This window comes from Coregonus lavaretus (assembly GCF_964263955.1).
Source record: "Coregonus lavaretus genome assembly, contig: HAP1_SCAFFOLD_496, whole genome shotgun sequence".
NCBI classification, from domain to species: Eukaryota; Metazoa; Chordata; class Actinopteri; order Salmoniformes; family Salmonidae; genus Coregonus; species Coregonus lavaretus.
In genome coordinates, this window is record NW_028165072.1 from 305,039 (window position 1) to 367,424 (window position 62,386).

A 62,386-nucleotide genomic window follows, 5' to 3' on the forward strand; every position below is an offset into this window, starting at 1 on the left:
CTTTATGTGAGTCTGGAAGTTGAGTTTACAGTCTAACCAGACACCTAGATATTTGTAGTTGTCCACATACTCTAGGTCAGACCCGTCGAGAGTGGTGATTCTAGTCGGGTGGGCGGGTGCTAGCAGCGTTCGATTGAAAAGCATGCATTTAATTTTACTAGTGTTTAAGAGCAGTTGAAGGCTACTGAAGGATTGTTGTATGGCATTGAAGCTCGTTTGGAGGTTTGTTAACACAGTGTCCAATGAAGGGCCAGATGTATACAAAATGGTGTCGTCTGCGTAGAGGTGGATCTGAGAGTCACCAGCAGCAAGAGCGACATCATTGATATACACGGAGAAAAGTGTCGGCCCAAGAATTGAAGCCTGTGGCACCCCCATAGAGACTGCCATAGGTCCAGACAACAAGCCCTCCAATTTGACACACTGAACTCTATCTGAGAAGTAGTTGGTGAACCAGGCGAGGCAGTCATTTGAGAAACCAAGGCTATTTAGTCTGCCAATAAGAATGCGGTGGTTGACAGAGTCGAAAGCCTTGGCCAGGTCGATGAAGACGGCTGCACAGTACTGTCTATTATCAATCGCGGTTATAATATCGTTTAGGACCTTGAGCGTGGCTGAAGTGCACCCGTGACCAGCTCGGAAACCGGATTGCATAGCGGAGAAGGTACGGTGGTATTCGGAATGGTCGATGATCTGTTTGTTAACTTGGCTTTCGAATACTTTCGAAAGGCAGGGCAGGATGGATATAGGTCTGTAGCAGTTTGGAGTATATCTTTTCATGTGACAACACTGAAGAAATGACACTTTGCTACATTGTAGAGTAGTGAATGTACAGCTTGAATAACAGTGTACATTTGCTGTCCCCTCAAAATAACTCAACACACAGCCATTAATGTCTAAACCGCTGGCAACAAAAGTGAGTACACCCCTAAGTGAAAATGTTCACTCGTTAGTGTTACAAGGTCTCAGGTGTGAATGGGGAGCAGGTGTGTTAAAATTTGGTGTCATCGCTCTCACACTCCCTCATACTGGTCACTGGAAGTTCAACATGGCACCTCATGGCAAAGAACTCTGAGGATCTGAAAAAAAGAATTGTTGCTCTACATAAAGATGGCCTGGGCTATAAGAAGATTGCCAAGACCCTGAAACTGAGCTGCAGCACGGTGGCCAAGACCATACAGCGGTTTAACAGGACAGGTTCCACTCAGAACAGGCCTCACCATGGTCGACCAAAGAAGTTGAGTGAACCTGCTCAGCGTCATATCCAGAGGTTGTCTTTGGGAAATAGACGTATGAGTGCTGCCAGCATTGCTGCAGCGGTTGAAGGGGTCGGGGGTCAGCCTGTCAGTGCTCAGACCATACACTGCACCAAATTGGTCTGCATGGCTGTCGTCCCAGAAGGAAGCCTCTTCTAAAGATGATGCACAAGAAAGACCGCAAACAGTTTGCTGAAGACAAGCAGACTAAGGACATGGATTACTGGAACCATGTCCTGTGGTCTGATGAGACCAAGATAAACTTATTTGGTTGAGATAGTGTCAAGCGTGTGTGGCGGCAACCAGGTGAGGAATACAAAGACAAGTGTCTTGCCTACAGTCAAACATGGTGGTGGGAGTGTCATGGTCTGGGGCTGCATGAGTGCTGCCGGCACTGGGGAGCTACAGTTCATTGAGGGAACCAAGGTCTCTAATATCCACCAGCTCCGTGATGTCGTCATGGCGGAGTGGAAGAGGACTCCAGTGGCAACCTGTGAAGCTCTGGTGAACTCCATGCCCAAGAGGGTTAAGGCAGTGCTGGAAAATGATGGTGGCCACACAAAATATTGACACTTTGGGCCCAATTTGGACATTTTCACTTAGGGGTGTACTCACTTTTGTTGCCAGCAATTTAGACATTAATGGCTGTGTGTTGTGTTATTTTGAGGGGACAGCAAATTTACACTGTTATACAAGCTGTACACTCAATACTTTACATTGTAGCAAAGTGTCATTTCTTCAGTGATGTCGCATGAAAAGATATACTCAAATATTTACAAAAATGTGAGGGGTGTACTCACTTTTGTGAGATACTGTGTGTGTGTGTGTGTGTATATATATATATATATATATATATATATATATATATATGTATATATATATATATATATATATATATATATATACATACACACACACAGTGGGGGAAAAAAGTATTTAGTCAGCCACCAACTGTGCAAGTTCTCCCACTTAAAAAGATGAGAGGCCTGTAATTTTCATCATAGGTCAACTATGACAGAGAAAATGAGAAGAAAAAAAATCCAGAAAATCACATTGTAGGATTTTTAATGAATTTATTTGCAAATTATGGTGGAAAATAAGTATTTGGTCAATAACAAAAGTTACTCAATACTTTGTTATATACCCTCTGTTGGCAATGACACAGGTCAAATGTTTTCTGTAAGTCTTCACAAGGTTTTCACACACTGTTGCTGGTATTTTGGCCCATTCCTCCATGCAGATCTCCTCTAGAGCAGTGATGTTTTGGGGCTGTCGCTGGGCAACACGGACTTTCAACTCCCTCCAAAGATTTTCTATGGGGTTGAGATCTGGAGACTGGCTAGGCCACTCCAGGACCTTGAAATGCTTCTTACGAAGCCACTCCTTTGTTGCCTGGGCGGTGTGTTTGGGATCATTGTCATGCTGAAAGACCCAGCCACGTTTCATCTTCAATGCCCTTGCTGATGGAAGGAGGTTTTCACTCAAAATCTCACGATACATGGCCCCATTCATTCTTTCCTTTACACGGATCTGTCGTCCTGGTCCCTTTGCAGAAAAACAGCCCCAAAGCATGATGTTTCCACCCCCATGCTTCACAATAGGTATGGTGTTCTTTGGATGCAACTCAGCATTCTTTGTCCTCCAAACACTACAAGTTGAGTTTTTACCAAAAAGTTATATTTTGGTTTCATCTGACCATATGACATTCTCCCAATCCTCTTCTGAATCATCCAAATGCACTCTAGCAAACTTCAGACGGGCCTGGACATGTACTGGCTTAAGCAGGGGGAAACGTCTTGCACTGCAGGATTTGAGTCCCCGGCGGCGTAGTGTGTTACTGATGGTAGGCTTTGTTACTTTGGTCCCAACTCTCTGCAGGTCATTCACTAGGTCCCCCCGTGTGGTTCTGGGATTTTTGCTCACCGTTCTTGTGATCAGTTTGACCCCACGGGGTGAGATCTTGTTTGGAGCCCCAGATCGAGGGAGATTATCAGTGGTCTTGTATGTCTTCCATTTCATAATAATTGCTCCCACAGTTGATTTCTTCAAACCAAGCTGCTTACCTATTGCAGATTCAGTCTTCCCAGCCTGGTGCAGGTCTACAATTTTGTTTCTGGTTCCTTTGACAGCTCTTTGGTCTTGGCCATAGTGGAGTTTGGAGTGTGACTGTTTGAGGTTGTGGACAGGTGACTTTTATACTGATAACAAGTTCAAACAGGTGCCATTAATACAGGTAACGAGTGGAGGACAGGGGAGCCTCTTAAAGAAGAAGTCACAGGTCTGTGAGAGCCTGAAATCTTGCTTGTTTGTAGGTGACCAAATACTTATTTCCCACCATCATTTGCAAATAAATTCATAAAAAATCCTACAATGTGATTTTCTGCAAACAAAATTCTCAATTTGTCTGTCATAGTTGACATGTATGATGAAAATTACAGTTTTTTTTTTATCCACAGAGGGTTCTCCCCAACAAACTGGCAAAGTACACAGACTTACTAGAGAACCACAGAAAGCGTAAGTCCTCCTCTTCCAGTGATACTCTTGTGAAAAATGCAAAAATCACAGCCTTCGCTGCCCCAGGACGGGTAACACAAGCAACGCTTGACAAGCTGGTGCTAAATGTTGTATGTGAGGCCAACCAACCATTTTCTGTGGTTGAGACGCCATCCTTCAAGACTTTGATAGAAACCTTGCGACCTCAAACAGTAATGACAAGGAAAACGTTATGCACAAGAATACAAGAAGCTACAAAACACAAGAAGAGCATAATCATCAAAAAGCTGAGTGCTGTGAACTATGTTGCTACCACAACAGACTGCTGGTCTGCCAGACAACGTAGCTACTTAGGTGTCACCTGTCACTGGATAGACAACACCTCACTGGAGAGGCACTCCGCTGCATTGGCTTGTAGACCTGTCAAAGGCTTGCACAAATTTGATGTCCGTGCTGCTGCATTAGAGGAAATACATTCTGAGTACCACATCAGGGAAAAAGTGACCATGGCGACAACAGACAGTGGCTCAAACTTCCTGAAGGCCTTTTGATTATATGGTGAGGAGAAAAAGGAGGAAGCCATCAATGTACAAGAAGAGTGACTCCACCCTTGATGATGCAACAGAAGATCAGAGTGAGTCAGAGGTGGAGTGTCAAGATGTGTCTGCTATTCTGGATGACAACACAGGCCTTGAGTACCAACTTCCAAGGCACCAAAAGTGTGCATGCCATCTCCTCAATCTTATATCCACAGTTGATGCCACTGCTGCAGGAGGAGCTGCAAACGAAACCTACAAGAGGCTGTCTCGGTCTGCTTTTGCAAAGTGTCATGCTCTTTGGAATAAAACCAGCAGGTCAACCAGTCTGATAACAGTCTGCTGTAGTTAACAACAATTCTAATTTCTAAAGTGGAAGTTGTGAGAGTTTTACTCGGGTGGTTCAGTGAAACAATTATAGTTTCTGAGGTGGAAGTTGGGAGAGTTATATATATATATATTTTTTTTTTTGGTGAGGGAGGCCTGCTCTCTCCTTTCTCTGATGTTTAGTTCATTTTATTCTGATCTCCTCTGCATTATTGTAGCCATCTGCTGCAGCCTGTCAACTATGCCTCTGCCTCTGCCTATCCCTGTTCTCTCCTCTCCGCACAGGCTACACAAACGCCTCACACCGCGTGGCTGCTGCCTCTCTAACCTGGTGGTCCCTGCACGCACCACACACCTGGAGTTCCAGGTCTCAGGCAGCCTCTGGAACTGCCGTTCTGCCGCCAACAAGGCTGACTTCATCCCAGCCTATGCTACCCTCCAGTCCCTCGACTTCCTGGCACTGACGGAAACATGGATTACCACTGAAAACACTGCTACTCCTACTGCTCTCTCCTCGTCTGACCATGTGTTCTCGCATACCCCGAGAGCATCTGGTCAGAGGGGTGGTGGCACAGGAATCCTCATCTCTCCCAAGTGGTCATTCTCAATTTTTCCCCTAACCCATGTGTCTATCTCCTCATTTGAATTCCACGCTGTCACAGTCACTAGCCCATTTAAGCTTAATATCCTTGTCATCTATCGCCCTCCAGGTTCCCTTGGAGAGTTCATCAATGAGCTTGACGCCTTGATAAGTTCCTTTCCTGAGGATGGCTCACCCTTCACAGTTTTGGGGGATTTCAACCTCCCCACGTCTACATTTGACTCATTTCTCTCTGCCTCCTTCTTTCCACTCCTCTCCTCTTTTGACCTCACCCTCTCACCACCCCCCCCACTCACAAGGCAGGCAATACGCTTGACTTCATCTTTACTAGATGTTGCTCTTCTACCAATCTCACTGCAACTCCCCTCCATGTCTCCGACCACTACTTTGTATCCTTTTCTCTCTCGCTCTCCTCCAACACTACTCACTCTGCCCCTACACAGATGGTAACGCGCCGCCGCAACCTTCGCTCTCTCTCTCCCACTACTCTCTCCTCTTCCATCCTATCATCTCTTCCCTCTGCTCAATCATTCTCCCTCCAATCTCCTGATTCTGCCTCCTCAACCCTCCTCTCCTCCCTTTCTGCATCCTTTGACTCCCTGTGTCCCCTATCCTCCCGGCCGGCTCGGTCCTCCCCTCCAGCTCTGTGGCTTGATGACTCATTGCGAGCTCACAGAACAGAGCTCCGGGCAGCTGAGCGGAAATGGAAGAAAACTAAACTCCCTGCCGACCTGGCATCTTTTCACTCCCTCCTCTCTACATTTTCTTCATCTGTTTCTGCTGCTAAGGCCACTTTCTACCACTCTAAATTCCAAGCATCTGCCTCTAACCCTAGGAAGCTCTTTGCCACATTCTCCTCACTGCTGAATCCCCCCCCCCCCCCTCCTCCCTCTCTGTGGATGACTTTGTCAACCACTTTGAAAAGAAGGTTGACGACATCCGATCCTCGTTTGTTAAGTCTAATGACACTGCTGGTCCTGCTCACACTGCCCTACCCTATGCTTTGACTTCTTTCTCCCCTCTCTCTCCAGATATAATCTTGCGACTAGTGACTGCAGGCCGCCCAACAACCTGCCCGCTTGACCCCATCCCCTCCTCTCTTCTCCAGACCATCTCCGGTGACCTTCTCCCTTACCTCACCTCGCTGATCAACTCATCCTTGACCGCTGGCCATGTCCCTTCCGTCTTCAAGAGAGCGAGAGTTGCACCCCTTCTCAAAAAACCAACACTCGATCCCACTGATGTCAACAACTACAGACCAGTATCCCTTCTTTCTTTTCTTTCCAAAACTATTGAGCGTGCCGTCTTTAGCCAACTCTCTTGCTATCTCTCTCAGAATGACCTTCTTGATCCAAACCAGTCAGGTTTCAGGACTGGTCATTCAACTGAGACTGCTCTTCTCTGTGTCACGGAGGCTCTCCGCACTGCTAAAGCTAACTCTCTCTCCTCTGCTCTTGTCCTTCTAGACCTGTCTGCTGCCTTTGATACAGTGAACCATCAGATCCTCCTCTCCACCCTCTCCGAGCTGGGCATCTCCGGCGCGGCTCACTCCTGGATTGCGTCCTACCTGACCGGTCGCTCCTACCAAGTGGCGTGGCGAGAAGCTGTCTCCGCACCACGTGCTCTCACCACTGGTGTCCCCCAGGGCTCAGTTCTAGGCCCTCTCCTTTTCTCCCTATACACCAAGTCACTTGGCTCTGTCATATCCTCACATGGCCTCTCCTATCATTGCTACGCTGACGATACACAACTAATCTTCTCCTTTCCCCCTTCTGATAACCAGGTGGCGAATCGCATCTCTGCATGTCTTGGCGACATATCAGTATGGATGACGGATCACCACCTCAAGCTGAACCCTGGCAAGACGGAGCTGCTCTTCCTCCCGGGGAAGGACTGCCCGTTCCATGATCTCGCCATCACGGTTGACAACTCCGTTGTGTCCTCCTCCCAGAGTGCGAAGAGCCTTGGCGTGACCCTGGACAACACCCTGTCGTTCTCCGCCAACATCAAGGCGGTGACCCGATCCTGCAGGTTCATGCTCTACAACATTCGGAGAGTACGACCCTGCCTTACACAGGAAGCGGCACAGGTCCTAATCCAGGCACTTGTCATCTCCCGTCTGGATTACTGCAACTCGCTGTTGGCTGGGCTCCCTGCCTGTGCCATTAAACCCCTACAACTCATCCAGAATGCCGCAGCCCGTCTGGTGTTCAACCTTCCCAAGTTCTCTCACGTCACCCCCCTCCTCCGCACACTCCACTGGCTTCCAGTTGAAGCTCGCATCCGTTACAAGACCATGGTGCTTGCCTATGGAGCAGTGAGGGGAACGGCACCTCCGTACCTTCAGGCTCTGATCAGTCCCTACACCCAGGCGAGGGCATTGCCTTCATCCACCTCTGGCCTGCTGGCTCCCCTTCCTCTGCAGAAGCATAGTTCCCGCTCAGCCCAGTCAAAGCTGTTCGCTGCTCTGGCACCCCAATGGTGGAACAAGCTCCCTTACGACGCCAGGACAGCGGAGTCACTCACCACCTTCCGGAGACATTTGAAACCCCACCTCTTTAAGGAACACCTGGGATAGGATAAAGTAAGTACCCCCCCAAAAAAAGAAAAAAGAAAAAAGAAAAGAAAATGAAAAACAAAAAAATATATATATATAATTGTAAAGTGGTTATCACATTGGCTATAGGGTGAATGCATCAATTTGTAGTCGCTCTGGATAAGAGCGTCTGCTACATGACGTAAATGTGCCCTTGAGCAAGGCACTTAACCCTAATTGCTCCTGTAAGTCGCTCTGGATAAGAGCGTCTGCTAAATGACTAAAATGTAAATGTAAATGTAAACAGTCGAACGTGAATGCAAGCTGCTGTTTCTCCGACCCAATCAGACACGCTGGAGCTCCCTGTTCCTCGCTGTAGAAAGGATTGTGCGCATTCACCGAGAGCAAGGAGAACAAGCAATTCGCAATGTCTGCACAGCATTAAAGATAAAGATGTAAGTTGACAAAATGTATATTTTGTTTTAAAAGAATAATAGAAATAAATAAGCCTTGCTGATTAATGGGTGATTCCACTTGTCTCAAGTAACTAAGTTTTCTTTGCATGGTGGTGTGACAATTGTGGATGACTTGAATGAAATAATTTAACTAATTTATTTTATTTTTATTTATTTGTGCATTTAACATGTACAATGCATAATAAACACATTGTACCAGAAATAGCTATAAGTAATTGTTTTATCGTTACATCTTTTATAGGTTCAATCCAGCTGAAATTGGGTTTTTGGTCGAGTATGCTGCTGTGATGAAGCCTGTTGCCATGGTCCTTAATACCCTCCAAGGGGAATCATCTGTGCATATGGGCCTCCTGCTACCAACACCTTACCAGTTGCGGGACAAGCTGAAGAGGTTGGAGTCAACTTGCAAAATGTGTACACCTCTTGTTCACGCCCTGCAGCAAGGGATCCAGAAACGTTTTGGAGACGTCATGAAAGAGCCTGAGCTGATTGCAGCAGCAATACTCCTACCAAGATTCAGAACATCCTGGACCACAGAGGAGAACATCTTGAATGCTGGTAAATATAATTGTTTATCAATTCAAATGTGAACCAGTAGACATTGACCTATATAACTCTGTATAATATTACTGTAATTTAGGATTATAGTGTGTCAGTGACAAACCACAGGGTGGCAATATAGTTAGAAGCTCAGGTAGCTTTTAATGTCAAACATCAGCAGCTTGACAGCCTATACAGTAGAAGGGTAAGAATAATGTGCAGACTTAATTCGTTTGAAAAACGATTTATCTTGCCCTAAAACCCACAGGCCTTGACTACATCAGAAATCACCTCAACACCGACTTGGATGATGTCACCAGCGCAAACAGCGGCCTCTCTGATGAAGACGACTTCTTTGCATCCATGGAGTTGGGAAAATCACAAGTAGGAGAGCTGGAGAGGTACCTTTCATGTCTGTCCCCTGCAGGTATGGATCTACTCCACACCTTTCCTCGCATCAAGAAGCTGTCACTCAAAGTCAACACAGGTCTTCCTGCATCTGCAGCCTGTGAGAGACTTTTCAGTCATGCAGGACTCCTGTTCACTGCTAAACGATCACAGCTTCACAGCAAGAACCTTGAGAGCCAGCTACTGTTGAAGCTTAATAGTGACATCACTGAGCGATTCTTTGGTGAAATAGTTTGTTTCTGCATGTTTTGACACACACACACAAACTCCCAGTGGGGCCTTCAATATAAAAGGGTTTTCATGTTACTGTGCCAAAGAGTTCCTGGAGTGTTGACTGAAGTAAACCAGTCAAAGGGCCAGTGTCAGCCTAAAGGTTAGAATATTGCCAAATCTGTTGTCTGTCTGTGGCAGTCTAGATGGGGGAAGCTGCTCCTCTCTCAGCTGCTTTTGAGCAAAGCGTGTAATCCCCTTAACTGTGTAATGGTTGTGCTAGAGAGCACAGAGCTATTAATGAATAACTCCATTGTAAAGACACATCATACATGCTTTATGCTGCTTATCTTGGGGGGGTGGGGACAAGTGTGACTTTTTTTTTGCTGACTTTTCTTGTTAGATATTGGAGCTGGAAGTAAACATAATGCCCCATCTACAACTACATCACTCTCCTCTGATGCCTTTTAGAGAACATGCATTCAGCTTAATTTGTGTTCTGGGATACTAGGCCATCAATATTGTTTTATTTGGCCATCTATCATGGACTGGTGCTTTTTCAGTTGATGTGTATTGCTGCTCTTTTCCTCTGCTCAGTGAGATGTGCAGTGTGGCCTAATCACAGATCAGAGTATTAATTTCTAGGCACACAGAAAAAGGGCTGTTGCTTGCCATGCAATACAAAGGTACAGAGTAGGCCTAATCAACACCTATTGATTATTTTATGTTGACCGCTTCCTTCTGGTGTGCGGTTTTCTGTTCAGCATACCTGGTATGAAATGTTTGTGTTTCCTTCTGTTGTTCTGTCACTGTGGAGACACACACATACACAGTTTATGAGAGTTTATGGGCTGCCTCATTCTAGTTCTGCCTGGTAAAAAAAAGTATAAAGGTTTGGAAATGTGTGTTACTTGTGCTTATTTTTTTATTATTATTATTTTATTTGATAAGTACTTGAATTTACCGGAATTATTTTAATTTAAGCTATTTTGTAATTCATTTAATTTATTTATTGTTGGATGAACTATAATTTGCCTAAAGATGATTATTTTGTATTTTTGTCTGTCTGATTGTTGCCTTGTGTTAAAAAATAAACTCAAGTAACTCAACAGTTACTCAGTACTTGAGTAGTTTTTTCACCAAGTACTTTTCTACTCTTACTCAAGTAATTATTTGGATGACTACTTTTACTTGAGTCATATTTGTTATATCTAGCCTAGCTGTAGAAGAATGGACATCTGCACAGTTTCACATTGTACATCACTCTGTCGTTTAATGACATGTGCCACACATTCTGACAACCCATTCATCCGTAAAGCAGCACACTATCGTAAACCATAACAACGTACAGTACGACGTACAGCACGTCGTACCATACATAACATTTCCCCCCCTTTCCAAAACCAGGGACTGGTACCATATATAAAATGTCCATAGGGCAAGAACCTAGAGTGATACCTGTAAGAAATAAACATTAACCCTTAAACGGATGGACTCTCCAAACTAGCCAGTTCAGTCCATTAACCTGGAGGTTGACTAAGACACCTAACGGAGCCTAAGAATGAAAAGAGGTTAAGTAGTCCCCCAGATAAGCAGGGCGAGTTCGTGCCCGCATAGGCCTTTCTTCATCCGCCACCGCTTGTGGATCTGGCCCTTGGGGAGCCCACAGAGGCTGGGGCTCGGGTGGTAGTGGTGGAGGAGGTCCATCCGGTGGCGTCTCTGGCCTGCATGTCTGTTTTGTGTGCCTTTGTGTTCCTCGAGGGGCAGGGACTTTTCTGAGGCGGCTGGCGTGCCAGCGTGATCCATTGCTCATCATGAAATATGGCGGGCCCCAGTTGTCGACTGACCTGCAAGGGGTCCGACCAGAATGAGGGCATTTTGTTGTACTGCTGAGGCCGTCGGGCTCGGACCCAGTCTGACACTTGGATGATCGACAACTTAGAGCTAGTAGCAGGGGCCGAACGACACACTCACTTTCGCAAAGTGATTATATTTTGAACAGTTCTTGCATATTTTCCCACGGGCTGGGCAGTTTGAAGGCCTTGAATTGTGAGAGCTAGCCCCACAGTTGCCACAGCTACTTCTGTTGGTTTGTCTGTGTGCCTGCTGCACGGGCATGCCGGTGTCTGTGTCCATGCAGCTATCGACGTGGGAGGGCGTGCGCAGCGCGTGATCGTTGTAGTGCGCCTGCTCGGGCTGAAGCTGCTGTGTGAGAATGGCTGGGGGCCGAGTGTATGCTGCAGAGCTGTCTGTTAGCATTGAAGAGCATTCCAACGCCGCTTCAACCTGGAGTGCTATTTTAATAGCTCCATCTAGTTGTAAATTATCCGATTCCAAAAGCAGTTTCTCCCATGTCTTTTCACATAACGTCCCCTCTATCAACTGATCCCTGATGATCTCGTCCTGAAGTGTCCCGTAGTTACAAGAGCTAGCCAAATCCCTCAGATTAGCCACGTAGCTTTGAATGGACTCACCCGGCCGTTGGTGTCTCTTCCGAAGCCGGTAGCGTCGCTCTTTCCCGGCGAAGTGGTTGGAAATGTAGACTTGCGCGTATATAATAATAATATGCCATTTAGCAGACGCTTTTATCCAAAGCGATTTACAGTCATGTGCGCATACATGTTTACGTATGGGTGGTCCCAAGGATGGAACCCACTACCCTGGCGTTACAAGCGCCATGCTCTACCAATTGAGCTACAGAGGACCACGTATAAATAGATCAATTATGCCTTTTTTATGGAAATATTGAGGTGGGATTTTGGAGATCAGTTCATAATTTACGCGCGCTCTCTGCAAATAAGGCGGGCCAGCTCGATGTCCTAGGGCATGATATGCACCCTCTTTGCGTGGATGGCACACAGTTTGGTGTCCTCAAACAGACCGACCAGGTAAGCCTCGCTGGCCTCCTGCAGGGCCATCACGGCGGAGCTCTGGAAGCGCAGGTCGGTCTTGAAGAACAGGGCGATTTTTCTCCCCAGGCGCTGGAAGGGCACATTGCGGATGAGCAGCTCAGTGGAGCTTTGGTAACGACGGATCTCTCTGAGACACGGTGCCGGGCCTGTAACGGGGAGGCTCTCCTGCGCGTAGCCTTGGCGGCGAGCTGCATCCTGTAGGCTTTGCCACGGGTGGATTTGCGAGCGGTTTGCTTGGTTCTGGCCATGGCGCTAGCTTCCTTCTTAGACAGTCGGAGTATAGCCTCGAAATGCCCATGTGAAATGTATAAAGCCGGCAGTGGCATCTGCTGATTGGTCACCATCTCCCCACCACCCCGATTGGCCCGTTACGGAGGCCTCCTCTGTCGGCTATCGGAAGGGATGCTTTGCTTCTCTTTTTTTTTGAACGCGCACCCAAAACAGTACACTGCGCACCCAAAACAATACACTGCGTGCCCATAAAACACACTGTACGCCAAAAAACAATACACTTTGCGTGCGCCCGCAATAATACACTGCGCGCCCAAAACAATAGATCACTGCTGGCCTTTACAGGCAATAATAGTCGCCATAGTCAAGAGTGAAATCTTGTGTTATAATTTAATGCTAGCCTGCTATGGCAAACGAGGCCAATAGTACACTGCGCGGATGCAACTGCACACTGCGCGCAGGCAAAAGCACAATGTGCGCGCAAAAGTACACTGCTGGCCTTTACACGCAATAATAGTCGCCCTAGTCAAGAGTGAAATATTGTGTTATAATTTAATGCTAGCCTGCTATGGCAAACGAGGCCAATAGTACACTGCGCGGATGCAACTGCACACTGCGCGCAGGCAAAAGCACAATGTGCGCACAAAAGTACACTGTCGGCCCTTTATGCGCAATAATAGTCGCTGAAGTCAAGAGTGAAATCTTATGTTCTAATCTAAGGCCAGCCTGCTATGGCGAACGATGCCAATAGTCCACTGCGCGCAGGCATTAGGACACTGCCGCGCGATAATATTCGCCAAAGTCAAGAGTAAAATCTTTTGTTCTAATCACCACATGTTCAGTAATGGCATTTCCCCCCTTTATTCAAATTACAACCTCTCACTTTCAGTTATTTGAAATGAAATAATCTCTCAAATATCACTATATCTAAAACAAGCCATAGAAAGTTGGTTGCAATTTCAATTAAATCATCCAGAAACGACAGAACAAACTCAAATACACTAATAGGAGAAAATATATATTTATTGATATTGTATGTTGTATAGCCTTACTTGTTGGTATCTCAGACGACCAGAACCTTAATAATAATCACCATACTTACTTCACATAGCACGGACATATAGTAGACTACTGACACTCACTCCTATGGAATGGGTATGGGGACTGGACACGCCGGGACCCAGACCCTACTGTTGTCGATCACACATATTAATGTCGTGTTCAGGGTGCTATCAGAGTTATCGGAAATACCTAGTTCCGACTGGGAAGTTTCACTTGAATGACCCTCCAAGTAGGAATTACAAGTGAGAAATAGTGAAAATGTTGTTGCCAATCTTATTGGTTTAAGAATTGTTCCGACTTCAAAACCACTTGAACACAATCATGTGGGAGTTACAACTTCCCATTTTCCACGAGAATGTGAAGTTGGCATAATACAGCATTCAAGTGCTAGTCAGTACTAGGAAACGGACATTTCTGACTTGCTAACTGGTTGAACGCGTTACAATAGCCTAAGTATATAATATGATTGACATAACCACAATAGAAAGGCCTTGGAAGTGCCATAAGTGAAAGCCGACATATTTCATTATTTTTACATTAACCTCTTTAACGTGTATTAAATGAATAATGAAGAAAATTGTGTAATTTAGACTCTACGAAATATGAAATGCATTATGAAGAAAATCGTGTACTGTTGCCTACACGGAAAAGGGGCCTTTCTGACCAAAAGTGCACCAGTATCCCAAAGTATTAATCGAAATCAAGCATAGAAAACAGCGTTAACATTAATAAGGGTGGCAGGTAGGTTAGTGGGTAAGAGCGTTGTGCCAGTAACCGAAAGGTCGCTGGTTCTAGTCCCCGGGCCGACTAGGTGAAAAATCTGTCGATGTGCCCTTAAGCAAGGCACTTAACCCTAAATGCTCCTGTAAGTCGCTCTGGATAAGAGCATCTGCTAAATGACTAAAATGTAATAAAACCATTTTTCCCACGTAAATGTGTGTATTTTCTCACAAATTATGTTCAGAAAATCTCAAACAGTACATAGGCATACAACTACAATGTTTGAAACATTATTAAATAAAGACAACATTTCTGTATATTCACAACTATAATAAAGAAAAATAGGCTATCCGTTTATGGTTGTTGTGTGTAGCTTACTGGTTAAATTGGTGTCTTTTCACACGAATTAAGTAGCACATAAATTTGTGTCTTTTCACACAGAAACGCACGAAATCTGCTGAAATACATTACGCTACCTGTGGCTTTCTCGAGCACGGTTATATGTCAGACATTTGAACGGCTACGGATAGCGGAAAGCAAACCCCGTATTGAGTCAATACTGTCATCTATTGGTAAACATAATCCTTAACGTAAATATCCCAGGTTAGTACACAACGATTTTCCTTGCATGTTTTGCTAGGTCCTGCAGGACATCACCCCCTTCATCTTCCTGGAATAAAAAAATCACACACAAACACAGACATTCTTTCAATGTTGGGAACACATTTTACATGAACATTTAAATCAAGATGGATTACGAGATGCCCAGGCTGATGCGCAAAGGCAACTATGCCGAGCGTGTGGGCGCTGTCGCACCAGTCTACCTGGCTGCCGTGCTCGAGTGCCTGACTGCTGAGATCCTGGAGTTGGCCGGAGACATTGCCCGTGCAAACAAGAAGCCTCACATTACACTGATTAACTCTATAGTATTATCCCAGTTTACGGTCTTGCCTACACCTAGCGAACAGTTTTTTAATTGATATGAAAAATAAATATTCCATTTGATTTGGAACAGCAAGCCAGACAAAATTAAACGGGCCTATTTATAAAATGAATATCAATAGAGAGGACAGAATTGATTAAATATTTTAAGCTTGGACCTACCACTAAAAGCTTCAGTCATACAAAAGTTATACTTAAATCCGAACTGGTTCTCTAGAAATGTGTAAGACTGTCTCACCACGTTCAATAAATGGCATTTCCCCCCTTTATTCAGATTACAACCTCTCACTTTCAGTTATTTGAAATGAAATCAATTCTCAAATATCACTATATCTAAAACAAGCCATATAAAGTTGGATGCAATTTCAATTTAATCATCCAGAAACGACAGAACAAACTCAAATACACTAATAGAAAAATACATATGTCTTGATATTGTATAGCCTACTTGTTGGTATCTCAGACGACCAGAACCTTAATAATAATTACCATACTTACTTCACAAACAATAATTATACTAGCTGCCTGCACATAGCACAGACATATCACTGTAAACCCGAATAAGTAAGCAGAACTTTAAGAAAGTGAGGCAATCCGTTGCCACTGTTTTTTTGAGTTCATAAACTCAAACATTTGAGTATATCATTGCTTATATATTTGGAGTTCATGTTAAATGTAATTTTTAATTATAATTAAATGTACTGATTAAGCCAACTCAAACATTTTCAGTTTATGCTACTCAGAATATTTATTCATCTTTCTCATTGCAATATCTCAAGAGAACTTAATAATTTCAAGCATGAAAATGAAACATAAATATCCTGAGTTAACTTAACATTTATTCGTTTTTTCAATCAATCTTCTGATTACCCATAACTCAAAAGCATAGACTTGTTACAACTCAAAATCATTTACCACCAAACTTAAAATATTTGTGGCAACTGATTGCCTTAAAAATAATAAGTACTCTTGACTTAAAGGTCAAACAAAAAAACATCATCTATTCAGATGTTTAGTATAAACTTTTCTTGCCCAGTCTTTTAGCAAAACAATATGAAATAAAAAAACATTAATAAAAAATAACAATTAACAAGTCTACTTCTGGGCATTTTGTTTATACTTTAAGATGAACTATGTAATAGTAGAACATATTCAAACTCAGAAAAGCTAAAATTACATTAAGAAAATATCATTATATCACAAATAGCTTATAAACTGTTAATACAACATTATTTTTTGCCCACACCTGTGCCTTTTAGCACAAAATGAAACAATCTATTTAATAATAATAGTAATATAACAATAATAGTAATAAAAATAATTAAGAATTAAAAAGAGAATTACATTTACATTTACATTTTACATTTTAGTCATTTAGCAGACGCTCTTATCCAGAGCGACTTACAGGAGCAATTAGGGTTAAGAGCCTTGCTCAAGGGCACATTTACATCATTTAGCAGACGCTCTAGTCCAGAGCGACTCACAAATTGATGCATTCACCCTATAGCCAGTGGGATAACCACTTTACAACATTTTTGTAAACGGTACATTAACATGTACAAAGGCAGTGTTTAGCCTTCCTTTGGCTATCTGGTTCAAATCTAGCAACTTCAGGGTGCACTGTATAGTTTTAGAAAATTAATTCAAACTCGAAAAGCAAAATTAACAATATTAATAAGACAATAAAAAGTATTTAACCATTTCCATAACTGAATAAACATCCCATCCTCAGAAGAAAATAAAGTCCCTATAACACTGTTTCCAACTAGAAAGGTGGCTACTTTAAAGTAAAGTAGCCTGAAACTTTGAGGACAGTTTATTTATTTATGAAAATGTATCAATGAAGAGCTTTCCTTTCTGATAAAAATGTACTTCCCAAAGCTATATAGTACACCTTTTAAAAACAAAATGCCATAGTGTATAAATATGGAGGATATATTTATTCATAATTCAAATTGAAAGTCCAAAGAGAAAAAGAAGCAAGATCAAATTAATAGTATTATTTTACTACGCTACTAGGAAAAATCATGCCATAATTAAATGTATGATGTAAAAGCTTAAAATGGAAATACTTCAATTAAAATCTAAAATATAATTGTTTTATTTTAGCCTTTCCCCTTTATAATTTTCAATTCGACATTTTATCTTTTGAATTTTACGTTTTACATTTGACATTGACATTTTCAGATTCACCTTTTACATTTTGATTTAAGCTTTTAATTTAGAAGTGACAGGTGTCAATTTAAATGAGGAGGCATGGCCCAACTGCTGGTGGGAGGGTCTGAAACGACTTCCAGCTGACAGTTGAAGCTTTGCATTTTAAATTTGACTTTTTAAATTTAATTATGGCATGATTTTTCCTAGTAGTGTAGTAAAATAATAATATTTTTAATTTGATCTCGCTTCGTTTTCCCTTTGGCCTTTCAATTTGAATTATGAATAAAAATATCCTCCATATATAAACACTTAATTCAACCCTGAATTTCAGTTTAACAACAATTAAATGTACATTAAAACGTACAAAGACACTGTGTACTTTGTGCCATTTGGCTGAAAACCCATTGAGTAGAGCAGCAACTTTAACATAAACAGTTGAACAGTATTCAACATGGACCTGACATGACATATTCTCATTATGGACTATGCTCTAACAGAGTGAGCCATCAGAATCCACCACTCCTTTTTGGATCTTCAGTTACACATACAACATCAGCTCATTTTTAAGATTCTGCAGCTTGGGTGACAGTTTAGAGTCATCAAGACCAAGTAAGATTTTCTGTGTGAACTCAAAAGTGTTTGTCAGTCCCTTGGGATAGCTGAGATGTAGTGCATAAATCAGGCCGAACATTACCAGGAAGGCATCAGCAAGCCTGGGGAGATTGACAACCACATCACCCTCTAGGACGACAGAGACTCTCACTGGGTGGTAGTGAACTGGGCTTGTGGCATCATCACTGACTGTTGTAAGGAGGACCACTGATGCATCCCACAGGTCTGGCTCATCCATATCATCCTTTAAAAAATGAAAGGGAGAACATATACTAATCACATTTACTGAAACTATGGCTGTGGCAATTTTGATTACAGTTGGATGTAGGGGTGGAACAGTACATGTATTTGTATTGAACCGAAATGGTACGGGCGTCTCGGTACGGTACATGAATTTACACGGAGAATACACAGTATAAAAATAAATCAAACTTGAGTGCAAATTAATTAATGTAATGCGGAACTACTGTTAGACAAGCGGTTCTTTAGGGACACCTAATCTGTAGCCCTGCCCTTAGCTCTGAAGCTCCCGAGCCCCGCCTACATGTCGAGTCAGTCAGTCCAGTCCAAATGAAGAGTCCACATGAAGCGAACTAGTCCCTTCCAAATACAACCAAACACGGACGTAGCTGTATCCCTTCTCGCCTCGACCACAAATGGCCTCGAGGCCCGTTTGATTCGCTGTTTGCTCCGGTATTAGCTGTTAGCTCCGCCGTTAGCTCCGCCGTTAGCGTGTGAAGCTAACACCAAAACTCACATCATCCCTTGTCACCTGCAGCTGGCCTTCCGTAACGACGAGGACCCAACATCCGGGCGGTGCTACTCCCCAAGAAGACCGAGAATGCCGTCAAAGCCAAGTAAATTCGCTACTGCGGCTTCAACTTGACTACTCAACCCCCAAAGGCTATTTTAAGTGCCAACCAATTGAGTGGGTGTATACACAAAGAACCAGACACCTGGATAGTTCCCGTTGAGGTTCCCCCCGGAAGAGAAATGGTTTCTGACTGCAACAGTGAGTCCTACAACATCTTCATTATATCAACCCCCTCTCCACTAAGCACCCCAGTTATTTTAGGGACACATATCACTTCTTAGAAAATATCAAACACATAGCTGTTCCCTCCCAAACATATACACATATATACAGTATCTCACAAAAGTGAGTACACCCCTCACATTTTTGTAAATATGTGAGTTTTTTTATTTTTTATTTTTTTTATTTTTTATTATTTCACCTTTATTTAACCAGGTAAGCCAGTTGAGAACAGGTTCTCATTTACAACTGCGACCTGGCCAAGATAAAGCAAAGTAGTGCAATAAAAACAACACAGAGTTACATATGGGGTAAAAAAAACATAAAGTCAGAAATACAACAGAAAATATATATACAGTGTGTGCAAATGTAGCAAGTTATGGAGGTAAGGCAATAAATAGGCTATAGTGCAGAATAATTACAATAGTATTAACACTGGAATGCTAGATGTGCAAGAGATTATGTGCAAATAGAGATACTGGGGTGCAAAAGAGCAAAATAAATAACAATATAGGGATGAGGTAGTTGGGTGGGCTAATTTCAGATGGGCTGTGTACAGGTGCAGTGATCGGTAAGGTGCTCTGACAACTGATGCTTAAAGTTATTGAGGGAGATAAGAGTCTCCAGCTTCAGAGATTTTTGCAATTCGTTCCAGTCATTGGCAGCAGAGAACTGGAAGGAATGGCGGCCAAAGGAGGTGTTGGCTTTGGGAATGACCAGTGAGATATACCTGCTGGAGCGCAGACTACGGGTGGGTGCTGCTATGGTGACCAATGAGCTAAGATAAGGCGGGGATTTGCCTAGCAGTGATTTATAGATGGCCTGGAGCCAGTGGGTTTGACGACGAACATGTAGTGAGGACCAGCCAACAAGAGCGTACAGGTCACAGTGGTGGGTAGTGTATGGGGCTTTGGAGACAAAACGGATGGCACTGTGATAGACTACATCCAATTTGCTGAGTAGAGTGTTGGAGGCTATTTTGTAAATGACATCGCCGAAGTCAAGGATCGGTAGGATAGTTAGTTTTACGAGGGCATGTTTGGCAGCATGATAGAAGGAGGCTTTGTTACGAAATAGGAAGCCGATTCTAGATTTAACTTTGGATTGGAGATTCTTTATGTGAGTCTGGAAGTTGAGTTTACAGTCTAACCAGACACCTAGATATTTGTAGTTGTCCACATACTCTAGGTCAGACCCGTCGAGAGTGGTGATTCTAGTCGGGTGGGCGGGTGCTAGCAGCGTTCGATTGAAAAGCATGCATTTAATTTTACTAGTGTTTAAGAGCAGTTGAAGGCTACTGAAGGATTGTTGTATGGCATTGAAGCTCGTTTGGAGGTTTGTTAACACAGTGTCCAATGAAGGGCCAGATGTATACAAAATGGTGTCGTCTGCGTAGAGGTGGATCTGAGAGTCACCAGCAGCAAGAGCGACATCATTGATATACACGGAGAAAAGTGTCGGCCCAAGAATTGAAGCCTGTGGCACCCCCATAGAGACTGCCATAGGTCCAGACAACAAGCCCTCCAATTTGACACACTGAACTCTATCTGAGAAGTAGTTGGTGAACCAGGCGAGGCAGTCATTTGAGAAACCAAGGCTATTTAGTCTGCCAATAAGAATGCGGTGGTTGACAGAGTCGAAAGCCTTGGCCAGGTCGATGAAGACGGCTGCACAGTACTGTCTATTATCAATCGCGGTTATAATATCGTTTAGGACCTTGAGCGTGGCTGAAGTGCACCCGTGACCAGCTCGGAAACCGGATTGCATAGCGGAGAAGGTACGGTGGTATTCGGAATGGTCGATGATCTGTTTGTTAACTTGGCTTTCGAATACTTTCGAAAGGCAGGGCAGGATGGATATAGGTCTGTAGCAGTTTGGAGTATATCTTTTCATGTGACAACACTGAAGAAATGACACTTTGCTACATTGTAGAGTAGTGAATGTACAGCTTGAATAACAGTGTACATTTGCTGTCCCCTCAAAATAACTCAACACACAGCCATTAATGTCTAAACCGCTGGCAACAAAAGTGAGTACACCCCTAAGTGAAAATGTTCACTCGTTAGTGTTACAAGGTCTCAGGTGTGAATGGGGAGCAGGTGTGTTAAAATTTGGTGTCATCGCTCTCACACTCCCTCATACTGGTCACTGGAAGTTCAACATGGCACCTCATGGCAAAGAACTCTGAGGATCTGAAAAAAAGAATTGTTGCTCTACATAAAGATGGCCTGGGCTATAAGAAGATTGCCAAGACCCTGAAACTGAGCTGCAGCACGGTGGCCAAGACCATACAGCGGTTTAACAGGACAGGTTCCACTCAGAACAGGCCTCACCATGGTCGACCAAAGAAGTTGAGTGAACGTGCTCAGCGTCATATCCAGAGGTTGTCTTTGGGAAATAGACGTATGAGTGCTGCCAGCATTGCTGCAGCGGTTGAAGGGGTCGGGGGTCAGCCTGTCAGTGCTCAGACCATACACTGCACCAAATTGGTCTACATGGCTGTCGTCCCAGAAGGAAGCCTCTTCTAAAGATGATGCACAAGAAAGACCGCAAACAGTTTGCTGAAGACAAGCAGACTAAGGACATGGATTACTGGAACCATGTCCTGTGGTCTGATGAGACCAAGATAAACTTATTTGGTTCAGATAGTGTCAAGCGTGTGTGGCGGCAACCAGGTGAGGAGTACAAAGACAAGTGTCTTGCCTACAGTCAAACATGGTGGTGGGAGTGTCATGGTCTGGGGCTGCATGAGTGCTGCCGGCACTGGGGAGCTACAGTTCATTGAGGGAACCAAGGTCTCTAACATCCACCAGCTCCGTGATGTCGTCATGGCGGAGTGGAAGAGGACTCCAGTGGCAACCTGTGAAGCTCTGGTGAACTCCATGCCCAAGAGGGTTAAGGCAGTGCTGGAAAATGATGGTGGCCACACAAAATATTGACACTTTGGGCCCAATTTGGACATTTTCACTTAGGGGTGTACTCACTTTTGTTGCCAGCGATTTAGACATTAATGGCTGTGTGTTGTGTTATTTTGAGGGGACAGCAAATTTACACTGTTATACAAGCTGTACACTCAATACTTTACATTGTAGCAAAGTGTCATTTCTTCAGTGATGTCGCATAAAAAGATATACTCAAATATTTACAAAAATGTGAGGGGTGTACTCACTTTTGTGAGATACTGTGTGTGTGTGTGTGTGTGTGTGTGTGTATATGTGTATATATATATATATATATATATATACATACATACATACATACATACATACATACATACATACATACATACATACACACACACACACACACACACACACACACACACACACACACACACACACACACACACACACACACACACACACACACACACACACACACACACACACACACACACACACACACACAGTGGGGGGAAAAAAGTATTTAGTCAGCCACCAACTGTGCAAGTTCTCCCACTTAAAAAAGATGAGGCCTGTAATTTTCATCATAGGTCATCTATGACAGAGAAAATGAGAAGAAAAAAAATCCAGAAAATCACATTGTAGGATTTTTAATGAATTTATTTGCAAATTATGGTGGAAAATAAGTATTTGGTCAATAACAAAAGTTACTCAATACTTTGTTGTATACCCTCTGTTGGCAATGACACAGGTCAAATGTTTTCTGTAAGTCTTCACAAGGTTTTCACACACTGTTGCTGGTATTTTGGCCCATTCCTCCATGCAGATCTCCTCTAGAGCAGTGATGTTTTGGGGCTGTCGCTGGGCAACACGGACTCTCAACTCCCTCCAAAGATTTTCTATGGGGTTGAGATCTGGAGACTGGCTAGGCCACTCCAGGACCTTGAAATGCTTCTTACGAAGCCACTCCTTTGTTGCCCGGGCGGTGTGTTTGGGATCATTGTCATGCTGAAAGACCCAGCCACGTTACATCTTCACTGCCCTTGCTGATGGAAGGAGGTTTTCATTCAAAATCTCACGATACAATGCCCCATTCATTCTTTCCTTTACACGGATCAGTCGTCCTGGTCCCTTTGCAGAAAAACAGCCCCAAAGCATGATGTTTCCACCCCCATGCTTCACAGTAGGTATGGTGTTCTTTGGATGCAACTCAGCATTCTTTGTCCTCCAAACACGACAAGTTGAGTTTTTACCCAAAAGTTATATTTTGGTTTCATCTGACCATATGACATTCTCCCAATCCTCTTCTGGATCATCCAAATGCACTCTAGCAAACTTCAGACGGGCCTGGACATGTACTGGCTTAAGCAGGGGGACACGTCTGGCACTGCAGGATTTGAGTCCCCGGCGGCGTAGTGTGTTACTGATGGTAGGCTTTGTTACTTTGGTCCCAGCTCTCTGCAGGTCATTCACTAGGTCCCCCCGTGTGGTTCTGGGATTTTTGCTCACCGTTCATGTGATCATTTTGACCCCACGGGGTGAGATCTTGCGTGGAGCCCCAGATCGAGGGAGATTGTTTGTCTTCCATTTCCTAATATTTGCTCCCACAGTTGATTTCTTCAAACCAAGCTGCTTACCTATTGCAGATTCAGTCTTCCCAGCCTGGTGCAGGTCTACAATTTTGTTTCTGGTGTCCTTTGACAGCTCTTTGGTCTTGGCCATAGTGGAGTTTGGAGTGTGACTGTTTGAGGTTGTGGACAGGTGTCTTTTATACTGATAACAAGTTCAAACAGGTGCCATTAATACAGGTAACGAGTGGAGGACAGAGGAGCCTCTTAAAGAAGAAGTTACAGGTCTGTGAGAGCCAGAAATCTTGCTTGTTTGTAGGTGACCAAACACTTATTTTCCACCATAATTTGCAAATAAATTCATAAAAAATCCTACAATGTGATTTTCTTGATATTTTTTTCTCAATTTGTCTGTCATAGTTGATCATACTGACCTATGATGAAAATTACAGGCCTCTCTCATCTTTTTAAGTGGGAGAACTTGCACAATTGGTGGCTGACTGAATACTTTTCCCCCCCACTGTATATAAAACATTAAGGACACCTTCCTAATATTGAGTTGCACCCCCCCTTTTTGCCCTCAGAACAGCCTTGGGGCATGGACTCTTCAAGGTGTTAAAGAGTTCCACAGGGATGCTGGCCCATGTTGACTCCAATGCTTCCCACAGTTGTGTCAAATTGGCCGGATGTCTGTTGGGCCATTTAAATGTTTTGTTTTTCACATTCACCCTCTGATTGGCACACATACACAATCCATGTCTCAGTTGTCTCAAGGCTTGAAAATCCTTCTTTAAATTGCCCCCCCACCCCCTTCACCTACACTGATTGAAGTGGATTTAACAAATGACATCAATAACTTTCACCTGGATTCACCTGGTCAGTCTATGTCATGGAAAGAGGTGTTCTTAATATTTTGTACACTCAGTGTATGTCTCTGTGTGTGTGTGTGTGAGTGATGACAGCCAGGGCTTACTTCAGACAGGCCTAGGATCAGATGCCACATGCACCTACACTGAGCCCTCTGAATATGGGCTCTTTTTGCGTCCCTGTCTTTTATGGGCAATCGGGTTTAACAGGTGGGCTTTGTGCAGAGGCGGGGCGGGCAGAGGATAGCATACCATGATGGCTCCATTGTTCCCAGCACACGTCTGTGCTCTAACACACCGTTATACCACTGTGATACTGGGAACCTCAGACTCACAGAGCACTGCCTCTCTGATCCACTGGCGCTGGACATAAGCCTAGGACTGGCCTGATCCCTGATCCTTCACCTCTGACCTCTTATCCCCGCTGGTCCGTTCTCTATACCTTCTCTCTCATTCTTTCTGTTTTGTCTCATCTCTATCCCTTTTCTTTGTCCTCTCTTCTCTTTCCACATTTCTCTTCTCTCATCTCTGTCCTCTTCTCTCCCCTCTTCCCTGCAACTCTTCATCGTGTCATTGCAGTAAATGAGAATGTGTTCTCTGTCAAGTTACCTCTCAAAACAAAGGTTAACGACACAATCAATAACAAATCCTTCTCTCCTCTCTCAGGAATGAAGCGTCCGTTCAGCCCATCCTCTGTATTGGAGATGGAGGAGGACAGGAACGGTTTAGGAGTGGGGGTGGGGTTGACCCTGGACAGCGAGGCGTGCTGTGACCCCCAGGAGGAGGGGGTAGTCCTGGGGGAGCAGCCAGGACCAGGTGGGGGCGCCCTGCCCTCCTCTGACCACAGCAGGCCCAAGAGGGAGAGGAAGCAGCGTAGCTACACACTGTGTGACGTGTGTAACATCCAGCTCAACTCCCCAGCCCAGGCCCAGATACACTACAACGGCAAGTCTCACCAGATGAGACTCAAACAGATAAGCAACGGGAAGATCCAGCATGGCAACACAGGTAGGACAACCCACCCACTTTCTTCCCTATTCTGCAGCTGTACCCTACTCTACCCCTAGACTGTTAGAAAAAAGGGTTCCAAAAGGGTTCCGCAGCTGTCCCCATAGGAGAAGCCTTTTCGGTTCCAGGTAGAACCCTTTTTGGTTCCAGGTAGAACTCTTTTGGTTTCCATGTATAACCGTCTGTGGAAAGGGTTCTACATGGAACCCAAAAGGGGTTCTTGAAAGGGTTATTCTATGGGCATAGCCGAATAACCATTTTTGGTTAAAGATATAACACTTTTTTCTAAGAGTGTACAGTACCCTATTCCACTATAAAACTCTAAGGCTGCTCACGTCTGTACCTCCTTACCAGGTGAGGAGAGAAATGATAGTGTGCACACTTTTGACAAAATGTGAATATGAGTTCTACCCTCCAATGACACATAAAGCTACATTATATAACCTAATAAGGTGCATCGGTACTGTGTTCTACCTGTTTCATCATACTTTCAGTACATTTCTAAGAGGATGCTGTGATAATGAGTATGACAAGTGAACATGGAGTGCTGCTACAGATGTAGGATCTTAATTTGATCACCCTGTCCCAGGAGAACTTTCCACATTGAAATTTCAGACATGATTTTCCTTCAAGAAAAATGTATCAACCCCTACAAAAATGTCCATTAATTATAATCCACATAATAATTCACATTTCTTGTTGCTGCAGGATTATTTTCCTGCTGTAGCAAACTGTCTCAATCTGTATAGATGTGTTGTGCCCTGGCTCTCAGTACAGGAGTACTAGTGTAATGTAGAAGTGTGTATGGAAGTGTGTATAGAGTAGAAGTGTGTATGGTGCTATATAGTCTTCCCTAGCCTGAGGCTGGACACAGAGGGAGGAGAACAAAGCTGAGTTAAGTCATTCATTGACTGACTAATTAATTGCTGGTTATTTTAGATCGTTCTTGTTCCTGCTCGCTCCAGGGGAGCTACTGCAGTGGCTGCAGTGGAGTTGCAGGTTTTCCCCATAGCTTTGAATATATAGTGAAACTGGCTACATGGTATGATGTTAGTCCTTTCTGTCTCCCACTCTCTCTTTGCTTGTAACCCTCCTACGCAGCTCGAAAACACTCTCACAAACCTGGAGAACCTGCTCTCAAACACTCATCACTCACTCTTGAATACTCTCTCTATCTCTATATCTCTCTCTCACACACACACACGTGCACACACACACGCGCGCGCGCGCGCACACACACATCTCCGCATGAAAATTACTCTGACCCACTTCAGGTGCAGAAATCTCGTACAAACAGCACTTAATTACATAGCAACAGAGACCACGGCAACGCTTGCCATGGCCACAGATTCTTTGGCCCTGATTGGCTGCTGGCAGGCTGCTGGAAGGCTGCTGGCAGGCTGCTGTAGGCATGGTGGTGCAGTGTGTTTCTACTCCAACCCTGTAGGGGGCAGCAGTGGGGACAGACCTCCCTTGAGACTGCCTGGAAACCATGGAACATCTGACTCAGCACTAGAGGAAGGTACACAAACAGTCAATAGTCACCCGCTTAGGTCGTTCAGATAACTGGCTTTGGCAGTTAGTATACACCTGGGATGGCTGTTCTTAAACACAATGTAGCAGCAGTAATCTGGAAAGCAGAGAGATCACGATACACCCATACAAACATACCACCTCTCCTCTCCTCCTCTCTTCTCCTGTCTCCTCTCCTTCTAGCCTCTCTCTCTCTCTCTTCTATTTTGTCTCTCTCTTACTCTCACTCTCTCCCTTCCCCTCTCTCTCTCCTCCCTCTCACCCTTCCCCTCTTTCACCCTCCGCCCCCCCCCCCCCCCCCCTCTCTCTCTCTCTCTCTCTCCCTCTCTCTCTATGTAGTGACACAATGAATAGTTGGCTAAATAATTCAGCCATGCTGCCTGCAGGTGTGTTGCTCATGTGGACGCCCTTCTTTGCAGTCCTCCCAACCATCCTCCTTTCCCTTTCCTGATTGCTTCATTGCTTCAGTGAGCCAGCACGCAGAGCCCAGTCCAATGCCTTGTGGCCAGTCAGTCTTTAAGAAGGATGGGCAGAATGAGGCCTGACGTGGCCACTGACCGTCACTGTCTAAGGCATGGGTCAGCTAGGGCAAGGTCTGACTCAGACCAACTCACACACATACACACACCCATGCTTTTTCCCTAGCACCCTGGCACAGCTCCGGCATTAGAGAGAGATGGGGTGAGAGAGAGAGAAGGGGAGGGAGTGTGTGAGTTTGTGTGGTGTACGGTGCAGATTCCCTCTGACACACAGTCACAATCATGCAGCCTTATCTCTGCTCACCTTCTGCTGACTCCCACTGGCCCACAGCCTCAGCTCACACACACACACACACACATGTTGTTTGCAAGCTTTGTGGATGTTGAAGGGTGCGTGATGTGTGTTTCGAGTAAATGTGTATTCCTGTGTGTTTATGTGTGTGTGTGTGTGTGTGTTTGTTTGTTTGTTTGTTTGTGTGTGTGTGTGTGTGTGTTTGTGTTTGTTTGTTTGTTTGTTTGTTTGTTTGTTTGTTTGTTTGTGTGTGTGTGTGTGTGTGTGTGTGTGTGTGTGTGTCTTCCAACGAATCCTCTCCATGTCGGCTTGTGTTACCCTTCCTCTTTGCTTCACTGAACTGACAGAGGGTCCAGGCTTTTCTGCTCTCTCTCTCTCTCAATTCAATTTCAATTTTTCAATTTAAGGGCTTTATTGGCAGGGGAAATGTATGTTAACATTGCCAAAGCAAGTGAAGTGAAGTAGATAGTAAACAAAAGTGAAAGAAACAATAAATATTAACAGTAAACATTACACTCAGAAGTTCCAAAAGAATAAAGACATTTCAAATGTCATATTATGTATATATACAGTGTTGTAACAATGTGCAAATAGTTAAAGTACAAATGGGAAAATAAGTCAACATAAATATGGGTTGTATTTACATGGTGTTTGTTCTTCACTGGTTGCCCTTTTCTTGTGGCAACAGGTCACACATCTTGCTGCTGTGATAGCACACTGTGGTATTTCACCCAATAGATATGGGAGTTTATCAAAATTGGGTTTGTTTTCGAATGCTTTGTGAATGTCTGTAATCTGAGGGAAATATGTGTCTCTAATATTGTCATACATTTGTCTGGAGGGTAGGAAGTGCAGCTCAGTTTCCACCTCATTTTGTGGGCAGTGTGCACATAGCCTGTCTTCTCTTGAGAGCCAGGTCTGCCTACGGCGGCCTTTCTCAATAACAAGGCTATGCTCACTGAGTCTGTACATAGTCAAAGCTTTCCTTAAGTTTGGGTCAGTCACAGTGGTCAGGTATTCTGCCACTGTGTACTCTCTGTTTAGGGCCAAATAGCATTCTAGTTTGCTCTGTTTTTTTGTTAGTTCTTTCCAATGTGTCAAGTAATTCACTTTTTGTTTTCTCATGAATTGGTTGGGTCTAATTGTGTTGTTGTTGTTGTCCTGGGGCTCTGTGGGGTCTGTTTGTGTTTGTGAACAGAGCCCCAGGAACAGCTTACTTAGGGGACTCTTCTCCAAGTTTCTTTTTTTTTTTTTTTTTTTTTTTTCAGGGGGTAGATCAGCTTAATATTGCAGATAGATTGTAACTTCTATTAATGTAATTGTCTGCATCACTTCCAATCCCCCATGTTTTTTATATATATATACTCCCCTTTATTACTTTTCAACCCCGCCATCCTTTCCCTACTTGGGGTAAATTAGTGAACAACAATGCCCAGGCCTCTACTTCCAGCCTATACTTACTATCTACACCTTATGGACACAGTCAATTTTACAATAATTCTATTTTATTTGTTTTTTTAGTTTTTTGCTCCTGAACTTCTTCTACTCTCAACCTCTCCGATCATTTTCATGATGTCTATCCGGTTTGCTTCTATATGCCATATCTTTCTAACTGTGCTCTTTCCCAAAAGCTCCCAACATACAACCTATATACTTATTATGGACACAGTATGCTTACATTATTAGTTATCTTGTTATTATTTGTTGTTATTTGTTATTAGTCCCATCCTTCAACTCCATTCAATACCTCCCATCTATCTCTTAACACCATCCATATACTCTTATCCAAGTTAATCTCTCTGTAGGTGATGGCTTTGTTATGGAAGGTTTGGGAATCGCTTCCTTTTAAGTGGTTATAGAATTTAACGGCTCATTTCTGGATTTTGATAATTAGCGGGTATCGGCCTAATTCTGCTCTGCATGCATTATTTTGTGTTTTTTTTTGTACACAGAGGATATTTTAGCAGAATTCTGCAATTTGGTGTTTGTCCCATTTTGTGAATTCTTGGTTGGTGAGCGGACCCCAGACCTCACAACCATAAAGGGCAATAGGTTCTATAACTGATTCAAGTATTTTTTGCCAGATCCTAATTGGTATGTCAAATGTTATGTTCCTTTTGATGGCATAGAAGGCCCTTCATGCCTTGTCTCTCAGATAGTTCACAGCTTTGTGGAAGTTACCTGTGGCACTGATGTTTAGGCCGAGGTATGTATAGTTTTTTGTGTGCTCTAGGGCAACGGTGTCTAGATGGAATTTGTATTTGTGGTCCTGGCAACTGTCAGGGCCCAGGTCTGACAGAATCTGTGCAGAAGATATAGGTGCTGCTGTAGGCCCTCCTTGGTTGGTGACAGAAGCACCAGATCATCAGCAAACATAAAGACATTTGACTTCAGATTCTAGTAGGGTGAGGCCGGGTGCTGCAGACTGTTCTCTCTCTCTCTCTCTCTGTCTCTCTCTCTCTCTCTCTCTCAAAACCCCAGCACAGGGTGATGGGCAACAACAGTGAATCTAAAAAGGCTTTCATTTCAGCTTCAGCTGTATATGACGGTAAAACTTTACTTAAAGCATTCAGGTATAATGCATTGGTAGTTGTTATAAGCATGTATAAGCCCCTGTTGTGTTTTATAAATCAACTGAAATATCTTATTTCTTTCTGTGGTATTTTGTTTTACATATTCTAAATGGCTACTGTACTTTTTACATTATGTGGTCATTTTGTGGTCATTTCGTGATTATTTTCAAACCTCTTCAAACTACTCCTATAACAAAATAAGAACTGAGAAACAGATGATGCTAAAACAAGTATCATTTATTAGAAAATATGATATTGTATTATTTGGAATGCAAATGAACAATGTCCTGTATGGGCACGTTATTCAGTGTTTCCCCTTGTTGGACTGACGGCGGAGGCGGCGGGCTCTCTTCTTAGTTGAACCACGGGTGGTCACCAACACTGGAGCGGTTTGAGCATCTTTACAGCTGTCTTTCTCCCTCTCAGCTCCTCTCTCCTTTTGCTCATCTCCATGGAGCTCTAATGCGACCATTATCTATGGAAATAAAATAAACTTAGTCTTATTAGGAAAACAAAACCATATTTTAATTCATGTTCCAAGGTCAAATGAATTGATAACAATGTGGTGATTTCTTAAGTCTTTACAGTGACATGTAAGTAATACTGTATGTCAGCTTAGGCAATATATATATAACTACAAAGGGTAAATGTCACTATATGGACCTATTCTATTGTTGTTCTTAAAGCCTTTCTCAGACCCCCTCATACCCCTAATCTCTCTTTCACATCACATTACCTGCAGTAGTTCTCTCACACTGATGGTGAGCAGCAGGCCCATTCCGTACAACCAGCAGCAGAGAGCCAGAAACATGCAGCATGCAGCCTCTATCCTCCTCTCTTCTGCCCCATTAATCACTTCCACCATCTTCTTCCACACAAGCTCACTTGCTCCCGCTCTCTCCCTACTCCTGAGCTCAGCTACTCGGGGGCGACGCGTTCTGCGGCTGGCCGTAGAATCACTTGTTGTCTGGTGCAAAGCACTAACATCTCTGTATTTCTGGTCAATACTGTTTCTGGTCTGGGTGGTGGTGGGCTTGTCCAAGCCACAATGGCCCATAGGGCAGGAGCCTATCTCCTGTTTTTGTAGCATGAGGCAGCTTGATGTACACCCCCTGGATAGGACACAAGTCTGTCGCAGGGCCTTACCCCCAATCCATCTCCTAAATGTGTGCCAAGCTGAGAGGCACCGGGTCCCGTTTTTAGAGTCTTTGGTATGATTGGACCGCGGATAAACCACCCGACCTTCCAATCTCAGGGCGGACACGCTAACGACAAGGCCACTGAGTTGGTTAGTGTTGTTTGTAGCTACCCGGGTAGCAGTGGGTTCCAAGCTGACCATAACACAAGCCTCTCCGGTGCACTTGTGCAAACTGTGTCCAGTGGTCTCGTTGGTGTTCTGTGTAGTCCAGGGTCGTTGATGGAAGTTGATGGTGTTGGTCTTCTTCCACACAAGCTCACTTGCTCCCGCTCTCTCCCTACTCCTGAGCTCAGCTACTCAGGGGCGACGCGTTCTGCGGCTGGCCGTAGAATCACTGGTTGTCTGGTGCAAAGCACTAACATCTCTGTATTTCTGGTCAATACTGTCTCTGGTCTGGGTGGTGGTGGGCTTGTCGAAGCCACAATGGCCCATAGGGCAGGAGCCTATCTCCTGTTTTTGTAGCATGAGGCAGCTTGATGTACACCCCCTGGATAGGACACAAGTCTGTCGCAGGGCCTTACCCCCAATCCATCTCCATAATGTGTGCCAAGCTGAGAGGCACCGGGTCCCGTTTTTAGAGTCTTTGGTATGATTGTACCGCGGATAAACCACCCGACCTTCCAATCTCAGGGCGGACACGCTAACGACAAGGCCACTGAGTTGGTTAGTGTTGTTTGTAGCTACCCGGGTAGCAGTGGGTTCCAAGCTGACCATAACACAAGCCTCTCCGGTGCACTTGTGCAAACTGTGTCCAGTGGTCTCGTTGGTGTTCTGTGTGGTCCAGGGTCGTTGATGGAAGTTGATGGTGTTGGTCTTCTTCCACACAAGCTCACTTGCTCCCGCTCTCTCCCTACTCCTGAGCTCAGCTACTCGGGGGCGACGCGTTCTGCGGCTGGCCGTAGAATCACTGGTTGTCTGGTGCAAAGCACTAACATCTCTGTATTTCTGGTCAATACTGTTTCTGGTCTGGGTGGTGGTGGGCTTGTCGAAGCCACAATGGCCCATAGGGCAGGAGCCTATCTCCTGTTTTTGTAGCATGAGGCAGCTTGATGTACACCCCCTGGATAGGACACAAGTCTGTCGCAGGGCCTTACCCCCAATCCATCTCCATAATGTGTGCCAAGCTGAGAGGCACCGGGTCCCGTTTTTAGAGTCTTTGGTATGATTGTACCGCGGATAAACCACCCGACCTTCCAATCTCAGGGCGGACACGCTAACGACAAGGCCACTGAGTTGGTTAGTGTTGTTTGTAGCTACCCGGGTAGCAGTGGGTTCCAAGCTGACCATAACACAAGCCTCTCCGGTGCACTTGTGCAAACTGTGTCCAGTGGTCTCGTTGGTGTTCTGTGTGGTCCAGGGTCGTTGATGGAAGTTGATGGTGTTGGTCTTCTTCCACACAAGCTCACTTGCTCCCGCTCTCTCCCTACTCCTGAGCTCAGCTACTCGGGGGCGACGCGTTCTGCGGCTGGCCGTAGAATCACTGGTTGTCTGGTGCAAAGTACTAACATCTCTGTATTTCTGGTCAATACTGTTTCTGGTCTGGGTGGTGGTGGGCTTGTCGAAGCCACAATGGCCCATAGGGCAGGAGCCTATCTCCTGTTTTTGTAGCATGAGGCAGCTTGATGTACACCCCCTGGATAGGACACAAGTCTGTCGCAGGGCCTTACCCCCAATCCATCTCCATAATGTCTCGTTGGTGTTCTGTGTGGTCCAGGGTCGTTGATGGAAGTTGATGGTGTTGGTGTTCAGTTCAATGTGAGGCATGCTGGCCCACTGCCAAATGCCCATGGGGGGCATCAGGTTATCCCGAAAATCCTTGCCGTCCAGAATGTGTAATGCCAAGATTACATATACCAACAATTTAATACTGGAAGAGTACAAAGCCATCTCTCAATCAGTAAAATTAAAAAAGCAACTACTCTGTACAGAGATAGGTGAGTTGTGGTGTTAAGAATGTTTGATAGGAATGTTGTGCCATACAGTGGTCTATGATGTCATAGAGGGCATCCAACATGTCACCTAGGTGAAGAGAACTAGCATGTCACCCCACCCTCCTTTATGACATCATTGCGATATAGATGCGGTAAAGAGGTTAATCGAACTCAACCAAAACAAAGGAATTGCCATGGCTGTGAGGGAAAGGGCTGTGAGGGAAAGGGCTGTGTGGGAAAGGGCTGTGGGGGAAGATCCTGAGTCTCCTCATTGCCCTCCTCATTGATCCCATGTGGCTTAGTTGGTAGAGTGTGGCGCTTGCAACGCCAGGATTGTGGATTCGATTCCCATGGGGGACCAGGAAGAAAAGTGTATGCGCTTACAAGTCGCTCTGGATAATTTAGCCTATTGTTTATATGTGTATTTCACACTATGTTGAGGTAGAAATTGGAGTATAATGTTTGTATGGATGTCAACCCCAATACATATTCATGTCATCATTACCAATCAAATGCATTACAGTTAGAAACGACTTTGACTACCATCAACGATTTCTGTATGCTAGGTATGCTAACAAGCTTACACGAACGGGAGTTAGCATTTAGCAGTCACTTCTTCTAAACCTGAAAAGGGACAACTTCTACATGGTATGCAGTGATCAATCAATCAATCAATCAATTTTATTTTATATAGCCCTTCTTACATCAGCTAATATCTCGAAGTGCTGTACAGAAACCCAGCCTAAAACCCCAAACAGCTAGTAATGCAGGTGTAGAAGCACGGTGGCTAGGAAAAACTCCCTAGAAAGGCGAAAACCTAGGAAGAAACCTAGAGAGGAACCAGGCTATGAGGGGTGGCCAGTCCTCTTCTGGCTGTGCCGGGTGGAGATTATAACAGAACCATGCCAAGATGTTCAAAAATGTTCATAAGTGACAAGCATGGTCAAATAATAATCAGGAATAAATCTCAGTTGGCTTTTCATAGCCGATCATTAAGAGTTTGAAAACAGCAGGTCTGGGACAGGTAGGGGTTCCATAACCGCAGGCAGAACAGTTTAAACTGGAATAGCAGCAAGGCCAGGCGGACTGGGGACAGCAAGGAGTCACCACGGCCGGTAGTCCCGACGTATGGTCCTAGGGCTCAGGTCTCTCAGTTGGCTTTTCATAGCCGATCATTAAGAGTTGAAAACAGCAGGTCTGGGACAGGTAGGGGTTTCGTAGCCGCAGGCAGAACAGTTGAAACTGGAATAGCAGCAAGGCCAGGCGGACTGGGGACAGCAAGGTGTCATCATGCCCGGTAGTCCTGACGTATGGTCCTAGGGCTCATAAACTACTGCAGCATAAATACTGGAGGCTGAGACAGGAGCGGTCCGGAGACACTGTGGCCCCATCCGAAGAAACCCCCGGACAGGGCCAAACAGGAAGGATATAACCCCACCCACTCCGCCAAAGCACAGCCCCCGCACCACTAGAGGGATATCCCCAACCACCAACTTACAATCCTGAGACAAGGCCGAGTATAGCCCACAGAGGTCTCCACCACAGCACAAACCAAGGGGGGGGGCGCCAACCCAGACAGGAAGATCACGTCAGTAACTCAACCCACTCAAGTGACGCACCCCTCCCAGGGACGGCATGAAAGAGCACCAGCAAGCCAGTGACTCAGCCCCTGCAACAGGGTTAGAGGCAGAGAACCCCAGTGGAGAGGGGAACCGGCCTGGCAGAGACAGCAAGGGCTGTTCGTTGCTCCAGCCTTTCCGTTCACCTTCACACTCCTGGGCCAGACTACACTCAATCATATGACCTACTGAAGAGATAAGTCTTCAGTAAAGACTTAAAGGTTGAGACTGAGTCTGCGTCTCTCACATGGGTAGGCAGACTGTTCCATAAAAATGGAGATCTATAGGAGAAAGCCCTGCCTCCCGCTGTTTGCTTAGAAATTCTAGGGACAATTAGGAGGCCTGCGTCTTGTGACCGTAGCGTACGTATTGGTATGTACGGCAGGACCAACTCGGAAAGATAGGTAGGAGCAAGCCCATGTAACGCTTTATAGGTTAACAGTAAAACCTTGAAATCAGCCCTTGCCTTAACAGGAAGCCAGTGTAGGGAAGCTAGCACTGGAGTAATATGATCAAATTTCTTGGTTCTAGTCAGGATTCTAGCAGCCGTATTTAGCACTAACTGAAGTTTATTTAGTGCTTTATCCGGGTAGCCGGAAAATAGAGCATTGCAGTAGTCTAACCTAGAAGTAACAAATGCATGGATTAATTTTTCTGCATCATTTTTGGACAGAAAATTTCTGATTTTTGCAATGTTACGTAGATGGAAAAAAGCTGTCCTTGAAACAGTCTTGATATGTTCGTCAAAAGAGAGATCAGGGTCAAGAGTAACGCCTAGGTCCTTCACAGTTTTATTTGAGACGACTTTACAACCATCAAGATGAATTGTCAGATTTAACAGAAGATCTCTTTGTTTCTTGGGACCTAGAACAAGCATCTCTGTTTTGTCCGAGTTTAAAAGTAAAAAGTTTTCAGCCATCCACTTCCTTATGTCTGAAACACAGGCTTCTAGCGAGGGCAATTTTGGGGCTTCACCATGCTTCATTGAAATGTACAGCTGTGTGTCATCCGCATAGCAGTGAAAGTTAACATTATGTTTTCGAATAACATCCCCAAGAGGTAAAATATATAGTGAAAACAATAGTGGTCCTAAAACGGAACCTTGAGGAACACCGAAATGTACAGTTGATTTGTCGGAGGACAGACCATTCACAGAGACAAACTGATATCTTTCCGACAGGTAGGATCTAAACCAGGCCAGAACTTGTCCGTGTAGACCAATTTGGGTTTCCAGTCTCTCCAAAAGAATGTGGTGATCGATGGTGTCAAAGGCAGCACTAAGGTCTAGTAGCACGAGGACAGATGCAGAGCCTCGGTCTGACGCCATTAAAAGGTCATTTACCACCTTCACAAGTGCAGTCTCAGTGCTATGATGGGGTCTAAAACCAGACTGAAGCATTTCGTATACATTTTTTGTCTTCAGAAAGGCAGTGAGTTGCTGCGCAACAGCTTTTTCAAAAATTTTTGAGAGGAATGGAAGATTCGATATAGGCCGATAGCTTTTTATATTTTCCGGGTCAAGGTTTGGCTTTTTCAAGAGAGGCTTTATCACTGCCACTTTTAGTGAGTTTGGTACACATCCGGTGGATAGAGAGCTGTTTATTATGTTCAACATAGGAGGGCCAAGCACAGGAAGCAGCTCCTTCAGCAGTTTAGTAGGAATAGGATCCAGTATGCAGCTTGAAGGTTTAGAGGCCATGATTATTTTCATCATTGTGTCAAGAGATATAGTACTAAAACACTTAAGTGTCTCTCCCGATCCCAGGCCCTCGCAGAGCTGTGCAGATCCAGGACAGCTAAGCCCTGGAGGAATACGCAGATTCAAAGAGGAGTCCGTAATTTGCTTTCTAATGGTCATGATCTTTTCCTCAAAGAAGTTCATGAATTTATCACTGCTGAAGTGAAAGCCATCCTCTCTTGGGGAATGCTGCTTTTTAGTTAGCTTTGCAACAGTATCAAAAAGAAATTTTGGATTGTTCTTATTTTCCTCGATTAAGTTGGAAAAGTAGGATGATCGAGCAGCAGTGAGGGCTCTTCGGTACTGCACGGTACTGTCTTTCCAAGCTAGTCGGAAGACTTCCAGTTTGGTGTGGCGCCATTTCCGTTCCAATTTCCTGGAAGCTTGCTTCAAAGCTCGGGTATTTTCTGTATACCAGGGAGCTAGTTTCTTATGACAAATGTTTTTCGTTTTTAGGGGTGCAACTGCATCTAGGGTATTGCGCAAGGTTAAATTGAGTTCCTCAGTTAAGTGGTTAACTGATTTTTGTCCTCTGACGTCCTTGGGTAGGCAGAAGGAGTCTGGAAGGGCATCAATGAATTTTTGTGTTGTCTGAGAATTTATAGCATGACTTTTGATGCTCCTTGGTTGGGGTCTGAGCAGATTATTTGTTGCGATTGCAAACGTAATAAAATGGTGGTCCGATAGTCCAGGATTTTGTGGAAAAACATTAAGATCTACAACATTTATTCCATGGGACAAAACTAGGTCCAGAGTATGACTGTGGCAGTGAGTAGGTCCAGAGACATGTTGGACAAAACCCACTGAGTCGATAATGGCTCCGAAAGACTTTTGGAGTGGGTCTGTGGACTTCTCCATGTGAATATTAAAATCACCAAAAATTAGAATATGATCTGCTATGACTACAAGGTCTGATAGGAATTCAGGAAACTCAGAGAGGAACGCTGTATATGGCCCAGGAGGCCTGTAAACAGTAGCTATAAAAAGTGATTGAGTAGGCTGCATAGATTTCATGACTAGAAGCTCAAAAGATGAAAACGCCATTTTTTTTTTTGTAAATTGAAATTTGCTATCGTAAATGTTAGCAACACCTCCGCCTTTGCGGGATGCACGGGGAATATGGTCACTAGTGTAACCAGGAGGTGAGGCCTCATTTAACACAGCAAATTCATCAGGCTTAAGCCATGTTTCAGTCAGGCCAATCACATCAAGATTATGATCAGTGATTAGTTCATTGACTATGACTGCCTTTGAAGTGAGGGATCTAACATTAAGTAACCCTATTTTGAGATGTGAGGTATCACAATCTCTTTCAATAATGGCAGGAATGGAGGAGGTCTTTATCCTAATAAGATTGCTAGGGTGAACACCGCCATGTTTAGTTTTGCCCAACCTAGGTCGAGGCACAGACACAGTCTCAATGGGTATGGCTGAGCTGACTACACTGACTGTGCTATTGGCAGACTCCTCTAAGCTGGCAGGTTGGCTAACAGCCTGCTGCCTGGCCTGCACCCTATTTCACTGTGGGGCTAGAGGAGTTAGAGCCCTATCTATGTTGGTAGATAAGAGGAGAGCACCCCTCCAGCTAGGATGGAGTCCGTCACTCCTCAGCAGGTCAGGCTTGATCCTGTTTGTGGGTGAGTCCCAGAAAGAGGGCCAATTATCCACAAATGTTATCTTTTGGGAGGGGCAGAAAACAGTTTTCAACCAGCGATTAAGTGCTGAGACTCTGCTGTAGAGCTCGTCACTTCCCCTAACTGGGAGGGGGCCAGAGACAATTACTCGATGCCGACACATCTTTCTAGCTGATTTACACGCTGAAGCTATGTTGCACTTGGTGACCTCTGACTGTTTCATCCTAACATCGTTGGTGCCGACGTGGATAACAATATCTCTATACTCTCTACACTCGCCAGTTTTAGCTTTAGCCAGCACCATCTTTAGATTAGCCTTAACGTCGGTAGCCCTGCCCCCTGGTAAACAGTGTATGATCGCTGGGTGATTCGTTTTAAGTCTAATACTGCGGGTAATGGAGTCGCCAATGACTAGGGTTTTCAATTTGTCAGAGCTAATGGTGGGAGCCTTCGGAGTCTCAGACCCCGTAACGGGAGGAGTAGAGACTAGAGAAGACTCAGACTCAGACTCCGACTCGCTACATAATGGGGAAAACCGGTTGAAGGTTTCTGTCGGCTGAATGAGCGACACCGGTTGAGCATTCCAACAGTATTTCCCTCCAGAAGCCATGAGAAAGTTGTCCGGCTGCGGGGACTGTGCGGGGGGATTTATACTAACGTTACCGTCTGTACTTACTGGTGGCACAGACGCTGTTTCTTCCTTTCCTACACTGATATTGCCCTTGCCTAACGATTGCGTCTGAAGCTGGGCTTGTAGCACAGCTATTCTCGCCGTAAGGCGAGAATTCTCCTGTATATTATGAGTACAGCGACTGCAATTAGAAGACATCATGTTAATGTTACTACTTAGCTTCGGCTGTTGAAGATGTTGAAGATGTTGATGAACCACGTCCAGATAAAGCGTCCGGAGTGAAAAAGTTGAATAAGGGAAAAAAGTTGCGATGGAAAATAACGTAAAGTTGGCAGCTAAAACGCACAGGAAAATGACTCTTCTGTCTCGGGATAAACGTCCGGGGTGAAAAAGTTTAACGAAAAAAGATGAGTGAGGACAAAACTAAAAAGTTGGTAAATTTGTTGAACACAGAGATTGATTAAACGTTTATTAAAAGTAAAACGTGAATAGTTTGGCAGGTAGCCAAGTAGCAACAAACAGCACAGCAACAACAGCACGGAGACACATTTATCCAAATCGGACTTAAGTAAGCACATTGTGGGCCTGTTACACTTCATAAATCATGACGGATTTGATGAATATCCACTTTGTTGGATCAGATTTGTTGAATGTGGTCAATGCAACGTCTGCATTCCATTGACTCCTTTACTGCATCTATGGTCAAGTTGAAAACCATAGAATTAGGAATTTGAATACTCTAATTTAATATGTAATTTAATAGGATCTCTATGTTGAAAACTCTGGTATTTCTCATCCTAAAGCTTGTTCTCCATATTATTTTTCAATGTTTTAAATGGTGTGCCAACATGTTTTGAGCACTTTTATCTTCAAAACTAGATTTTTAGTGGCTCTCTCTTGTCCCTTTGCAGCAGATATATAGTGAGCAATATGTTTGGAACATCAAATTGCAATAAAATCACAGTATCAAATTGCAATACATATAGAATTGCAATACATATCGTATCAGCACCTAAGTATCATGTTAATATTGTATCGTGAGGTCCTTGGCAATTCCCAGCCCTACTGTTCACCACTGCCCCATAAACTACCAGCCACCATTGTCTCTATCCTTCTATTGAGGGAGCCAGACCATAATCCCCCCTAATTAGGATCAGCTTGGCCATCGCCCCGCTCTAGGACGGCAGCACCAGCCAGCCAGTGTTACGCCCCTGAAAAAGGGGAGAAATAATCACGAGAGTGATGCAGTTATGTTTCCTCAATGAAAACTTTAGTATAATCCTTTTACAAAAATATCACATTTTACAGAACAACAGATCTACAGGAACTAGATAGTTTTGTAGGGTACAAAGCTTATTCAAGTCACAACAGCATAAACTGTAATTCACTAAAACATATACAAATGTTTCAATATAACTGTCAAACACAAAGTAGCTTTAGCTCAGTAACCCATAACTACATTTATCAACCATGTCAACAAAGTATTCTAAACACATTATACAAATAACCCCAAAATATATTATTAACAGCGCACATGTTCATTCACAATTAGCATAAAATGGCAGCTACTCTCAGTACGAAGCTATTCTTCGCTGCAACCGAGCAGGTTTCACTCACACACGCACCTATTACTCTCTTCAACTTAACTCCAACTTACTCAAGATGTTACTAAAACATACCTTAAACTCTCTTGACATGTTAGCAAGTTATTACATTCAAATTAACTCATTTTATATCAATAACGTACCTGAAAGAGGGGAGAAATAATCACGAGAGTGATGCAGTTATGTTTCCTCACTGAAAACTTTAGTATAATGAGGAAAAAGACCGCGATTTCCCTGGGAAGTTGGGTGGAGACCAGAGCAATCGATCTCAGGCTCATAGATTAAGAGCATTTAGTAGATCACAGATTAACACTTTTACCCTTAAATTAGGCACCACAAAATAAAGTAGTCAATATAACGTTTACACATTCCTCTTACAATTTTTACCCTTTGTACACTTGACGGATTTTAACCTTTTAACACAATTATGAATTTTATCAATCTCTATGAACTAGTACTGAATGCATGATCTTTTTAACCTTAGATATTTTAAGATCCTTACATACCATGAACTTACTAATACTTTTTAGTGTATAACAGGCTATGAATATGTCCTTTAACCTGTCACACCAGCGCCTCCCAAAATATTTTGAGAGCCAATTAAAAGAGGCGTAGAGTCTGCCGGGGCGGGACAGGTCCACTAACATGTGGATGAGATGCATGTTGGGATAGCTCTTCCTCCTCTTAATTTAGTGGGAGGGAGGGAGGGGGGACAGTGGCTTGGTCTGATTTGACCTGATGTCACTAGAGGGGGTGGATGCTCAGACCACAGTAAAGGCTGTGTCTGTGTCTGAGTTACTATTGTTTATTTTCTGCTTGGCATCTCTTTTCATATCTTCGAGAATTGATAAAGCATGCTATTGTGGTGTGGGTGTCTCTATGTTTGTGTGTGTGTGTGTGTGTGTGTGTTTGGGTGTGTCTCTGTATGTTTTTATGTGAGACTGAGAGAGATACTCTGACTCTACCTCTTTCTTGGTTCTGATCTTTCCACGGCCTATGATAAAGCTTGTTGTTGTGATGTGTGTGTCTGCATGTGTGAGTCAGTGTGTGTCTCTTCATGGTCCCTGTCTGTCTCTATCTCTCTCTCTCACTCTGTTTTAATAAAGCGTGAGGGATTGGATTAAAGGCTGGGATTTTCTGCATGAATGCATTTGCGCATCTGCATTTTATTTTTGTCCCGCCTCGCCATTTTCCCATTTTATTTATTCCCTGTGGAGGGAAATGACTTTCCTCACTCACTGTGCCTTTGGACATGTATGTGTCATAGTGTGCGTATGCGTGTGTGCACGTGTCATGTTGTTTGCAGCAGCGTCGAGACACACCTTAAGCCCTGGGTATCACCACATGTGGCTAGTCAGTCCCTGATCGGTCCATCTGATGTGTCTGTCAGCCACATACATTTTTAAAAACATTTTTGTCATTTAGCAGACGCTCTTATCCAGAGCGACTTACAGTTAGTGAGTGCATACATTATTTTATTTTTCATACTGGCACCCCGTGGGAATTGAACCCACAACCCTGGCGTTGCAAACGCCATGCTCTACCATCTGAGTTACATCCCTGCCGGCCATTCCCTCCCCTACCCTGGACGACGCTGGGCCAATTGTGCGCCGCCCCATGGGTCTCCCGGTCGCGGCTGGCTACGACAGAGCCTGGATTCGAACCAGGATCTCTAGTGGCACAGCTAGCACTGCGATGCAGTGCCTTAGACCACTACGCCACTCGGGAGACAGTACATATCCCTATGCCGTCAATAGAAGACTCCAGTGAAAGAATATCTCTAATATAATCGATAATCTCTAATACAGAAACCTTCCCTGTCTCCTCATAGCATATGCCAACATTTCTATTTCCATAAATGACGTTTGGCTATGTAGCCATGTACTCTGTCTCTGCCCCCCTCGCCCTGGGGTTTGGTCCTTCGTGTCCCGCCGGTTTAGACTCTGGGAAAAGGTTGTGTTTCGGATCGGCACGCAGGGCCCAGTGGAGCGGGAAAAGTCTGGAGCAGGGAGACGGTACGGAGAGGAGAAGGAATAGACCACCACACGTCTGTCTGTCTTCACTGTTTACCCATGTCTGCCTGTCTGTATGTCTTGTCTGACTGTTTGCCTGTCTGTCTGTCGGTCTGTCCTGTGGAGACTAGGCCATACTCACTATCTGTTATTATCTAGTATAAATATCCAAAGCATATCCAAAGCTTTTGTTGTCACACAGCGCTCTGTCAAATTAATAGAACGGTGTGCCACTTTCTTAAATGTCACAGAATATCAATCCCTACTTTTCCTCAGTTCCCTTTTTATTTTCTCTCTTATCAAACCGACCTCATGCAGTGTTCAACCATAGAATTATATATGTTTGTGTTCAACATCCTGTTCCATTCTCTGTTTGTAATGGATGTCTAGTCATCATAACAGCCTTGTCTGTTTGGTTGCCCCCCGCTACTGGAGATGTCCACCACTCCACCCCCTCCACCCCAGGCCCTTGGTGAGAAAGCCCAAAGAAAGGCTGTGTTTCTGGGCAGTACAAGGCCTCACTTCCCCCTCTCTTCCTGCAGCATATTATCCATCCTCCAGGCCCCATAAAACATTTTCTCACGTTTATTTAACCAAATAAGTCAATTGAGAACCAATTCTCATTTACAATAACGACCTGGCCAATAGTCATAACATTGCAACAGTGAACAGGACAACACGCAATACCACAAAAAAAGAAAAATACACACTACACAGAGGAAATGTACAAATTCATCAAAAATACAACAATAAGAAATTCACAGTGGGTTCGAGCAGAAAAGTCCAAGGCAACACAGCAGACTTAATGATCAGCAGGTACATTGATCAGACAGCAGCTCAGTTAATATGTTTTTGAAGGAGTGTGGTGGGATGAATGTGTCAAACATGAGGGTGTTATGGCCCCTAAGAAGACCCAGATTACACCAGAGTGGCTTAGTACCTCTGATAGAGGGATAGAGGGATAATGGGGGAGAGAGGTGCTGTGCGGTGGGAGATAGAGGCTGATAAAGGGGACACTGAGTAAAGGAAAGACAGGGAGGCAAATGGATGAAGGGGAGGGAGGGAGGGAGGGAGGGAGGGGGGACACAGATAAACACTGTCATTTACCCAGTGAAGCGGGGCTGCCCAGTAATGGACACATGATAGATGGCCATTGGAAGTTTGTACTAGCTCAAAGTTCACACACACTTACCATCCGTCACGTCTGATCTGGAAGGAGGAAGGATACCGTCTAAACTCCAGTGGTAAACGCTTTCCTTGACTAGGCCTCACAGACAGACATAGAGAGGGACTGCCATGTATTGCACAAAACAAACCCTGAAATAGATATCTCATCTCATTGGCAATTAGGCAAGATGACAGTGTTTCTCTGTCAGTGGACCCTGTGAATGAACACACAAACACACACACACACAGTTCTGTTTGTGACTCTCTTTAATTGAATCACATGGTCACGCTCGTCATCTTTGATTGGCAGACAGATCTGGTTAGCCTGGGTACCATTCTTTTTAGCTAACATTCCACTCCTTGTAGCCTACTCTGTGTCATATGCCAAATATGCTAGTGCTCAACCTCCCACCACTTTGCTTCACTGTTCCTCCACTTAAAAGACAACTTTCTTCTCCTCCAGACTAGCACACGGCGCAGCCTCTTAGAGCGCTAGAGGCAACTCGCCGGTGACTTTCATTGTTATTCATGTGTTAATTTATTCGCTCATGGCAGACGTGAAACAGGGCTGTAATATGCAGATGCCGGTTTGTTTCTCGATGGGAATTTTCCGCTCCACTGCCCCTGTAGCTGCCACTAATAATAAAGTGAGGCAAGATGGAGAGAAAAGGAGGGGGAGGGAGGGGATGCTTGTCAGGATGCCTCCTGAACCACCACACGTATGCACACACACAGAGAGAGCTCATCTCTCGGATAGACAGTGACCAGGTGCGATCGTCCTGGCAGAGGTGACCTTGACCTTGTCACAAAGACTAGGAGTCTAGCTCTCCTCTCTTCACCTCTTCTCTTCTCTTCTCTTCTCTTCTCTTCTCTTCTCTTCTCTTCTCTTCTCTTCTCTTCTCTTCTCTTCTCTTCTCTTCTCTTCTCTTCTCTTCTCTTCTCTTCTCTTCTCTTCTCTTCTCTTCTCTTCTCTTCTCTTCTCTTCTCTTCTCTTCTCTGCTCTGCTCTGCTCTGCTCTGCTCTGCTCTGCTCTGCTCTGCTCTGCTCTGCTCTGCTCTGCTCTGCTCTGCTCTGCTCTGCTCTGCTCTGCTCTGCTCTGCTCTGCTCTGCTCTGCTCTGCTCTGCTCTGCTCTGCTCTGCTCTGCTCTGCTCTGCTCTGCTCTGTTATTGATAGGACACAGGGGGCTGGAGGGCAGAACTACCTAGTCCAGGAGATAGGAAAAAGGGCTATTAGCAAAACCAATGGCAGTGAGTTGTGACTGAAAAGGATGGGATAGTGTAAATGGTTGGAGTCTATGAACGTGAACCAGTGTTGTTGTGGTTGAAGTTGATGTTAGTGTTGACACTATGGTCATGTCCCTGTCCGTCAGGAGGTCACACAGTAATGGAGTCACCATTAATAGCAGTGACGTCCTGTGAGATGTGAAGGACACAGCAGTAGAGAAACACATTCACTCATCATAGAACCCTGCTGTGTCTCCCAGGAGGCTGGTAAGAAGTGGGGTGGGGGGGGGGGGGGGGGGCTCATATTAATGAATGGAATTCAATAAATGGAACGGTATATGTTTGATATTGTTCCATTAATTACTAGTCATTATGAGCCCGTCCTCCGATTCAAAGTGACACCAGCCACCACTTCCTGCCTCCATCTTCCTCTACCTCCCCAGTGCATTTATATGAGATATAAACCCCCTACTGACTGACACACACACACACACACACACACACACACAAACACACACACACACACACACACACACACACTGTACTGGCTGTCAGGATAGAGAAACATACCAGTCCCATAGGACTTTTTAGGGAATTTAATATTGTCAAACCTATACAATTGCATCATATACTCCACAGAATAGTCTGATGTGGAAAAGAAAGGGGGCGTTATGGACATTGAAGAGAGATATAATGACAAGGATATAAGTCCTACTGTAACAAGCTGTCCCCTTCCTCTAGTACAGTAACTAAAGCTTAGAGTGGATTCTATTCTGTTCTATTTTAATTTAAACACACACAATCCCAACGCAAATCTTAACACTGTATCTACAACAGCAAACACAAGTTATATACACACACACAAACACATTCACATACACACACAAACACTCACACACCAACATTCACATACCACACGCACCCTATCGTCCTCACACAGTACAGTGCACGTCAAGGCATTGTGTCCTCAACCACAGAAACACATGGATTGCATCCCAAATGACACCGTATTTCCTATTTAGTGCACTACTTTTGACCAGGGCCCATAGGGCTCTGGTCAAAAATAGTGCACTATATATGGAATAGGGTGCCATTTGCGGCTCAGCCATGGTTCACTGGGACCCAAGGCATCCCATGCACCCAGGCCTGAGTCCAAACTCTGAGCGTGTCCAATCAGCCAAGGCTTTACTAGAGGCCAAATCTGAAGCATATAATTGGGTTTTAATCAGCTTTCTCATTCAGGCGAACGCTAAAGATTAGGGCAGCACGGGCTCCGCTCAAAATAAGCATTCATAAAGGCGTGTGAAAGCCTCTGACCCACCGCAGCGAATCATACAGACCAACAGACACGAGACCGCATGCTCTTCCTCAACCTCTTCCTCTCTTCATCTCTCCATTTTCTCTCACACTCCATCCTTCATGTTTCTCTCTCTCCTCTTTCCCCACTCCATCTCTCACTTTTCTTTGCTCTCTCTCTTCCTCTCTCTCTTTCTCTCTCTTTCGCTCATGGGGATCCACACAAGTCAGGCAGGGGAGGAAAAGTGCCCTTCTTATCAAAAAGGGCACATGCCACCCCTACACAAAGATACACATACAGTGGGGAGAACAAGTATTTTATACACTGCCGATTTTGCAGGTTTTCCTACTTACAAAGCATGTAGAGGTCTGTAATTTTTATCATAGGTACACTTCGACTGTGAGAGACGGAATCTAAAACAAAAATCCAGAAAATCACATTGTATGATTTTTAAGTAATTATTTATTGCATGACATAAGTATTTGATACATCAGAAAATCAGAACTTAATATTTGGTACAGAAACCTTTGTTTGCAATTACAGAGATCATACGTTTTCTGTAGGTCTTGACCAGGTTTGCACACACTGCAGCAGGGATTTTGGCCCACTCCTCCATACAGACCTTCTCCAGATCCTTCAGGTTTCGGGGCTGTCGCTGGCAATACAGACTTTCAGCTCCCTCCAAAGATGTTCTATTGGGTTCAGGTCTGGATACTGGCTAGGCCACTCCAGGACCTTGAGATGCTTCTTACGGAGCCACTCCTTAGTTGCCCTGGCTGTGTGTTTCGGGTCGGTGTCATGCTGGAAGACCCAGCCACGACCCATCTTCAATGCTCTTACTGAGGGAAGGAGGTTGTTGGCCAAGATCTCGCGATACATGGCCCCATCCATCCTCCCCTCAATACGGTGCAGTCGTCCTGTCCCCTTTGCAGAAAAGCATCCCCAAAGAATGATGTTTCCACCTCCATGCTTCACGGTTGGGATGGTGTTCTTGGGGGTTGTACTCATCCTTCTTCTTCCTCCAAACACGGCGAGTGGAGTTTAGACCAAAAAGCTCCATTTTGGTCTCATCTGACCACAACACTTTCACCCAGTTCTCCTCTGAATCATTCAGATGTTCATTGGCAAACTTCAGACGGGCATGTATATGTGCTTTCTTGAGCAGGGGGACCTTGCGGGCGCTGCAGGATTTCAGTCCTTCACAGCGTAGTGTCTTACCAATTGTTTTCTTGGTGACTATGGTCCCAGCTGCCTTGAGATCATTGACAAGATCCTCCCGTGTAGTTCTGGGCTGATTACTCACCGTTCTCATGATCATTGCAACTCCACGAGGTGAGATCTTGCATGGAGCCCCAGGCCGAGGGAGATTGACAGTTATTTTGTGTTTCTTCCATTTACGAATAATCGCACCAGCTGTTGTCACCTTCTCACCAAGCTGCTTGGCGATGGTCTTGTAGCCCTTCCAGGCTTGTGTAGGTCTACAATCTTGTCCCTGACATCCTTGGAGAGCTCTTTGGTCTTGGCCATGGTGGAGAGTTTGGAATCTGATTGATTGATTGCTTCTGTGGACAGGTGTCTTTTATACAGGTAACAAACTGAGATTAGGAGCACTCCCTTTAAGAGTGTGCTCCTAATCTCAGCTCGTTACCTGTATAAAAGACACCTGGGAGCCAGAAATCTTTCTGATTGAGAGGGGGTCAAATACTTATTTCCCTCATTAAAATGCAAATCAATTTGTAACATTTTTGACATGCGTTTTTCTGGATTTTTTTGTTGTTATTCTGTCTCTCACTGTTCAAATAAACCTAGCATTAAAATTATAGACTGATAATTTCTTTGTCTGTGGGCAAACGTACAAAATCAGTAGGGGATCAAATACTTTTTTCCCTCACTGTATATAAACTTCCGACTTCAACTGTACACAAGCAGCCAACTCTGCTGCCCCATGTACATAGAGACATTAAACACTGGACACTTCCCGTTTCTTTTATACTGTTTTTCACACTGTGTATTCATATACTGTATTATTCACATAGCTCATTCTAATATTTCTACTACTGTACATTGCATTTTTGTTATAGCGCTTATACACACGCTTATCTCAGCTCGTTACCTGTATAAAAGACACCTGGGAGCCAGAAATCTTTCTGATTGAGAGGGGGTCAAATACTTATTTCCCTCATTAAAATGCGTTTTTCTTGATTTTTTCGTTGTTATTCTGTCTCTCACTGTTCAAATAAACCTACCATTAAAATATAGACTGATCATGTCTTTGTCAGTGGGCAAACATACAAAATCAGCTGGAAACCAATACTTGATGGCTCGATGGATACCTGTCCTCAAAGAGCGCTCACGTTTCTATAACATTCAAAGAATTCCACTGCAAAAGTTGGGTAATGAGTAACTGTCTTTTCAGCTTCACCTAGTGTTTTAAACCTACACACAGATGTTGGGAACTTTCATTATGATTTAGCGTTTTTTTTTTTTACACCGAGTCACATCATGCAGCAGGAGCCACAGTAGGGTGAGGCTGGAGAGACAGGATGCTCGGTGCTTACACTAGCCAAAGCCTTAGGACGAGTCAGCATTTTGTTTCTTTTTTTAAAAACCTGTCGTCAGCTGTCTGGTCTAAGGTCACCAAGCTTTAGTATGGAGCGGGCTTCCTCTATGAGCGCTGCTGCACATTTCCCTCAGCCATGTGACACAATTCAAATTCAAACCCTCAACAAGTATCCTTTGCTCTCGTAACTGACACTTCTCTAGATATATATAATAGAGCTCTTGTGTGAAAAACAAACATCCATTGTGAAATCTATCTTTGTCATGTACACTGCTCAAAAAAATAAAGGGAACACTTAAACAACACAATGTAACTCCAAGTCAATCACACTTCTGTGAAATCAAACTGTCCACTTAGGAAGCAACACTGATTGACAATACATTTCACATGCTGTTGTGCAAATGGAATATACAACAGGTGGAAATTATAGGCAATTAGCAAGACACCCCCAATAAAGGAGTGGTTCTGCAGGTGGTGACCACAGACCACTTCTCAGTTCCTATGCTTCCCGGCTGATGTTTTGGTCACTTTTGAATGCTGGCGGTGCTTTCACTCTAGTGGTAGCATGAGACTGAGTCTACAACCCACACAAGTGGCTCAGGTAGTGCAGCTCATCCAGGATGGCACATCAATGCGAGCTGTGGCAAGAAGGTTTGCTGTGTCTGTCAGCGTAGTGTCCAGAGCATGGAGGCGCTACCAGGAGACAGGCCAGTACATCAGGAGACGTGGAGGAGGCCGTAGGAGGGCAACAACCCAGCAGCAGGACTGCTACCTCCGCCTTTGTGCAAGGAGGAGCAGGAGGAGCACTGCCAGAGCCCTGCAAAATGACCTCCAGCAGGCCACAAATGTGCATGTGTCTGCTCAAACGGTCAGAAACAGACTCCATGAGGGTGGTATGAGGGCCCGGCGTCCACAGGTGGGGGTTGTGCTTACAGCCCAACACCGTGCAGGACGTTTGGCATTTGCCAGAGAACACCAAGATTGGCAAATTCGCCACTGGCGCCCTGTGCTCTTCACAGATGAAAGCAGGTTCACACTGAGCACATGTGACAGAGTCTGGAGACGCCGTGGAGAACGTTCTGCTGCCTGCAACATCCTCCAGCATGACCGGTTTGGCGGTGGGTCAGTCATGGTGTGGGGTGGCATTTCTTTGGGGGGCTGCACAGCCCTCCATGTGCTCGCCAGAGGTAGCCTGACTGCCATTAGGTACCGAGATGAGATCCTCAGACCCCTTGTGAGACCATATGCTGGTGCGGTTGGCCCTGGGTTCCTCCTAATGCAAGACAATGCTAGACCTCATGTGGCTGGAGTGTGTCAGCAGTTCCTGCAAGAGGAAGGCATTGATGCTATGGACTGGCCCGCCCGTTCCCCAGACCTGAATCCAACTGAGCACATCTGGGACATCATGTCTCGCTCCATCCACCAACGCCACATTGCACCACAGACTGTCCAGGAGTTGGCGGATGCTTTAGTCCAGGTCTGGGAGGAGATCCCTCAGGAGACCATCCGCCACCTCATCAGGAGCATGCCCAGGCGTTGTAGGGAGGTCATACAGGCACGTGGAGGCCACACACACTACTGAGCCTCATTTTGACTTGTTTTAAGGACATTACATCAAAGTTGGATCAGCCTGTAGTGTGGTTTTCCACTTTAATTTTGAGTGTGACTCCAAATCCAGACCTCCATGGGTTGATACATTTGATTTCCATTGATAATTTTTGTGTGATTTTGTTGTCAGCACATTCAACTATGTAAAGAAAAAAGTATTTAATAAGATTATTTCATTCATTCAGATCTAGGATGTGTTATTTTAATGTTCCCTTAATTATTTTGAGCAGTGTATTTCATCAAATCACAAGTGTTTTTTTCCTGTGCAGGACACATTCACACGCGCAAAGAACTGGGTGAAGGAGCTCCAACGACAAGCCAGCCCCAACATCGTCATTGCACTGGCAGGGAACAAAGCTGACCTTTCCAACAAAAGAGCTGTGGACTTCCAGGTACTGAGGAACTCCTAACAGTTAGATGCTGCTCCCACTGGACTATTAGTGGGAAATGTTAAGGTTGTTTAAACAGTAGAATGTCTACAAATGACATTTTTATCATTTCTGTTGATATTCATGAATGCTCACAAACTCTCAAAATGTTGGGTTATTACTGAGTGTATCTATATGTTTGTGATAGACCTCTAAAGATCTCTGTCCTTCCTTTGTTTTTTTGTAGGAAGCACAAGCGTACGCAGATGACAACAGTTTGCTCTTCATGGAGACTTCAGCCAAGACGGCCATGAACGTCAATGAGATCTTTATGGCCATAGGTACGTGTACCACATTATTATGTGTGCATGTATACACTGAGTGTCACACCCTGGCTCTGGGGACTCTAGTATGTTGAGCCAGGGTGTGAGTTTTCATTTGTTTATGTTCTAGTTGTTGTATATCTATGTTGGCCAGGGTGGCTCCCAATCAGAGACGGCTGTAGCTCGTTGTCTCTGATTGGGAGTCATACTTAGGTAGCCGTTAGGCATTCATTATTTGTGGTTTCTTGTTCCGTGTGGGTTTGTTTATGTAACCAGGGACGTCACGTTTTCGTTTTGTTGTTTTGATCATGTGATCATTCTAATAAATAAAATGTTCGCTTTCAACGCTGCGCCTTGGTCCTCCTCTATGAATGACGATCGTGACAGAAGAAACCACCAAGATGTGACCAAGCAGCGTGTCCAGGAGCCATCGCCAGGGAGATCCCTAACAGATCTCCTTCGCCTCCTCGACTGGGTCAAGCCGAGTGAGGAAGAGAAGGGCTTGACATTGTGGCAGAAGGGCGAAAGGCTGGCGAGGGACATGGAGACCTGGTCCACGGGTAGGGGAGACGCCCAGAAATTTTTTAGGGGGGGGCTAACGCCGTGGACGACGGGCCAGCAGGAGACCGCCGCAGAGCGGCCCAGCGGATTGGCAGAGGAGGCCGCCAGGTTACGGGGGCCACTGGTCGAAGAGGGGGTGGAAGATGTAGAGGCACGGCGAGAGGTACTGGCGTGTGTTGCCAGTCCGGTCCGGCCTGTTCCTGATCCCCACGTAGGGCCAGTGGTGTGTGTTCCCAGTACGGTCCGGCCTGTTCCTGCCACTCGCACCAAGTCTACGGTGCGCATCGCCAGCTCGGCCCGGCCCATTCCTGCTCCCCGCACCAAGTCAGTGGTGCGTTTCGTCAGCCCTGTCCGGCCCGTTCCTGCTCTCCGCACCAAGTCTGTGGTGCACGTCGCCAGCCCAGTCCGGCCCATTCCTGCTCCCCGCACCAAGTCAGTGGTGCGTTTCGTCAGCCCTGTCCGGCCCGTTCCTGCTCTCCGCACCAAGTCTGTGGTGCGCGTCGCCAGCCCAGTCCGGCCCATTCCTGCTCCCCGCACCAAGTCAGTGGTGCGTTTCGTCAGCCCTGTCAGGCCCGTTCCTGCTCCCCGCACCAAGTCAGTGGTGCGCGTCGTCAGCCCGGTCCGGCCCGCTCCTGCTCCCTGCACCAAGTCAGTGGTGCGTTTCGTCAGCCCGGCTCGGCCCGCTCCTGCTCCCCACACCAAGCCAGTGGTGTGCGTCGTCAGTCCGGCACGGCCCGTGCCTGTTCCACCGGTGGCGGGTCCGGCACCGGTCAGGTGCTGCGTCACGCCGGAGTTAGAGCAATCCGCTCCACCAGTGTTCAGTTCAGCTCCGGTCAGCAGGGCCAGACCGGACCAGGGGTACTTTGGGGGGTTAGAGAAGTAGTGGGGGTCATGTCCGGAGCCGGATCCGCCGCCGAGGCGGAGTGCCCACCCGGTCCCTCCCCTGTTGTATTTGGTTGGCGCGGTCGGAGTCCGCGCCTTTAGGGGGGGGTACTGTCACGCCCTGGCTCTGGGGACTCTAGTGTGTTGAGCCAGGGTGTGAGTTTTCATTTGTTTATGTTCTAGTTGTTGTATATCTATGTTGGCCAGGGTGGCTCCCAATCAGAGACGGCTGTAGCTCGTTGTCTCTGATTGGGAGTCATACTTAGGTAGCCGTTAGGCATTCATTATTTGTGGTTTCTTGTTCCGTGTGGGTTTGTTTATGTAACCAGGGACGTCACGTTTTAGTTTTGTTGTTTTGATCGTGTGATCATTCTAATAAATAAAATGTTCGCATTCAATGTTCGCCTTGGTCCTCCTCTATGAATGACGATCGTGACACTGAGTATATCAAACATTAGGAACACCTTCCTAATATTGAGTTGCACCCCCGCTTTTGCCCTCGGAACAGCCTAAATTCTTTGGGGCATTGACTCTATAAGGTGTCAAGCGTTCCATAGGGATGCTGGCCCATGTTGACTCCAATGCTTTCGACAGTTATGTCAAGTAGGCTCGATGATCTTTGGGTGGTGGACCATTCTTGATATACACAGCAAACTGTTAAGCGTGAAAAACCCAGCACATACACAATCCAAACCCAGCACATACACAAATCAAATGTTATTTGTCACATGCGCCGAATACAACAGGTGTAGACCTTACAGTGAAATGTTTACTTACAAGCCCTTAACCAACAATGCAATTTTAAGAAAGAATACCAATGCAAATAGTCTGGGTAGCTATTTGATTAGATGTTCAGGAGTCTTATGACTTGGGGGTAGAAGCTGTTTAGAAGCCTCTTGGACCTAGACTTGGCGCTCCGGTACTGCTTGCCGTGCGGTAGCAGAGAGAACAGTCTATGACCAGGGTGGCTGTAGTCTTTGACAATTTTTAGTTGTAGTTGAACCTTTTTAGCAGTTGTAGAACCTGACTGATGCAACCAGTCAGGATGCTCTCGATGGTGCAGCTGTAGAACCTTTTGAGAATCTGAGGACCCATGCCAAATCTTTTCAGTCTCCTTAGTGGGAATAGGTTTTGTCGTGCCCTCTTCACAACTGTCTTGGTGTGCTTGGACCATCTTAGTTTGTTGGTGATGTGGACACCAAGGAACTTAAAGCTTTCAACTTGCTCCACTACAGCCCCGTCGATGAGAATGGGGGTGTGCTCGGTCCTCTTCTTTTTCCTGTAGTCCACAATCATCTCCTTTGTCACACATACACAATCCATGTCTCAACTGTCTCGAGGCTTAAAAATCTGTCTTTAACATGTCTCCTCTCCTTCATCTACGCTTGATTTTGAAGTGGATTTAACAATTGACATCAATAAGGGATCATAGCTTTCACCTGGTCAGTCTGTCATGGAAAGAGCAGGTGTTCATAATGTTTTGTATACTCGGTGTACATTTCTTCCCAGAACAAATTAAATGTGTAGAAACCATGAAGGCTTCCTACTCACTGTTTCTTTTTTTCCCTTCTCCTGTAGCCAAGAAGCTTCCTAAGAACGAGCCAGCAGGTGGAGCCAGTGGCCGGGCCAGTGGCCGGGCAGGAGTGGACCTGCAGGAAGCCGCCCCACAGGCTGGTGGTAGCAAGTGCTGTGGAGGTGGGAACTAACCAACTGGACCGACACACCAACCAACCTGCAGTATCAACCAACTGACCAGACCAGCTGACAAACACATCCCACGGTCAAACCAACCGACGGTCTGACCAACCCCATGCACCAATACTGCACTGATCAACTGATAAGCAAACCAGCTCACAGGCCAATCAACTGTCAACACACAACTCCAAGGTTCCAATGATCCGACCAACAGACATGACACAATTATGACCAACATGATGACCTAAAACTGTTTTAACTTATCCGAGGACATAACAACCCAGTATCTGCAACGAAACTATGGACATCTGACAACACCCAGGCAAAAAACAACAACCCCACTTAGGGAGGAAAAAAATATCAATCCTTACCAATCGCACATAACAGAGCACTGTTCTTCTTTGTTTCACTGTATTTCTGTAAGAAAAATAAAAAATCAAACGCAACTGGGAGGAATAATGAACAGGCTCTTTGGCCCTCTCCTTTCTGTCTCTCCCTCTCTCTTGTCATTTCTTTACCATAATACCACAGTATTTCAACGTATGTCTTCTGTCACTGTTCTAACCCTGTTTAGTTTGGTGGTGGGTGAATGTAGCAATTCTCATGATTTAATTTTGTCTTGTTCCTGATCGTCACCCTTGGGCAAAAGAAGGGAGAGTGTTCAACTCCTCAACCCCAAATAAGGAGTTAGGAGAACAGTTGTTTCCTTCCAGATATAGCAGTTGTGTAGATGAACTGAACTATTACATTGTTATTATTATTGTTATTACTTTCACTTATTTTTGGCACAAGTTAAACAGTATGATTTCAAAGACTAGACCACCTAAGGTTTTCCAATCATTAATCTATGATATCCAACCATATACATAGTGCATTAACATCATTGTCACCAATAAGTCATTTTTAGTATTAATATAATGTCTCTGAATCATTCATATACAATGACGAAAGTGGAATAAAACACAAAGCAAGATTTGTTTTCCTGACCAAAATCACAATTGTGTATTGAAAACATGTTGCTATTATTTGTATAATTATTTTCTTCAAATATGTAACCAATCAGTAGTTACTGTCAATACAATACCTTCCCAATCTCAACATGATACTTTGTCATCCTCAATTATTTTTGTCATGTAAAGATGTCTTTTTTATTTGTATACAATTATTTTGTTTCTGAAGATTCTCTGGTATGGGGTGCACTGGTTCTGTCATCTGTTGTGATTTCAGATTTTATCAGTTTCTTTTGCTTTTCTTTTTCTCTGTTCTTTTTTTACTTTTTCATATCGGGGAGGGATCGTCTGTTATGACATCAATGATTAGCACAACAGTACCTTCAGCTGTCACTGCTGTGAGATGGGGGACATGGGGAGGGCAGGGGTAAACAAAGCAAAACAACATTGTAATTTTACCAATAAATAAGGGGGGAGGTATCTCATTGTCTGCCTGTCTTCTCATTTGTTGTATGACAATGGGTATTGGAGTAGAAGATTTTTCACTTAGTTTTCACCTAACAGCTATGAGTATCTTTACCGACATGTTGGGCGTACCGTAGTTGTTTCCAGTCATACAGAAGCCTTTGTTCTCTAATTCTCGATCTTCTCTAATTCTCAATCTCATCAATAGATCCTCATCAGTCTAAGAAGCCAGCTGAGCTCAGTGAGATTCTTTCTGCTGAAAAATCTCACACTATGGTCTGACTGAATTCCTCACATTCCTGCTCCACAGTCGTGGTCGTCGTCGTCCCGCCAGTGGATTTAGTTGGCCAAAACCCCTTTGCTCTCTCTCTGACATGACAGTAATGGCTGGGGCAGATTATACTTTACCAGACTAGTTGTAAACAGCTGTTGCCCCAAAGCTGAAACCTTTCATTTCAAACGCAAAGGGATAAGTACACATTTTAAGTTATTTCGATTATTTATCCTACATGTTACACAAGAACCTCTCACAACAGTCCTCATTGAAGTTAGAAAGTTAGTGTGCTCTACTGACCTCTACTGGATCGTTAAAGTAGAATTTATACTCAATGGTGGTCAATAAATAGTGTAGCTAATTCAACACAGTGTAATTCTGTATTGTTCTATGTAAATGCATTTGTATGTTTTCATTGCAAACTTTGACAATTCCGGCTACTTTCAATAATTTAGGCAGACTGCAGGGGCCACTGAGACTACAGTACCCATACTGCCTTTCTTCAAATCCAGGGCGAGGGGAGAGGTGAGCGACCCAAAAAAGGGGTGGAGTGGAACCAATGATGTGTATACGTACCATTGAGTGGAACAGGCTGCAGTGAAGCGTGCGTTTTGATATGTCGGACCCGGCGGCACAGACATTTACATTTACATTTTAGTCATTTAGCAGACACTCTTATCCAGAGCGACTTACAGGAGCAATTAGGGTTAAGTGCCTTGCTCAAGGGCACATTTACGTCATTTAGCAGACGCTCTTATCCAGAGCGACTTACAAATTGGTGCATTCACCCTATAGCCAGTGGGATAACCACTTTACCATGGGGGTGATTACTTTATCCTATCCCAGGTATTCCTTAAAGAGGTGGGGTTTCAAATGTCTCCGGAAGGTGGTGAGTGGCTCCGCTGTCCTGGCGTCGTGAGGGAGCTTGTTCCACCATTGGGGTGCCAGAGAAGCGAACAGTTTTGACTGGGCTGAGCGGGAACTATGCTTCCGCAGAGGAAGGGGAGCCAGCAGGCCAGAGGTGGATGAACGCAATGCCCTCGTTTGGGTGTAGGGACTGATCAGAGCCTGAAGGTACGGAGGTGCCGTTCCCCTCACTGCTCCATAGGCAAGCACCATGGTCTCGTAACGGATGCGAGCTTCAACTGGAAGCCAGTGGAGTGTGCGGAGGAGGGGGGTGACGTGAGAGAACTTGGGAAGGTTGAACACCAGACGGGCTGCGGCATTCTGGATGAGTTGTAGGGGTTTAATGGCACAGGCAGGGAGCCCAGCCAACAGCGAGTTGCAGTAATCCAGACGGGAGATGACAAGTGCCTGGATTAGGACCTGTGCCGCTTCCTGTGTAAGGCAGGGTCGTACTCTCCAAATGTTGTAGAGCATGAACCTGCAGGATCGGGTCACCGCCTTGATGTTGGTCGGAGAACGACAGGGTGTTGTCCAGGGTCACGCCAAGGCTCTTCGCACTCTGGGAGGAGGATACAACGGAGTTGTCAACCGTGATGGCGAGATCATGGAACGGGCAGTCCTTCCCTGGGAGGAAGAGCAGCTCCGTCTTGCCAGGGTTCAGCTTGAGGTGGTGATCCGTCATCCATACTGATATGTCTGCCAGACATGCAGAGATGCGATTCGCCACCTGGTTATCAGAAGGGGGAAAGGAGAAGATTAGTTGTGTATCGTCAGCGTAGCAATGATAGGAGAGGCCATGTGAGGATATGACAGAGCCAAGTGACTTGGTGTATAGGGAGAAAAGGAGAGGGCCTAGAACTGAGCCCTGGGGGACACTAGTGGTGAGAGCACGTGGTGCGGAGACAGCTTCTCGCCACGCCACTTGGTAGGAGCGACCGGTCAGGTAGGACGCAATCCAGGAGTGAGCCGCGCCGGAGATGCCCAGCTCGGAGAGGGTGGAGAGGAGGATCTGATGGTTCACAGTATCAAAGGCAGCAGACAGGTCTAGAAGGACAAGAGCAGAGGAGAGAGAGTTAGCTTTAGCAGTGCGGAGAGCCTCCGTGACACAGAGAAGAGCAGTCTCAGTTGAATGACCAGTCCTGAAACCTGACTGGTTTGGATCAAGAAGGTCATTCTGAGAGAGATAGCAAGAGAGTTGGCTAAAGACGGCACGCTCAATAGTTTTGGAAAGAAAAGAAAGAAGGGATACTGGTCTGTAGTTGTTGACATCAGTGGGATCGAGTGTTGGTTTTTTGAGAAGGGGTGCAACTCTCGCTCTCTTGAAGACGGAAGGGACATAGCCAGCGGTCAAGGATGAGTTGATCAGCGAGGTGAGGTAGGGGAGAAGGTCACCGGAGATGGTCTGGAGAAGAGAGGAGGGGATGGGGTCAAGCGGGCAGGTTGTTGGGCGGCCTGCAGTCACTAGTCGCAAGATTTTGTCTGGAGAGAGAGGGGAGAAAGAAGTCAAAGCATAGGGTAGGGCAGTGTGAGCAGGACCAGCAGTGTCATTAGACTTAACAAACGAGGATCGGATGTCGTCAACCTTCTTTTCAAAGTGGTTGACGAAGTCATCCACAGAGAGGGAGGAGGGGGGGGGGGGAGGATTCAGCAGTGAGGAGAATGTGGCAAAGAGCTTCCTAGGGTTAGAGGCAGATGCTTGGAATTTAGAGTGGTAGAAAGTGGCCTTAGCAGCAGAAACAGATGAAGAAAATGTAGAGAGGAGGGAGTGAAAAGATGCCAGGTCGGCAGGGAGTTTAGTTTTCTTCCATTTCCGCTCAGCTGCCCGGAGCTCTGTTCTGTGAGCTCGCAATGAGTCATCAAGCCACAGAGCTGGAGGGGAGGACCGAGCCGGCCGGGAGGATAGGGGACACAGGGAGTCAAAGGATGCAGAAAGGGAGGAGAGGAGGGTTGAGGAGGCAGAATCAGGAGATTGGAGGGAGAAGGATTGAGCAGAGGGAAGAGATGATAGGATGGAAGAGGAGAGAGTAGTGGGAGAGAGAGAGCGAAGGTTGCGGCGGCGCGTTACCATCTGTGTAGGGGCAGAGTGAGTAGTGTTGGAGGAGAGCGAGAGAGAAAAGGATACAAAGTAGTGGTCGGAGACATGGAGGGGAGTTGCAGTGAGATTAGTAGAAGAGCAACATCTAGTGAAGATGAAGTCAAGCGTATTGCCTGCCTTGTGAGTAGGGGGGGGGGCGGTGAGAGGGTGAGGTCAAAAGAGGAGAGGAGTGGAAAGAAGGAGACAGAGAGAAATGAGTCAAATGTAGATGTAGGGAGGTTGAAATCCCCCAAAACTGTGAAGGGTGAGCCATCCTCAGGAAAGGAACTTATCAAGGCGTCAAGCTCATTGATGAACTCTCCAAGGGAACCTGGAGGGCGATAGATGACAAGGATATTAAGCTTAAATGGGCTAGTGACTGTGACAGCGTGGAATTCAAATGAGGAGATAGACAGATGGGTTAGGGGAAAAATGGAGAATGACCACTTGGGAGAGATGAGGATTCCTGTGCCACCACCCCTCTGACCAGATGCTCTCGGGGTATGCGAGAACACATGGTCAGACGAGGAGAGAGCAGTAGGAGTAGCAGTGTTTTCAGTGGTAATCCATGTTTCCGTCAGCGCCAGGAAGTCGAGGGACTGGAGGGTAGCATAGGCTTGGATGAAGTCAGCCTTGTTGGCAGCAGAACGGCAGTTCCAGAGGCTGCCTGAGACCTGGAACTCCAGGTGTGTGGTGCGTGCAGGGACCACCAGGTTAGAGAGGCAGCAGCCACGCGGTGTGAGGCGTTTGTGTAGCCTGTGCGGAGAGGAGAGAACAGGGATAGGCAGAGGCATAGTTGACAGGCTGTAGCAGATGGCTACAATAATGCAGAGGAGATCGGAATGAAATGAACTAAACATCTGGGAAAGGAGAGAGCAAGGCCTCCCTCACCAAAAAAAATATAACTCTCCCAACTTCCACCTCAGAAACTATAATTGTTTCACTGAACCACCCGAATAAAACTCTCCCAACTTCCACTTTAGAAATTAGAATTGTTGTAACCTACAGCGGTTCAATGTTTCAAGGACTAGACTCAACTTACTTTATTCAGCTAGCTAACTATGACGCCATAGCTAACTAGCATGCTATCATCCAATAACACACAGTTTAGCACCAATACTTGGTTACAACAAACTACAAATAGTGTGTTAACACACTAAACAGATAATTTGTGTCCGTGTCTAGTTCTTTCATAACGCAGCAATGATTAAACGTTGGCTAGCTAGCACAAAGATATTGTATTTAGCTACTACAGTACAGCTAGCTGGTAGTGTTGGCTAGCTAGCAATGGCTGCTGTGTTGACTTTGTTTGAAAAACGGCGTCGCTGCGAACGAATGTAGCTGGCTAAAAGGATATTGTATTTAGTTGCTACCGTTGCTAATAGCTACTAGCCAGCTAGTCCAGGAGGTGAGTTGGCTAGCTAGCTAGCTTCGTGTTACACCCGGCACCGCCGAATACAAAAGTAACCTACAATAACTACATACAACAACTACCCACAACAGCCCACGATGCCTACCTATAATACCTAACTACAATCTAAATACATAGTTTAAGCCTTACTCGACAAAGCCCAAGCTAAGTATAAAGCCAAACTTACCCAACGCCAGCTATCTGGGTGGCAGACTGCAATCAGTAGCTGTAATTAAGTACAGCAGCTACCAACCACCTAACGTTAATGCCTCGGATAATGAAGTTAGAAAAACAGCTGAATGGTAGGTAGCTAGCTGGCTCAAATACAGGTACTCTTAAGCGTGAAATAACATTGGAAACAACTAACCACAGTTGCTAAAAGTTACCAGTAGCTACCCGCCATTCAGCTGTCTTGCAACCCCGGCTACATCAAGCTCAGTCTGGTGGGACTGCTGGGGCGGGATCTGGATCGGGGAACAGTGACCCAGTCAGACCAGGTCTTAGCCAACAACAGCGGGCGAGTCAGAAATAAGCCCAAGTCAGAGCTTTTCCACGGGTGAAAAAGCTCGAGAAACTCGGAGTCTTCTCCGCTTGCAAGGTAGCTAAATAGCTAACGTTAGCTATATGGCTAGGCTAGCTAGCATAGCCAAGTTCACCAAAACAATTACTAGCTAACTAGCCATTTCCCCTACTTGCACAACCATCTAAACAAACAGAAACAAAACATCATTATCATTTGCATTTGGTTTCTAACATGCAATAATATCCTTCATAAATGTATATGGCGTACATGCGTATCTAACGTTACTGTCAAGAATATAGTTATCAACAGCAAGGCTAACCAACTTTGGTAGTAGCTAGCTAGGCAGCCAACTAGCATGAATCTGTTTTATTATGCTAGTGTGGGCTTCTGATTTATTTTCCTCTTATCTTTAGGCTAGTGACACATGCAAGTGCAATGGCTGGAAGAACCCACAACCGCCGCCAGCCACCCGTAGTATGGACTTACAGCAACAAGCGGCCAGCCTGAGCGAGTCCTGCCGCAGCTGCGGGCATGCACTGGGTAGGCTGCCTTATGACTCAACACTAGTTTGAAGGATAGATATGCTTCATGATCACACTGAACCTAATGTCATCAATACACATCATAGATATAGAATGTGTATGCTATTCCATAATAGCAATTATGATCATATAAATTGCACAATGTAGGTTTCAGCCTCATCTCTTTATTGAGTGAGTAGTAAAGTAACAATCCTTAGCTATTCCCCCTTTAAAGGGGCAGTCAGCAGTTGCTACATCCATTTTTGTGCTTATAAATTAATGATATGTACCTATTGATTCTTGAAGACTATAACTTATAAATGCTTAATGAGCTTAGTTCAACTGTCCTACCCCATCAGAACCCAAAATAGAAGCTTGTTTTACTCCAATGTTTGTAAACAATGTAAATGTAAAGAAACACTGTATAGCCTAAAAACATGGTTAAAACAATCATTTTAATATCATGGATGGTCAGTCCTCGCATACGTAGCTCTGTCTATGAATTTGAGAGTAGTTACTTTTCTCCAGCCCCATTCATAAACTTTTTACCTAAACAGTTGTGTGGAGTTCCTTTGCTATTGTTTCAACTGCTGATTGACACTTTAAGATGCTGATCTGTTATTGAACCCCTCCTGTGCAGCGGCCCATGTGTCCCACCTAGAGAACGTGTCAGAGGAGGAGATCAACAGGCTGCTGGGGATGGTGGTGGATGTGGAGAACCTCTTTATGTCTGTGCACAAGGAGGAGGACACTGACACCAAGCAGGTCTACTTCTACCTCTTCAAGGTATGACATCACTTCCCTCCATTCCAACCAGACAGACAAGTGTAAATGGCCATAACCTCCACTTTCCTGCCACTGGAGTCAATATCTGGCTTTGCACATCTTGACCCTCTCTCTCTTTTCATCTCTATCCCCCAGCTGCTGAGAAAATGC

At 45.1% G+C, this 62,386-nt stretch overlaps 1 protein-coding gene across 1 annotated transcript; it reads left to right on the forward strand.

The window, feature by feature from the left end:
* The first annotated feature begins 18,536 nt into the window (after window positions 1–18,536).
* LOC311116312 (ras-related protein Rab-5C-like) lies at window positions 18,537–55,429 on the forward strand. Its single transcript, XM_084191410.1, has 5 exons — window positions 18,537–19,031; window positions 25,056–25,397; window positions 50,767–50,889; window positions 51,113–51,206; window positions 54,210–55,429. The coding sequence occupies exons 2-5, from the start codon at window positions 25,386–25,388 to the stop codon at window positions 54,335–54,337; spliced, it is 357 nt and encodes a 118-aa protein (XP_084047536.1). The 5' UTR covers window positions 18,537–19,031; window positions 25,056–25,385; the 3' UTR covers window positions 54,338–55,429.
* Window positions 55,430–62,386: the final 6,957 nt, after the last annotated feature.

Coding starts and splice junctions, on each gene's coding strand:
- LOC311116312 (XM_084191410.1), top strand. Junction 50,890..51,112: donor AAAGAGCTGTGGACTTCCAG/GTACTGAGGAAC, acceptor GTTTTTTTGTAG/GAAGCACAAGCGTACGCAGA. Junction 51,207..54,209: donor TGAGATCTTTATGGCCATAG/GTACGTGTACCA, acceptor CTTCTCCTGTAG/CCAAGAAGCTTCCTAAGAAC.